This window comes from Zosterops lateralis (assembly GCF_965231275.1).
Source record: "Zosterops lateralis genome assembly, contig: HAP1_HAP1_SCAFFOLD_52, whole genome shotgun sequence".
NCBI classification, from domain to species: domain Eukaryota; kingdom Metazoa; phylum Chordata; class Aves; order Passeriformes; family Zosteropidae; genus Zosterops; species Zosterops lateralis.
This window is the reverse complement of record NW_028154612.1, coordinates 54316-125972: the sequence shown is the minus strand read 5'-3', so window position 1 is coordinate 125972 and position 71657 is coordinate 54316. Positions and strand designations below refer to the sequence as shown.

Sequence of the window (71657 nt, the reverse complement as noted above, 5' to 3'; positions counted from 1 at the left end):
ACTTCTTGTAAGCTCCAGTACAAAGCCTTACTGTACAAGCTTCTTCCCTTGTCTGGAGTATTACTGGCTAATCCAGGTGTTCTGTTGCCCTGAATTTGAAGTATTTGTTGAAGTGGGGAGGAAGGACCTCTTTAAGCAATGACTTTTCTGTTTGTTTGTTTTTATAACTTGTTGGTTCTCACTTCCTAATCTGCTTTTTCAAAAACTTCCCTTTAGTTCATGGTCCAACTGGGTGATCCCAGCAATAGCAGCGATTATCGTGGCCCTGATGTATCGTTCCTACATGTCAGAGTAAGCGCCTTACTGAGAATTCATGCAAGAAGAGAATACATTCTCTGGGAGAAAATATAAACAATCCTAACCCAATGTGTTCATGGACAGAAGCCTGACATCTGAAGAAAAATTCAAGTGTTTCGGAAAACAAAACAATTCTTTTTCTGCTGTGCACTTTTCTTAACGTTGCCTTCTTATATGCTGCTGTGAAGTGATAAAAAGGCACCATTTCTCTTTTTGTATAACACTTTTATTCTCTAATTAATTATTTGATAACTGTATTGGTTTCTGTGGTAGAATATTATTTTGTATGTAACACTGATTCTGGTTATTTCTCTTCAATCTGTAATAGGGTCATTAGACTCTCTTTATGTATACATTTTACAGCTTTAAAAGACTACCAAAACTGTGTACATGTACACAACTTAACTTAAAAAAAAAAAAATCATGTTGTCTTTTTAAATGTAGTATGAATGAAATGCAAGTTAAACGTAATGAATAAAACTGAATGGAGTTATAGGTGCCTGGAAGTGGGTTGGCCCTACCAATCAGCTGTAATGAGCTGGAGGTTTTTTTCCATTTTTTTGGCAACTGCTCTTATAGTTGTTGTAGGTACTCCTACTAGCAAACTGTTCTGTTTGTCTCCCATTGAAAAATGCAGGTGAAATATACATCTCAATGTTTGGCCCAATTGTGTCTGTCTCATTTTCGTGAAAAATAGCTCTTTTTTACAAAAAAGGCAGAAAAAAGTAACTGCTACTGAATAGTACTGTTCCTGCCAAACACTCAGGTGACTATAGAATTTGTTCTGGAACTTTTAGCCTTCGATAAAATCTTCAACTTTGTCAAGTACATTGTGTGGAGAAAAATTGACAAATGAAATCTATTTCTGACTCTTCTGTGATGTGCTATGGTGCTTTACTATGAAGAGGTGACTGTTTTCACTGCTGAATACAAGTACAAGTTTGCATTTTGTGGTGAACATTTTTAGTCATATGTAAAGGATCATGAATAAAAGTTTAATTGCTTACACCTGCTGGCTCAAGCACCTTCATTTCTGAACTTTTTGAAGGCCTTGAAAGGGATGTCCTATTGGGGCACTTCTCAGAAGAGCACTTACAGTAGCTCCCGTCAGCTTCGTATCAAGCACTAACTTTTGTCCTGTTTTTGCCATGGCTTTCCCTCTGAATGTGGTGAAACAGAGTTTAAAACTTCAAGTTTTATTGATATTTTTATAGATAACCTTTAAAAAGGATATAATAACTCAGAGTTGGTATTTAGAATCACGAATCAAGCTTCATTTTAAAAACAATACTTGAGTCCATAAATCTAGTCAAGGCAAAAAAAAAAAAAAAAAAAAGGGGCCACTTTAGAAAGCTTAGCTTCCCCCCTCCAATAATTTCAGGCAGATAAGTATGTCCACAGCAGCAGATGGAGCAGTGCAATTAAGGTGGATCTGTAATGTGAAACACTTACTGTGAAATGTATTTTTTCCCATGCTGTGTAAGTTGGAGTTTTAATATGATGTAGCATTCTTTTGGTCCTGTATACTGAATATTCATGAAATTCCCTGGAGTAACTATGGAAGCTCAGTCCCATCTAAAAATATTCAAGCTGCCATGTGCAGGGAACTTCCACAATGTGAACCAGAAGCATGTTGAGTACAGACAAGTAGGCAGTGCTTCAAAAACTGATACAAGTAAAAGTACTAATGTTGATGTGCACCCCTCTCCACTGGTGTGGATACAAGTTGTTCCTCAGAGATACACACTCCTTTTGAGTTTTTAAATGTAAACTGATTTTGTAAATGGAGATAGATCTTAACTAGAAAAATGATCACGCTTATTTTCCTTTTTAATACTCTTAAGGTTAGTGCTGCTTTCCTTAGAGGTGTCATATAGAACTTTTTATGTGACTTTAGCTTTTGAGTATGAATAGAAGATAAAGTATATATGGGTGTGGTGAGGAATGAATGACTATGCTATTGTAAAAGCAAGTGAATTAAGGGTAGTCAATGTTTTTACAGTCTGACAGCAAAAAGAAAAGAATATACAGTGCTTTCTTCTCAAAACAAAATCCTTTGTCCACAGATCCAATCTGAAAGTATTTGCTCTAATTGTCTGATAATAAATCTAATTTTTGTTTAAAGAGGCTGGCTTTAGTGGTTGATGCTTTAAATCAGTTGTCATCTTTTATTGTCTACTTGTACAACCTTGTAATGTTTACACTGCCTTAAATTATTTGGGCATTGCATTTTTGGCCTTTATTTGCCTGTCCTCTGTTGTTCACAAGAGTGCACAGTGATGGGGAGCTCCCCCTTAAACGGAGGTGGCCTTGGCTGCTTCTTGGTGTCTGTGGAGTAAAGCCAGCACAACTTGTTCACTTGTTCCCTCGGAGATGACAAGGAAAAATAGTGTGCTGTTCTTTTCTCTGGCTTCCTTGCTCTGTCATGTCGGTCCGACGCCTTTCCCTAGTCATCATGCTGCAGTCAGGATTTTGCAGAATGCTAAAGAGAAGCTGGCAAGGGGGTGAAAGCTAGGCAAATGGAAGCTGATCACAAATTTTCTTCAGAGACAAAAAAAATGCAAAGGTTTTTTTTAAATTTTCTGTATGTTTGACTACTGAGGGTAAAACAGTTTGTAAATCCATGGACATTTGAAGCAAAACTGTTCCTGTATTCTCTGCAAGGCTGGCAATGCCTTAACTGAAACTCAGCGGGAATGAATGAGCTATATCAGTGTGCATAAAACACAGAACAATAATAGTATTGCAGCATTTTCTCCTGAATGTAGAAAAGGATTTCAGAATTGCCATAGAAGGAATGAGAAGCAGGAGGAATCTCATGCTGCTCTATGCTTAGTTCTTAACACCTGTCCACATCTATGGTGAAGGTAGTAACTGATGGATGACGTATTTGAATTCCACTTTACTTTCATACTTCATTACATTTCTTCCTGTGATTTATTCATTATGTGTTGAAATATTTCGGGTTTTTAAGTAGGTGGGCAGACAAGCGCATGAATTAATGAGAAAATGTTGAAATGTTGGATCTTGGTAGATGATTAATGCTGGATTTTCTGTTCTTTCTGAAAACTAGTTAGGCTTGTTCTTAGTCTTCTTACAGATAGGAGTTGCAAAAAGCAATCTTTGATATTTTCTTTGCAAGGTTTTTTAAAGTAGGGACATAAAATGTGACTTTCTAGAAGTGGGAATATGCAGTAGTCCACATTGATGCTGCTAAAACAAAATTCTGAATAGATGTAATTGCACTGCAGTCTCGTGTGTAAGGAAACAGATTTTTACTTTTATTCTGTGTATAATTCCTGTGCCTGTACTTTTGTTCGGTGCACTTAGGCAGACACAGCATAAGTACTGCCCATGGTTGTCAGTTCTGCTTGCTGAAAGTGGCACTGTCAGGCAAGAAGAGTTATGCACAGGAAAGCCTCAGGGAAAGTTTTTTTGTGTTTCTGGACAGAACACCAGAGAGCTCCCACAGACCACCAGAGCCCAGGAACTGTACCCAGTAGCACAACTACCACAGAAATTTTCACTCGTTTCACAGACCCTGGTCTGTGGATAAACCTGATTGATCCTGTTACAGGGTGGGAGTGCCGCACTGTGTCTCTGGAGTCCCACCTATTTGGGTCTTGGGTAAATACAGCCGTGTATTGTTTGAAATTAATAGGGGGTTTACCTTTCAGCAGTGGGAAATGTGTTCTGGAAACTGCTTCAAGGTTTAGGAGGACATGAATAGAGAGAAAAAGGTCAGCCAAGCAACGGGTGTGCTTTCCGAAATGACTTTTTTTTTTAAAAAAAAAAAAGAAACATCATTCTCCTGATTTCTGAAGGCAATTGATGCTTTTAGTGTCACTCATCTTAATGTGGGTTGCAGAGATATCCATAAAAGGTGGGTTTTCTGCATAGGTGCTTGAGGGTAGATGTCAAAGAAGAGTCTAACCTGCTGCTTTAGAAGCCTTAGAAGCAGGGTGGTGGACTGGTCTCTGGAAACGAAAAAAAAAATCCTTTCATTTGTAAACTGAGCGGATTCACAACTTGTATTTATTTGGATCCATTTTCAGAGTAGTGTTACAGTTGGTAACATTCTGTGTATCAGTCTGAGGAGAGCAAGCAATTTAAAACCACTCAAGGGAAGTTTGTTCTTGAGCAGTCATGGCTTCTGGGGTCAGAATGAGAAAACCTTTGTTTTATTTTTAGGTGATTCTTTATTACTACTTTTTGACCCGATGGAAGTCACAAAGAAATTTGAAAATGCAGGTTATTATATATTTTGTTGTCATGGTGAGATCTTTAGGCATGAGAATATGGATGAACAAGTGACTAGAATACAAGCTGGGGTGTGCAGACTTAGAGCTAACTCGCTGCTCTCAGGCAGCTCTTAGTCTTGGTTGCATGCAAGATAATTTGTTGCCCCTTTGCTGAAGGCAAGACCATCACAGGCTTGGGAAGCTCAGCATCTATTGGATGTGCCAGCTGAACAGACAAGATTATCCTGCCTCAAGGTCCCAGGAGAGTCTTGATCTGAGATTGTCTCAGATCACATATAACACACATCTACAGGATCAGACTCTTCAAAATTGAAAATTATGTTTTTTCATATAGTAAAATGGTGTCTCCAAATAAATGTCAGCAGGTGAGGAAGAACAGGAATCATGGCTGAAGAAAAAAAACCCAGCCTGTGAAACAAGGACTGTTGTCCATGATTTTCTTTCCAAGCTCTCTGCCCTAACTGCTAAGTGCAGAGATTTTTACTCTCTTCTCCCTGCTATGAATTGTTGTTTCTACTGGAACGGATGAACTGATTGAATATTTATCCTGATTCTTGGACAAAGTTTTACAGCCTGTGCAGACTCTGGCCTAGTTTAGAATGAGTTTGTGTAAGGGATTTATTGAGCCGTGGTAGACATGCCTCATGCTTTCATGGTCAGCATATCTCGTTTTATTACAATTTGTCTTACATTTTTATACACTTCATAACTAGCTCATACATATTGCAAAAGTATAGCTCCTTACTGGCTCTCAGCCAATGACGCACACGTTGCTAAGTACTAATCCCACTGTTAGTGTTATCCTTATCTTTATGGCTTACTCTACATTCCTCAGGAAGCTTCTGCATTTTGTTAACTAAACCAGATCTGCCTCAATGACACTTTGACCTTTTAAACTTTTACTAGCCGCATAGTATATGTCCTTTGGAACGCAGCCATTCTTCAGTCAGGCTCTCTACATCTCCCCCGTTTTCTTTTACAGCAAGTAAGGCAACATTTTTTGATGTAAATGCTGACATTAACATGCGCTGCAAACATTGCAAAATACAAGGCAAAAGTAACAATAACATAAACAGAATAACTATTCCTACAAGTATAAATTGAACCAAACCCTTAAGCCATCCAGTAAGTCCCCAATCTCCAAGATTAAGTCCAAAAAATGTATCATCTCTGCATAACAGTGCGGTATGTTGCTGCAATTGTTTTATCTTGGCATGGATGGACTCAGAGTTATTTTTTAAGTTCATGCAACAGGGGAATGACGTGGAGCTGCACGTCCTCCTCAGATTTGATGTGGAAGGAGATCCCAAACTGCTTCTGTATTGTTAGCAGCAATGGTGCAAGCGTTATCTGAAGTTTGTGACGCTTTCTTTCTTCCGGACCGCTTTTGTGGATTTGCAGGACGCGTCCATCTAGCAGGAATCCATTGAGAGCCTGTAGGGGTGGAAACACATACATAACCTCTTCCCCAGTAAAGAACCTGAGCAGGGCTTTGCCACACACCAGTTTTAGGGTCTTTATATGTAACATATACGGGAGGGACAGGTGCGGGGTCTTTCTGAAAATGCATCATGACAGGGGGCACATCCCTGTCAGCAAACAGGCAAAGATGATTTAATACAAAGAAAGCCCTAAGCAATCTTTCTGCTGGAACGTGTAGATCGGTATATTTTTCTAAGTACCGCTTCAGGGTGCCATTGGCTCGTTCTACTACTGCCTGACCTGTAGGGACATTAGGGATTCCCCTAACATGTTTAATGTTCCAAAAACTAACTAATTTTGCAAATCTCTGACTGGCATAGGCAGGCCCATTGTCTGTTTTGATTTCCTTAGGAACACCCATAACTGCAATACAGCTATGCAGGTGTCTCTCAACGTGCTTTGCTTGTTCTCCTGCCTGTGCAGTTGCCCAAATGTAATGACTATAGGTGTCAATTGTAACGTGAATATACTTCAGTTTCCCAAATGCTGCAAAATGACTTACATCCATCTGCCATAATTGATTAGACTCCAAGCCTTTGGGATTGACTCCTAGGCCAATCCCTTGGCCTCCATTGTGGAAACTACAAGTGGGACATGCTTTTACTATTGCTCGAGCTTCGTTAAGTGAAATTTTAAACTCGCGAGCAAGTCCTTTGTCATTCTGATGAAAAATGCTGTGACTTTCTCGTGCTGCCGTTGTGCGCGGGAGAGGAGCTGGTTGTTGTATTGCTACTAGTTTATCTGCCCTGGCATTGCCTTCTCCTAAACCTTCTTCCAGTTTATGGCTTCGGATGTGTAGTATGGAGTATGGGTGCTGTCGATTCTGTAGTGTTCTCTGTAGCTGCATGAAGAGTTTTCCTAGCCGTGGGTTGTTGACTTCCTTGATGCTCGCATCTTCTATTCTTGACGCAACTCCAACAGTATACATTGAATCTGAGATAACATTTACGGGCTGTGCAAAAGTTTGAAAGGCCCAAATGACCGCCACTAATTCCAAGGTTTGCAGGTTGTCTTGTGGAGTGGCCTGAATAATGTGATGATGCCACTGTTCTTGGATCTTCCATGTGACAGCTGCTTTTCGTGATCGTCGTCCAGCATCAGTGAAAACAGTAAGCGCATTCGGGATAGGCTTATCCTCCCGAAGAGGTTTAACAATCCACTGCCATTGTCCTAACCATTGCAAATGCTTCGGGGCCAGCGGTGCTGAGGTGATGTGGCTAGGGGCATTAAGCAGGGCTTCCGCAAGTTCTGAAGAATTAAGAAGATACCAGTCCACTGTCGCCTTGTGTCGCGGTGCACTCCTGACGTATGTGTCTGGTACGTCCACATCGAAAATACTTCATCCGAGCTCCTGTGGGAGCTGGACGGCGCTGCACTGCCGGGGCCTGAAGGGGTGCAAGGGCAGCTAATACCTGTTGCTGAGCCTGTGCCTGATTATTCAGACCTTCACTTATCTTTTCCCCTATTTTTTCTAATGCCTGTATCATAAAAACTTGACTGCCAGCCGGGAGTGCTGCAGCCTTGTCTAACAGGTCAGGAACAGTCCAATCTCCTGGTGCAGTCGAGATAAGGGACCGGGTGGATGAATTTCCGTTCTGAATAACACATTGTTTCAGGATTGCATCACGCATGTGATCAGCAACGCCTGCTTTGGATAAAGCAGTCATAATCTTATCTACAAATGCACCAAGAGGTTCCTCGCGACCTTGTTTAATTCCCATATAGATGGGGAGACCTCCCGGATCCCGAACTTTATCCATGGCTCTTTTTGCAACCGTCATAGCCTCTCTAAGCTTTTCCGGTCCTAACGCAGCCTGCTGTTCTAAAGGAATGTGGTTACCATCGCCCATGAGCTCATCTAATGTAATTCCCTGAAGAGGATCTCCCGCAGGGCGCGGCAAAGCAACAGAAGCGGCTGCTTCTTCTTTCCAGCGCGCCTCAAAAAGTATTTTCTGGTGGGGGGTATATATTAAACGAGCTATGCCTTTAATATCTCCGGGCAACAAGACCGTAGAATTAAAAAGATAATCTAACATCTGTTTTGCGGGCTCGCTGGTGACCCCAAACTGAGCTACGGTGGCACGGAGCTGTGCTAGCAGTTTCCAATCTAACTGTGTCACGTCCGCTCTTGGGGGCGCCCCTTGCCGCTGGTGAAAAATGACAGGGAACGCCAGCGACATTGCCGGAACTTGTTCCTGGGCCGCTGCTGCCAGATCTAAGTCGCCGTCATTAATGCCTTGCTTAGCCAACGCTGCCCATGCCTCCCTTCTCTTTTTTGCCTTAGCCTCCGCGATATCCGACAGGGCACCGGGGAACGGCTCCGTGGCATTACTGGGAGGGGGGGGTGGTCCGAGCGGAACCGGAACGGCAGATGGGAGTACCGGCGGCAAGCCGGACAAGGCTGACGGTGGGACCGGCGCGGGAACGGCAGGATTATAAGAAAAGGGGGGGGCTGACGGAGAAGCGGCAGGATTATCAGGAAAAGGGGGAGCTGGCGGGGGAGCGGCAGGAAAAGGGGGAGCTGGCGGGGGGGCCTCTGGGATTTCTACCGACGCGAACATAGGGGGATTAGGTGCGGAAGGATCGTAGTCCCGGTTTCGCGCCTGCGCTAACCGAGCGCTTTCCGCCGCTCTTTTTTCCGCCTGAACCATAAGTAACGCATTCTGCACTACTTTCCAAAATTTACTCATCTTTTTTGCTGGCTTATCATCATCTAACACTAAATCCCACAAACGATCTCCGTATCTGCGCCACTCAGCTAAATCATGAACACTATGAGGGTCTGAAAAGAACCCGTACGAGAGCGCATGCGCCAAAAGCGCTGGCAGATCTTTATCTAAATCTACACCCTTAATATCCCGCTTCCTAAGAAAAGTAGTAAAAAGTTCATACGCCGCTTGCCTGTCCATGCTTACTCGGTACCGTTGCAACCCTCAGGCTTCGGCAGCGCGTATCGGCAGAGAATACCGGTGTATTCCTCTGGGCGAAGTGGCCTGACGACTCCTTCCGATGAAGCAAGGCGCAGCGCCGAGATCCGCCGTCTTAGCGACCCGAACCCGACACAGCTCTTTTAAGAGGGAAAGGGGAATTGGCTATTCGGGCGCCAATTGTAAGGGATTTATTGAGCCGTGGTAGACATGCCTCATGCTTTCATTCTAAAATTATAAATAAGCCTTCTATAATTCTAAAAAACACACTGAACACAAACTCTGTTTGACAATTGTCATGCACATTATTCAGAGATTTGAGGTATTTCTGAAGAGAAAAGGCACCAGCAAAGTTGTTGAATCCAGAGGCACTGCACCGTAGGAACATGTTAGCGGCCTATGGAAGAAAAAGATACATTTCAGTGCAACTATATTTTCTAAAGCTCTAAATTGGGTTGGCTTCAAGATAGGCACATATTCGTACTGCCTGAAATCCCTCACTTCACTGTCACCACTTAGCCATCTCCTTGGAATTTGAAAGGCAGGAAGCCAGCAGCTGTGCAGCAGCAAACTGTCTCTTGTGTAGGGAAGGAAGCAAGTTTTACTACTACAGCACTGGCCACAGTGAAGACAACCACCGGAGAGAAACCATGACAGTGGTCCAAGTAGAGTGAAAAAACAAATCAATCTCCAGGTCAGAAATCTTAGCCTTTTTCTACATATAAAAAAGGGCTACCCAATTTAAAACTAAGACTTGGGCAAGTATTTTGGAATCAAGGACGTTCAACATGTTATTTTGTTCCTTTGTTCAATCATTCAAGGGCTTAATGTGAATATCATGAGTCCCTAGGAACCAAGTTACCAACTTACGCAAAGGTTTGAACCGCACTGTTGAAAGACTGCGGCTTCGAGTCATCTGCAAGATGAAGAGAAAAGGAAAATCAGGTGTGCTAAAGAACTGTACCCAAGAAAGCCATCTGGGGACCCATCAACATTCAGAAAATCTGCATGTATCTATCAGTGCAGCTCTACTGTTACAAAGTTCAACAACTTTCTAGGGTTTTTTTCACAGCCTGCACACACACAAAAAATTGAGCCCTACCCAAAGCCTCTCACATTTCCAATATTCCCATTTTAAGTTGAGGGCACCTATCTCCATTTAGTAAGATGGGAAAAGAACTAGAAAAATATACACATTTTTTACAGAAATAATTAAAAATGTTGTGTAACCATACCATATGCAGAACTTGCTAAAGTTTCATATAGCTTAGTTGTACCACCTTCCCTTCCTGCTCACCCTACACTTATTTTCCACTCCTTTGATGCATTTAGAAAATTAGGAGTAAATTTAGGTTACTAATTCTAGGAGGTAGGACCTATGTGTTGTATATGTACTCCAAAATGACTGAACTACTTCTAGATGATCCAATTATTTATTCAGAAGGGCACTAAAACAAGGGGAGTAGGCAGAAACCATTCCAAGATACACAGTTGATACTTTTGAGAATTTAACTATGATCTGCTTCTCATACAGTATCTCTACTGATCATTATACCAGGCAATAACTACCTGTAAGTTCAGCTTCACCTCATTCAAGACCATCGAGCAAAGGCATTTATTCCCAGTGTTGAAATGAATATGTGGCATACCAGCATTTTGAACAGGTTGCCTATATTCCTCGTAAAAATACTTGATGCTGTTAACACTACAAACATTCAGCTGAGGCTTACTTGACCAGGCACAAGACGACGGCCACAGCTGCAGCTTCTGCTTCTAAGTTTGCTTCTGCGATAACACTACAAGAGAAGAGTTTGAAAAACCTCTTCTGAGAGAGAAGGCTTAATAAAGACAGACTCTGCAAGCAGACTTGCCATGCTGGAGACAAAGTTTGAGGAAAGAGAGGAAACACAGTAAGCTTTCTCCTTAGAACAGGCTCTGACAACAACCATACATCTGCATAATTAATACACTAGGGAAAATGGAACTGTTCATCCTATGTACAGGATAAGGCACTAAAACCTAATTGATATTTGATATACTACTCCACCCATATAGGGAACAGTTAAAAACTTATATTTTTAAATTTTAAAAACAGTGTTGAAATCCACTGACTTCCCTTAACGTATTCCTTTAACAAAATACATACCTGAACCATTTTTCTAGTGACTACTTCTCCCTTCACAAGTACAGTACCATTTTCCATCAGAGCAGGCCAGACCACAAAGGGAGCTGTGAAATCTGAGTCACAACTACGATAGTACCTGTTGAAACAAACAGTACAACATATGTCTGCATACAAGTGCCAAAAGACAAGTACGTTTCAAATCATCAGTGCTGATAAAAAGCAGCTACAGTGCTAGTGTCTTTTCACATCACAAAAATACGTATTCTTTATGGGATCCTGTAAAAGAAATGGACTTGGAAGACAGACTTAGCAGAACATACTATTTACTTATACTGACAGACATTCTAATAAAGCCATCTCACACTTCAGAAGGCCACTAGACCTTACTTTTTGCATAAGCCTCACACAAACCAGGGCCTCTCTGTCCACTGACAGATTACACCTTCTGAGCAGCAATTTGGCAGACAGAGTCATCCCCTCTTCCTGTAATACCTTGCTAAAACAAGCTCCCTATAAAGGACATTGCAGAAATACTCAACTATAAAGTTACTTCCTAGTATCTTATGAGACATGAGGCAACTTGATTAGCAAGATCCTCATATATTGATAATGAAACGGTGACATTTTAGCTATGAAAAATTAATTCAGAGGTATGTATACTACCTTTCCAAGTCTGGAATATTGGCTAAATAACACATCTGGCTTTATGGATTCAAACTCAGAACAAATACCAAATAGCAATTTTAAAAAAAAGTTAAAAGCCGTGCATCTATACTTTAGTAATGTATTACAATAGCAAGTTATATAAAACAATGTTGTACCCTGAGGCATGAAGCAAGGCATAGGGTACAATGATGTTTACCTGGCCCTTTATAGAATGCTATCACACAATAAACAGAGATATTTTAATTTCTACAAGTTTTGCTCCATCTCTGTGTGCCATATATACATGCTATACATGTAAACATACACATATGCCACATTTATCTAGATAGATAGACAGAAAGATGGGAGTATGTGTCTCCCACAGCAGCACACAAAAACATATTAGATGTGTTTTTTTAAGGCCATACACACCAAATAGGTGGAGAAGGCATCCCAAGACTATACCACAGTGTTGGTGCTTTTTAATCAGGCCAATAGCTTTGAGTGTCAAAAGCTAACTTTCCCATATTTGAATAGGATCTTTGAGTAGTCCTGTATGACTTTGCACTCTCCTATCAAGAGTCTACTTTCATCTTCTCTCGTTCTCTCCTTGACTTCTCAAGCTCTTCACCACCTGGGTCCCATTCTATTCTAAATTGTATTACTGGAAACCTCCTTAGTGATGGAAGGTTTTTTGCTTTTGAGAGCCATTTTTTATGACTTATCAATCCCATGAATTTTCTAGACAATATGGAAGCACCCTGTTCTCTGCCTGCTAAAAAAGCAGCTTGATCCAACAGAAAAAAAAACAAACAAACAAACCAAACCTATGCCATGGTGTGAATTTTTTTAAAACAAAATTCACATTTTTAAAAGGCAGATTTGGTTTTGCTCAGCTCTTAACCAGAAGAGGTGGGACCATATTAATACTTGTATGTTATACAGCAGCTGCAGCCTGGAGGTTGCGGCAAACATGTTGATCCCAGTAACATCAACTGCCAGATCTCAGTAAATATGACTTTTACAGAACAGGCCAGTAAGGAGGAACAAAGATGCAAACATCTTTAAAAAGGCAGATAGAGACTAAACAGGGAAATCTGATGATCATTATCTTCTTAAATGATAAATTAAATATGCTCTTGAGACTGAAGTTTATCCAGAAAATTGCTCTGCTGTTCACTAAAAAAATTGTTAACACTTGTGTACATGCTGGCATTTATACACTATCCTAAACCTTAAAGATATACCAAATTCACTACAGGCCAGGGGTTTTTGCCCAAATTAATGTTTAGAAATCTTAAATTTTTATATTAATTAGGAAACAAGTAGGCTACACAACATTTAATGGTAAGAGTCTGACTGAATATAAAGATTTCTTACATTCTCCTGTTGAAAAGTTCTCTATCAACACCGGAGGCAACATCCAGAGGAGGACAGAGTGTCTGCATTTGAAATGCCAAACAGTCATCGTCCTCGGGGAGGAAATCTTCTGGGTCGGGGCTGTCTCGGTCTTCCCAGGGTGGCAACTCTTGCATCTCAATCTCTTCCAGTGGGGGAACTGTTGCCCACACGTTGTTGATGCTGAGGGATGACGTTGCTGCAGTGATGGCTTTTCGGGTGTAGCGGCGAATTATTCCAAATGCGATTCCAATTAAAAATAATAGTAATAACACCAGGAGTGCAGTCTTTATGGCTGAATTGACCCAGCCAGAGAGTCCCCAGTCTCCAAATAGTTGATCAAACCAGTCCTTGGTCTCCTGCTTTATATCATGAACCATGTCCTGGATCTTCCTGATGGATTGTCGGACATTCTCAGCCCTGGAGGACAAATTGAAACAGCAAAGACCCTCAAACTCCTCGCACGTGTGATGGTGGAGGAGTAAGAGGTAGTCTATTGCTGCCCGATTCTGCAGCGTCGCCTTCCTGGTTATTTCCTCGTCGGCTAGGAGATCAGACAAAGCGGAAGACGTAACGTTCGCCTGCTTAGCAACCCAACACTCCAATCGACCTAATTCTCCCAGTGATTTGGCAACTGATACCCAGGGCAGAAAAATAGTGATGGCAGTCGCCTTTGCCTGGGACCAGTGGATTACGTCAGATTCACAATCCGGGTCGAGGTCGGTCAGGTCTCTTTTTTGGATTGTGTGAATTGAGGTATTCTTAACAATCCAATCCATAATCATTGTTTTGTTTGGGGCGAGCAGGCTCAATCTTCCAAGGGTACAAGGACCTCCGAGAAGGCGAGAGGGGATGCCAGTGAAAGCCCTGTCGCCGCATATGAGGAAAAGACCTTTAGGAAGGGTGAGGGGCTTATGGGACAGGGTGGAAGCCATTTTCACATGTGCAGTTTGTTTACACCATGGGTTAGTATAATACACCTTTTTTTCGGGCAAAAAATGATAAAATCTTTCTTCTGAGGGAATGGGAACATAAACAAACTGAACGCAAAATGTGGCCGGGGAGGACCCCAGGAGTTCCAGCTCCTGGGGCTCATCAGGAGAAACGGGGAGGACATTTGACTGAATCCAATTTTTCCAGAGGGTAAAGGGGTTGGTTATTGGGTAGGGAAGGGAGCGATCAACACTATAATGGCGGCTATACTCTGGGAAGGGCTTCTCATTAAAGTTGGTCTTCCACCACAAGAGTTCAGGGGGGAGCTCTGACTCTTGGGACGGGATCCCCACCAGGCACGACGCTATCGGGTCCTTCGCCGAGCCCTGGGACAGGCAGATGTGATCCTGTCCCATGGCTCGGGCGAGTGTCCTCCAGACATTAGCCTTGGGCTGAGGGACGACCCAGGATAGGGCCGGACCAAGGACTGCGAGGACTGTGGCCAGATGAAACAGGCGTTGTCCTCCTGGGGCTCTCAGGTGGAGGTTGGCTGGGTCCTTCTGCAACTTAAACAGACAAAAAGAAACAAATTAACCAAAAAGCCATTGAGGAATGGGGAAGTTAGGAGCGGACCCTTCTCTCCTCACCGGACGCACGGGCTTTCTCTTCCTCCTTAGGGCTACATGTTTCACTTGCTGGTCCACTTTTTCGGAGGCCTTGGGGATATAAGGACGTACCCACTTGGCCGGAACCCATTTGGGTCCTCCAGGCGACGCAACACAGGCGTATCCGCGCCCCCAAGTGATTAAATCCATCGGTCCTTCTACCCTCATGGTCTCCGGGTCTTTGACGAGGACGGGCGGTTTTGATTCCAATTTCAAATTTGGACTCCCTCCGAAATGTCGAATGATCGGGGGATTCATACATTCAAATGAGCAATTTAGAAAATTTATTGTGTAGAGTGCCCTGGCAAGTCGAATTTGGGGCGTTTCCAATTTAGCAATTTGGCCCTGTTGGTTGAGGACTCTTTTGATATTTTGGTGTATCCTCTCCACAATTGCTTGGCCTGTCGGGGAGTAGGGGATGCCGGTCTTGTGTTCTACTCCCCATTGCTGGAGGAAGTTGCGGAAATCCCGTGAAACATAACTCGGTCCGTTGTCTGTTTTGATGACTCGCGGAATGCCCAGAAAGGAGAAGGCTTGAAGGAGGTGTTTGATGACATCCCCTGCTTTCTCCCCTGCGTGGGCAGAGGCAAAGACTGCTCCGGAAAACGTGTCCACCGAGACATGGACGCACTTCAGCCTCCCAAACTGGGAGACGTGAGTAACGTCCATCTGCCACACCTCGTTGCTGCTCAGCCCTCGGGGGTTGACCCCGGCATGCAAGGTGGGTACTGCATGCTGCTGGCAGCTGGGACAGGTCGCCACTATTGCCCTGGCCTGATCACGGGTCAGGTGGAATCCCCGGACCAGACCTGGTACATTTTGGTGAAACAGCTGATGGCTGAGCTTGGCCTGTTGAAACACGTCAGGCAATGGGGCCTTAGCGACAGGGGCAGCGAGAGCATCCGCCCTCCTGTTACCCTCCGCTATGAACCCCGGTAAGTCCGTGTGCGACCTTGTGTGAGCCACGTAGAATGGTTGCTCTCGGTGGGAGACTAGCTTTATCAGCTTCGAGAGCAAACTAAACAATGCAGGGTTGGACACCTCTTGCAGTACTGAATTTTCCGCTCTAGATACTACCCCGGCAACATAACTTGAATCTGTAACCAAATTGAAAGGTTCAGAGAACCTCTCGAAGGCCCTGACGACTGCGGCCAACTCAGCAATCTGAGGGGATCCCTCCACCTCAGCGACATCACACTCCCACTGCTGAGTTTGAGGATCCTTCCAAGTCACTACCGACTTATGGGATCCTCCGGACGCGTCTGTAAAAACAGTCAGGGCATCGAGCGGCCTTTTGCTCTGAACACTTCTTAAACTCAATTTGAATTGTGAGTCCAAATTGAAAATTTTGTGGGCTGGCCGAGTTATTGAAATTTGGCCAGTGTAGCTGTCTAGAGCGAACTGCAATGCTTTGTTGTCCTGAAGCAGGTGCTCCAACATTGCTTTTGAAATTTGGCCCGTACTTATCCGAATCGGCACGTGGATCACTTCAAAGTCGCATCCGGCCAGGTCTCTAATCCGGACTCTGGCCTTCCGGATCAGCTCCGCCATGAGCTCCTGTGGGCGACTCATCCTTTTGGACCGGTGGTGGCTAAGGAAGACCCACTCAATGATGATGAGTGGATCCCTCCCGCCGCGGTCCTTCCGGGGCATGTTGGTCACCCCGCTGTCCCACTGGAAGATGACTCCGTGGAGGTGTGGCAGGTTACCTAAAATGATAAAACGAAATGGCAAATCAGGACGGTACCGATTTGCTTGTCTGGTGGACAGTAGTTCCTGAACCTTTTCCAGGGCTTTCCGTGCCTCCGGGGTGAGGGACCTGGGGGAACTCAGCCCCTCTCCCCTCTTCAATAAATTGAAAAGGGGCGCCAGGTCCTCGGTGGTCAGACCCAGCCAAGGCCTCACCCAGTTCAAAGCCCCACACAGCTGGTGCACATCCGCTAGAGTCTTGATGTTTGTGTTTATAGCCAATTTTTGCGGAACAATGGTCCGCTTATTAATTTCGAGACCGAGGTATTTCCACGGTGGCACCCTTTGAATTTTGGCTTCCTGCAACTCAAACCCTGCAGCAACCAGTGCAGTCACTGTCAGGTCAAGCGCTTGTGCCAACAGGTCGTCGCTGGGGGCGCACACGAGTACATCATCCATATAATGGTAGATGATGGCCTGGTGTGCGGCTGCACGTACGGGGGTTAGCAAGGAAGATACGTACCACTGACAGATGGCGGGAGAATTTTTCATTCCCTGCGGTAGCACCTTCCAGTGGTACCTCTTCCTTGGGGCCTCTCGGTTGATGTTAGGTACCGAGAATGCAAACCGTGGGGCGTCGTCAGGATGCAGAGGAATTTGAAAAAAGCAATCTTTGATGTCTATCACTGCCAATTGATAATTTTGGGGCAACATGGCGGGGGAAGGCATCCCTGGTTGTAGAGAGCCCATGTCCTCAATTACTTCATTAATTTGGTGAAGGTCCTGGAGAAGCCTCCACCGGGTCTTATCCGCTTTCTGGATAACGAACACCGGAGTGTTCCATGGAGAGTTGGTTTCCTCCAAGTGACCTTTGCGGAGCTGCTCCTCCACGAGTTCGTTCAGCACCTTCAATTTTTCTTTGGACAGCGGCCATTGCTCCACCCAAACTGGCGAATCAGTTTTCCAATTCAGTTTCTGAGTGGGGCGCTGCTCAATGGCCGCAGCATAAATACATTTTGGGGAGTCCGGTAATCCAATTATGGCCCCCCATTGGGACAGGACATCTCTACCCCACAGGGGTGTCTTGTATTTGAAAACAAACGGCTTAACATTCGCCAATCGCCCTTTGGACCCCTTAATTTGTACCATGTGCTTCGATTTTTTAGCCAATTGAAGGCCTCCTACACCCTCAACTTGCTCTGCCACAGTTTGTAATGGCCACTGTGACGGCCACAGGTGTTCGGGTATGACCGTCACGTCCGCCTCCGTGTCGAGGAGACCTTTGATGGTGGTGGTCTCCTCACCCACCCTTAACTTGCATACCTCCTCAGGTCGGTCCTGTGTGATATGCATGACCGGTCTTACTTGGGGGTAGCAAGTCCTGCAATCGCCCTCCGGACACACTCTTTCTGGCAGCGATGGTATGGCTTGGGCGATTATTTGTCCCTTTGACAGATATGTGGGTGGGTTCGTGCAGCGAAGCCAGAGTTCAAACCACTCGGGATCCGAGGGAGTGGTTTGGGGTACAATCTCTATCTCTGGCGGGGTGAACTTGCAGTCCCCAACGACTACATATGTTGTGCCAATTTTGTGCCAGGTACCTCTATTCTTTCCGACTGCCACGCGGCGCCACTCGTCATCCCGGATCCACTGTCCTTCCGTAACTTGAAGATGGAACGGGACGCCATCGCTTGTCGTCGTCAGAGAATTGCCTGCAACAGAGATAGGCACATCGGTGTTATTACCAGCAGGTGAAGAACTCCTCAAGGGGGAGTCTTTTGTCACGTCCGGTGAAATCTCCTTCGGACTTTGCAGAGCACTGCCCTGCTGCCCTTTAGAAGAGAAAAGAAAGTCTGTTAAAATGACATGTCCGGTACAGCTCAAATCCGAATTCCCCATTCCCCCTCCCCCGGCTTGGACCGCCCGATTGGGGTCTTCGCACTGGGCGGCCCCGCGCTCCCTTCTTAGTTTTTTTGATGGGAGCCTCCTCCCCTTCCGCCTTCCCCTTCTCCCCCTTTTATCTGTTTAAATTGTTGGAATTCTTGTCTCAGCGGACAAGCCTGCCACCAGTGGCCACGCTTGCCGCAGCGTGCGCACGTTCTGTCCGCCGCACTCCTGGACGGCTGCCTCCATGGTTTCGGTGTTTTGGGTGTTCTCTGCGCATCAGCTGCATTGTCAGGGTTGGTAACGACATCTGTAGCGTTGATGTTCTTCTTTCTGTTCTCCTGGCGGTCAGGCTTTGATGTTGCCATCAACGGGACGATTTCGGTGACCACTTCAATATAATTTTGAAGAGACGGCCTGGGCTTTCTGGGCAGGGTCAGCATGGCCTGCTTGCAAATCTGATTAGCATGCTTAAATGCTAAAGAAGTTATTAACTGCTTTCTGGCCGCCTCCTCCTCTTCCTGCTGCTCGACGGCTATTGTAAGCCGTTCCACGAACAGCAGAAAGTTCTCTTGTGGCCCTTGAAAAATGTCTAGATATGACTCCATGGGCCCTGACGGCCTCATAGTGGAGAACGCTTTGACCGCTAGCTGTGCAACTTTTTTCAACAAAGGCCTTGGGAGACCTTCTGCCTGTTTCTGAGGCATTTCCCAGTCCTTCTCTCCTAATAGATGCGCCAGTGTGATTAAATTCCCCTCGTTATCCAGAGCCGTGTCGGAATCTTCCAACAAACCTGGGAGGGCGTCCTGCAAACACCTTTTCCATGTCGCAAACCAGAGCTGAAACTCAGTCCTGGAGTGCAGGCATCGAAAAAGGTATTTGATGTCGTGAGGGACGACATCACTCCCGGTGATCTGGCCTTCCAACATGCCAAGGAAGTATGGACTGTCACGTCCATACTCCTTGAGGGCCTTCATTAGATCCCGAACCACGTTCTGAGATAGCTGTTGCCATTTGATCTCTTCATGCCCTCCCCTACCCTTCCTGTACGTCACTGGGGCCAGGGAAGGTGTATGCGGGTCGTCTCTTCCGGAATCCACTTCCTCCTCTTCCGGTTCCAAAGCGTGGGAACCGGAAGAAGGGGCGTGGGAACCGGAAGGCGAGGGGCGAGACCGACTGCGCGTTATAAGGGGGGGTGGCTTGCCGGAGGGAGGCGTGTCGGAGTGTGGGAATGACACGCCCTCGGGGGAATGGTCTGGGGCGGAGATTTGGGAGGAGCGGTAGCTGGGAGGGTCCTGGGAAAGGGGTGGAGACTTGAGTGGAAGGGGAGGAGTTTCAAGAGAGGGGTGTTCCTGAAGGGGAGTGGGAGGAGACCAGAAGGGATTGGTTGGGGAAAACTTGGGATGCTGGGAAGGGGAAGGGAAAATGGCGGGCAGGGAGGACACCGATGAGGACCGTGCCACGCGGTCGGCGCCATCTTGTCTTCTCCCCAACCGGACGCCATCTTGAGGGAGCTCACCACCCGCAACTGAAAATCTAACTCGGGGCTTATTAGGATAACGGGAAAAGGAAAAAGCCTCGGGAGCCTGGCCAGGGCTCCTTCGGTCGTCTCGGACAGACGGCTTTGTCTGATCCGGGCGGGGGACCGGCATCTTGAGGGGGCCAGGGCTGGCGGGCTGGGGTTTGCCCGCTGCACCCCTGAGGATGCCGCGGCGGGGAGAGGGGGAGCGGGACACACAGCGGGATGAACAAGGGGAAACTGAACGAGAACGTGGAGGCTGCCCTTTTTGCACTCCCTTCATTACCATCATTGCGGTCCTAAGCTGACGGGACCAAAATAAATATTTTGCCGCTTTTTCTTCTCCTGAGGCGGCCAAATCTGTGAATTTAAAAATGACAGGCTCCCAATACCGGGGCTCTGTCACTACCTCGGGGGTTGTTTTTGGGAAGTGCAAGAAGAGCTTGCGGACAAACCGCTTGAGCTCTCCATTTGAAAACTTAACTTTATTAACAGTCAAAACGCCAACAAAACACCTATAGACACCTTTCTGTTCCGCACTAAGCCTTGCACCCATCCTTTTCCACCGGACTTCACCACAACGTAAAAAACGAAAGCAACACACAAAAACACAGCACTAAAAACCCCGGTCAGGCAGCGTCCCCGTCGCCGCCTCCGCCCCGGAGGTGCCGGACCCTTAACACAAAACTCCCGTTCTTAACAAAGCCACGGCAGATACCCAATCTGCCAACAACCCCGTCCGCGCCCGTGCACGGACCAACGGGACACCAACCGAAATACAGATAAATAAAACAACACAAGCTCAGGAACCAACAACACCAAAGACCCGCAAGAAGGAGAAAAGCCCCCCTCCGCGAGCACCGCGCGGTTAGCTCCTCCAAGCCAGCCACCTCATACGAGGGCGCTTGGACTGAGCTCCTTGAGGGTAGGGGAGGGTTCAGGGGACTCCTACCTACCCTTTCCCTGGTTCCTGCGTCGAAGGCGGATTGGTCCGGGAACCCACACCTGAAGAGGACCTCCCTGGGTGCTGGAGGCTGCCCTCTTCGTCCTCCCGGGAGCGCACCCGTAAGGGCTGCTACCACCGGGGAGGCGCGACACCAATGGTATATCCAGCAAGGGTCCCGATGGACCGGACTGCCGCAGAGCTCTCAATTCGAGGGCCCTGCGCCAGAGATGTCGCCGCTGAGCTGTACGGTCTCAGCGCGTCCTTGGCTGCCCCACGTTGGGCACCAATCTGCGGCGGTCGGCTTCTTGCCCAAGGAAAGCGGCTCCGGCCAGCCCTGCCGCCACCACAATCCGGGGGCCACTTAGCCAGAGGGACGGGCGAGCGCAGCAAGCGGTGTGGGTGAAGCGGAAAACAGAAAGGCGGGACTCTCAGGTAAGCGAACCAAGGGGATGCGTGTTCCCGAGGCTGCGTCCTGGAGAGACAACAGCTTGGGGGGGTGCCACGGCTTTTTATTGAATCAGAATAGGGGGTGGGATCGAGGGTGGTCTCTCAGGGAACAAATCAACAACTTGGAACAAACTTGAACAGTGGGGTGGTCAAAACTTTAAACCAATGGGAAAGGGGTAGTTATGTAACAGGGGGTGGAGGGATTATATAACTCGGAGATTGACAGTTAACAGAAATGGGGTAAACAACTATTCTGGGATGGAGGTTGGCATGACAACTGGGGAAAGGCGGGAAACTATGAGGGAAAAGGAGGCCATCTTGAACAATGCAAACTGCATATAACTTTAAAAAACATAACTGTATAAACTTCAACAGGAACGATAACGGAATAATAAAGTCGAACTGGAATCACTGGAATCACACGCCACCACATGGAAGCTTTGGGTTCACGTTCATGCAGCAAATAACTTCCTGAAAATAAAAATACAGGGGTAATTTGCACTCGCTAACAATTTTATTCACAAGCAAGTATAGAAATCACCCCTAAGTATGCCTCTCAGCTTTCTACATTTAAAAATCGGTACAAAAAGCTCATGTTGCCCTAGATTATTCCAGAAAACAATAACTTCAGAAAGAATGTGCTGCTACAAACAAACGAGCTTTTACTAAGTCACACATACACTAGTCCTAGCAATGTTGTTCTGGAAAGTAAACTGCTACAAGACAAAGTCTATACAGTAACTTTTTTCTCCTTCAGTTTACATATTCTGAATTTACTAGCTCCTGAAAGAGATCACCACACCACTTTCCCACCACTGCCCTTGACTTACCTGGACACTGCAACAAACATCATACAGCTCCTTGTGGGAAGCTATATAATGCAGGGCAGAAATTTCAAGTGCTGCAGGTCCCCGGCACTGATCTACAGCCAAAGTCTCTTTTACACGTATTTTGATCTTCCAGAAGGCTTTCTTTGCTGCACGGAAAGATTCCTGCAAATATAAAGAACATCTAGTTAAACACAGGAGGCCTAGATTAATTTTTATCAGTTATCTGCAAAAATTAATTTAACCCACTGTCATCATAATAAGGAGGAATATAATAAACTGCTGTAAAGGAGAAAGTTAACTCATTGGGAATGAATTCTTTGATTGACTGCAATTTATTTGCAGAAGGTACGATTGAAAATCTTCCCACCTAACTTTCTATATTTGCACAGGATTCCATCACACACCCATGATCAATGCAATCACATTCAAAGATATCATGAGTAACAGCATTTTATGTCCCACAGCCCTACATGTAAGACAGGAACACCTCATTTTTTGGGAAAAGAGGATGAATTGGAGCGTATAAACTGAATGACTGTTGAAAGAAAAAATCTTCAATAAGTTAAATGTGCTTGGGATCACACACATTAAGATATGCTGCCTCTCTAACACATGTGTTACATCATTTTTATAGAAAAGAAGATTAGATACAGAAAAAATGAAAACAATTTTCTTCAAACTGAGTTCATGGTAAACGTGGGGTATCTAGGTGTTTTCAAGGGACCCAATTAAATTAAAACAGCACATAGCTACAAGCATAAGGAAAGCATGATATGGGAAGATTTTTAGCTTTGTAGTGTTGTAGTATTTAATGCAGCATTCCCAAAAGAATTTTTCTAAGGCAATGTTGATCACTGCAGGCAGCATCTACTTTTCAGACCAAATTGGTCTTCTTTTAGCACCTGTATAATAAATCACTGACCCTGTTCCAATCTCGGAACACGTCAGGTAGGACACTATGTAAGGGATTTATAGAGCCGTGGTAGACATGCCTCATGCTTTCACGGTCAGCAAGTCTCGTTTTATTTCAGTTGAGTTACATTTTTATACACTTCATAACTAGTTCATACATATTGCAAAAATATAGCTCCTTACTGGCTCTCAGCCAATGACGCACACGTTGCTAAGTACTAATCCCACTGTTAGTGTTATCCTTATCTTTATGGCTCACTCTACATTCCTCAGGAAGCTTCTGCATTTTGTTAACTAAACCAGATCTGCCTCAATGACACTTTGACCTTTTAAACTTTTACTAGCCGCATAGTATATGTCCTTTGGAACGCAGCCATTCTTCAGTCAGGCTCTCTACATCTCCCCCGTTTTCTTTTACAGCAAGTAAGGCAACATTTTTTGATGTAAATGCTGACATTAACATGCGCTGCAAGCATTGCAAAATACAAGGCAAAAGTAACAATAACATAAACAGAATAACTATTCCTACAAGTATAAATTGAACCAAACCCTTAAGCCATCCAGTAAGTCCCCAATCCCCAAGATTAAGTCCAAAAAATGTATCATCCCTGCGTAACAGTGCAGTATGCTGCTGCAATTGTTTTATCTTGGCATGGATGGACTCAGAACTATTATTTAAGTTCATGCAACAGGGGAATGACGTGGAGCTGCACGTCCTCCTCAGATTCGATGTGGAAGGAGATCCCAAACTGCTTCTGTATTGTTAGCAGCAATGGTGCAAGTGTTGTCTGAAGCCTGTGTCGCCTTCTTTCCTCCGGACTGCTCTTGTGGATTTGCAGGACGTGTCCATTTAGCAGGAATCCATTGAGAGCCTGTAGGGGTGGAAACACATACATAACCTCTTCCCCAGTAAAGAACCTGAGCAGGGCTTTGCCACACACCAGTTTTAGGGTCTCTATAGGTAACATATACAGGAGGGACGGGCGCGGGGTCCTTCTGAAAATGCATCATGACAGGGGGCACATCCCTGTCAGCAAACAGGCAAAGATGATTTAATACAAACAAAGCCCTAAGCAATCTTTCTGCTGGAATGTGTAGATCGGTATATTTTTCTAAGTACCGCTTCAGGGTGCCATTGGCTCGTTCTACTACTGCCTGACCTGTAGGGACATTAGGGATTCCCCTAACATGTTTAATGTTCCAAAAACTAACTAATTTTGCAAATCTCTGACTGGCATAGGCAGGCCCATTGTCTGTTTTGATTTCCTTAGGAACACCCATAACTGCAATACAGCTATGCAGGTGTCTCTCAACGTGCTTTGCTTGTTCTCCTGCCTGTGCGGTTGCCCAAATGTAATGACTATAGGTGTCAATTGTAACGTGAATATACTTCAGTTTCCCAAATGCTGCAAAATGAGTTACATCCATCTGCCATAATTGATTAGACTCCAAACCTCTGGGGTTGACTCCTAGGCCAATTCCTTGGCCTCCATTGTGGAAACTACAAGTGGGACATGCTTTTACTATTGCTCGAGCTTCGTTAAGTGAAATTTTAAACTCGCGAGCAAGTCCTTTGGCATTCTGATGAAAAATGCTGTGACTTTCTCGTGCTGCCGTCGTGCGTGGGAGAGGAGCTGGTTGTTGTATTGCTACTAGTTTATCTGCCCTGGCATTGCCTTCTCCTAAACCTTCTTCCAGTTTATGGCTTCGGATGTGTAGTATGGAGTATGGGTGCTGTCGATTCTGTAGTGTTCTCTGTAGCTGCATGAAGAGTTTTCCTAGCCGTGGGTTGTTGACTTCCTTGATGCTCGCATCTTCTATTCTTGACGCAACTCCAACAGTATACATTGAATCTGAGATAACATTTACGGGCTGTGCAAAAGTTTGAAAGGCCCAAATGACCGCCACTAATTCCAAGGTTTGCAGGTTGTCTTGTGGAGTGGCCTGAATAATGTGATGATGCCACTGTTCTTGGATTTTCCATGTGACAACTGCTTTTCGTGATCGTCGTCCAGCATCAGTGAAAACAGTAAGCGCATTCGGGATAGGCTTATCCTCCCGAAGAGGTTTAACAATCCACTGCCATTGTCCTAACCATTGCAAATGCTTCGGGGCCGGCGGTGCTGAGGTGATGTGGCTAGGGGCATTAAGCAGGGCTTCCGCAAGTTCTGAAGAATTAAGAAGATACCAGTCCATTGTTGCCTTGTCCATTGGCAACTGAATGATTGCTGGCTCTGATCCACTCATAGCAACAACATGTAGTCGACCTTTCATGATCAAGTTAGCAAGGCGTTCGATTTTTTGGGTTATTGTTTTTCTTTGTTGTAATTGAGGTCTTAACCACTCCAACACCTTTGTCTCTACAGGACCGTCCTCCCCCGTTTTCTTTAACTGTGTTACTGCTCCTAATAAGTGTTGCTCACTACTCCATATAGTCAAACAGATGGGAAGGTGTCAGAGTCTGTCCGAGGATGTGTTATGCCTCACAACTGTCTCCGATGGTTGAAGACCAAGACCCCCGGAGAGACTGGGGAGAGCCCCTGGCCTGGATGAGGTGGGGTGCCTGCCGAGGACTGATGTGCATCTCCACGAGAATGGAATGCAAGAACAATAATAGCTCGTTACAGTGGACTGAGCTGACTATACTGACCGTGCTAGAAAGGTACAGCTTGCTGCTTGTTCCTGAGCACCCAACTTTGACGCAGGTGCCTGCACTGGCCCGGTGCCCTCTTTGGCTCCGTTCCACTCGCCTTGGTCCTCTTCCTGACCAGCCTATAAAGACTCTGCAGATCCCGTGCACCCTTTGTGATCACCCCACTGGAGAAGATCGCGTCTATGGGCATCTCTACGTCTTGAGGACCTCCGACTCTCCACGTGGTAGCTATAATCCCCCTTCCCCTCTTTCTCTATCTTTCTCACTATTCTCTATTTTCTCTCCCTACTATCGCATTGTGGGCACTAAATAAAAGTGCATTTTTTGTTTAAGCAAACTGGTTTGTCCCCTGTTGTGTCTTTTGCGCTTTGAGATCTCCAAAACGAACCATCAGGTTCCCCACATATATTTGCGGACCCTGACATTTAAATTGGCGTCACGGACAGGATCTTGATAGACTGTGGAGTTGCGGGTTTTATATAGTTTGTAGAAGGGGAAGGACCCTCGTCTCAGCCGCACCCAGCACGCCACTTCGGTGAGCGCTGTTAGAAAGCAAGGGGGGCGAGGGAAAATTCCCGCAAACTGTATACACCCAGGCGAATAAGCACTCCCTGTCATCAGGATATTTCAGAAACGATCTCACTGTGCAAAAGATGGGACTCTGTGTTTTAAGCTGCTTGGTGTAGTTGAGGAGACAACAGGCGTTTTTTGTGAAGAAGTGCGTCCCAAGCAGCTGGGTCTCCTCTCCCATTCCAGGGAAGCGAAGGGAAACACAGTATTAGCTGTGCCATTGTTTGTAACTTTAAGAATACCTCCCTGAGAGTGGTTTTTGTCCCTTCACAAAAAAATGAGTGAAAATTCTAGTACAAAAGATAAGGATATTCTTTTTGCTTTGTTAACAAAGCATGGTGCTAGACCTTCTCCAGCCGGAGAAGAGTGGGCACAAGATAATTGGTTTAAGTGTGAAAACACTGTAGATAGAATATATTCTATGCAACATGATGCTAAGTATAAACTGGGCAGAAATAAAACCATTCTTTGCTCAGTTTTGGGGGCCTGCCTTTCGGCAGCCATAGAAACCCATTTTAAACGGGTAAGTGAAGAGAAAGCAGAAATAGAATCCCTGCAAAAACAATTGGAACATGAAAGAAATCGAGAGGGAGAAGTAATAGAATCCCTGCAAGATTTGGTAGAAGCTTTGCAAAAACAATTAGAACAGGAAAGAAATCAGAAATATTTGCTGGAGATTTCCCTTGCAGAAGAGCGGAGCAAAAATTCAAAACCTGTAGATTCACCAAAGGAAACAGGAGGAAAGGAGACATACAGCATTAAACAGATATACCCTCAGAAAGAATTAGTACACATGCAAAATTGTGGGGAACTCTGTTGCTCCAATTTGAGACCTCTTGTCAAAACAGAATTTAATTGTATAAATGAAGAGGTTCATGACCCCCACATAACCACCAAACAAACACCCAACACAGCCACTGAATTAGCTAAATTAAAGAAAGAATACTCCCGACTTTCTAGTGAATCAGAGACGGAGTATGTCTTTAGAATTTCACTTACTGGTGGTGACCAAATTAAATTAAGTGAACAAGAAGTAAGTGGCTACTGGGGACATGGAGTTTTCTTAACAACAGGGAATACACGTGCCCCATGGTCCCTGACACAGCGTGCAGCTCACTGGGCAGGGGGACTAAGCCCCCTTGAAAGGGACAACCCCCTGGCAATAGTCGGCACCCCGGACCAACTCCTAGAAAACATACACAAAGCTGCATGCTTGCAAAGGATACATGAAAGAAAATTGATTTCTGACTATGAGTCACCCATGCAACAGCCTGTCAGACCCGAGATTATGACCCCTCTAATTCGAGGTTTGCCAGAGTCTCTTAAACCAACAGTAATTCTTTTCCAAAAAACAATAGCATCTACCACTCCGGTAGACAGGCTTGAAAGATTTCTTGGACACACAAGTGATCAAACCGGTTCCACTGACTCCACTGACTTCTCGCCTTTTGCTACTCCTAGCACACAATCTAACAACAGTCATAACAGTGGAAAATACGGACCAGTGAAGCACTCAGAGGACAGACCCGAAAAACCCAGAAAAGTCAGGCACATTGCTTCTCCTAACAAAAAACTAGAAAAGGAAAAACAGATCTCTAACCGGCAGCAGTTGTGGTTGCTAGGACTGAAAAGGGGACTACCTCGAGAAGTAATGGATAAATTGCCTTATGATAAATTGGTTAAAATAAAATTGCTGCTTTTTGAAGCAACTGCTCACCAAGCCCTTGGCCCTATTCATCCTACAGATCCTTTTCAGGCAGAATGGGGATTTGCCACCTCAGGATTGTCATTGTATATATGGCAAAGGGGTCCTGAAGGCCCGATCAGATCTGTTAGCTCTCACTCTTGTGGCTTTAAAGATGCTGAAAAGAGGTACACTACCTGGGAAAAAGGCTTGTTTGTGGTTAGCTTAGCTCTCATAGAAGTGGAGAAAATTGCACAACAACAACCAATTGTTTTGAGAGGCCCCTTCAAGGCTAAGTCAGTCACTACTGGGACCCCCCGACCTGCCGGGGTGGCCGAGAGGACCACAGTAAGACAGTGGTCTGCTCAGATTGAACATTATTGTAACATCTTCTCAATAACTAAAGGAGCTGTGAAAAATCTAGCACTACAAGAAGCAGAAAACTTGGATAGCATCCAAGACAAACCTGCCTCAGTCATTACCCCTCCCTTTTCCCCCGAACAGCCAGCAAATCCTTGGCTTACTGATCCTTCTGCCTTTTGCCTGACAGCTCCGAGCATAATTCCCTCACTATGGGGACCAAGTGATTCCAGCAATCCAGCACATTGCCCTGGACAGTCTGTTTTGGTGGACCTCCCTACTGTAGGGGAAGTACCACTAGTGCTGAAAACCCCTCTGAATAAATATACATGGGCAGCCTTTGATGCTCTAGGGAAAGAGCATCGAATAAATACAGGATGGGCAATTTTCATCATTCTAACCTCCTGCCTCCTCGTGGCAGATTCTGTTGTGCTTACTTTCCACAGGAGAACTCCGAGGGACATGAAGGCCATATAAACCATGATAAATACTTTAAACAGAAATTTTAAATAGCATTGATTCAGAAATATTAATGAATAAATTGGTTGCCACAATTAGAGATTTGACCAAATTACAACAACTATTATAGTTGTCCTTATTGGCTTTGGGGACACTTCAGTGATTGCTATTAAACATATTACCAAATTGGGAAAAGATAAATGTGAATGATAGCAAATTGGTAATTGATACACCTGGCGCTACACAAAACAATAGTTCTTTGGCCCTTAGCTGCATCCAGGCACAGCTTTGGATGCAGATGGTTATTGCCTCAATTATAAGGCAAGAAGAAAAAGGAATTCTTCCTACTGAAATTTGGAAAATAATTTGGAACAATTCAAATTATTTTCAAAGAGAATTCCAATCCTGGTGGAAATTAGTGAACTTTACCTATAACCCCAATACTAACACAGTTACAGCTTTTGTGTTAACAATAGGTAATGCTTCAGTGCATTTGATATTCCCTATCATTGCATTAGGTATAAATCATGATGGAGCTATTCTCTATCCTTCCGAGCATAGAGAATGGGCCCGTCAAACTGGTGAGAAATGGCAAACTGTCAATTTAGAATCTTGTGTTGTTAGGGAGCAGCAAGGTTTCATTTGTGAAAGTAATGCAATCATAGCTCAGGACATTTGTTTGGACACCGAGCAAAATATTTGTCATTTTGAAGTACATCCTAACGAAGCTCCTAGAACAGTGCTCGTGTATATGAGCAATGGGTGTGCATGCTTTAGGACCGTCTGTGACGTTGTAGTTGTAGAAAATGCAATAGTAGATACTAAAAATCACTCAAATTTTTGTGTTTGTGATTTTACCACAATTACAGGATATGACTTTTCTTATAAAGTCCCAGCTACGTCCTCCTTTTGATTTTGGTTTTGATTGGCCTTGTTTTAGTTAACATCCCTTTTGCAAAGGACACTCCTAAAGTCATTGACGTAAAATGCACTACCCAGACAGCGAAAGTTAAGCCTGCAACAGCAGTTTGATTTGAAATGGTTTGTTGTTTTGATTAATGTTGCTTTGTCTTAGTCATGTTAATTAAAAATTAAGGGGTTTGTTTTGTTTTGTTTTGTTTTTTGTTTTTGTTTGTTTAGAAATTATTATCATTTTAAAAATTTAAAGAATTTTGTGAAAGAAATTGTTTTCAATTAAGTATTTGATTGAAAATTGTAATTGTTGATTTTAATTGATGGTATTATATTAATTATTTAGTAATTTGAGTTAATATTTTGAAAAATTGTTATATTAATTATTTGGTGATTTATGTTTATTATTTTGAAAAAAATTGTTAAAAATTGTTAAATCAATTTTTTTAAATTTTTGTTTCATTTTTTGCTTCTATTCCCTTTCCATATTTTACCTTCTTTCTCTCTCTCTCTGTCTCTCTCTCTCTCTCTCTCCTACACCCTCTCTCTTGTCTCTGTTTTTCTGGGATATGCTGCCAATGTGGATGAGTCCTGACGACTTCACGAGACTACGGAACCTGCTGATGGAAGAACACCTTCGTCGTCAGTCGTGAGTCACGGGGTGGTGTCAGAGTCTGTCCGAGGATGTGTTATGCCTCACAACTGTCTCCGATGGTTGAAGACCAAGACCCCCGGAGAGACTGGGGAGAGCCCCTGGCCTGGATGAGGTGGGGCGCCTGCCGAGGACTGATACGCATCTCCACGAGAATGGAATGCAAGAACAATAGTAGCTCGTTACAGTGGACTGAGCTGACTATACTGACCGCGCTAGAAGGGTACAGCTTGCTGCTTGTTCCTGAGCACCCAACTTTGACGCAGGTGCCTGCACTGGCCCAGTGCCCTCTTTGGCTCCATTCCACTCGCCTTGGTCCTCTTCCCGACCAGCCTATAAAGACTCTGCGGATCCCGTGCACCCTTTGTGATCACCCCACTGGAGAAGATCGCGTCTATGGGCATCTCTACGTCTTGAGGACCTCCGACTCTCCACGTGGTAGCTATAATCCCCCTTCCCCTCTTTCTCTATCTTTCTCACTATTCTCTATTTTCTTTCCCTACTATCGCATTGTGGGCACTAAATAAAAGTGCATTTTTTGTTTAAGCAAACTGGTTTGTCCCCTGTTGTGTCTTTTGCGCTTTGAGATCTCCAAAACGAACCATCAGGTTCCCCGCATATGTTTGCGGACCCTGACACTGAGGCAGTGCTGCCGTGTCTGTGCCTGCAAGGATGTGGCCCCTGTGTGAGCTGGGGAAGAGGCCAGGGCTGCCCAGGGGGGATGTTGTTGGCAGGTGCATGAGGACGCTCTGGGACGCTGCCCTGGGGTGTCCAGCGCAGTGGGGATGGATCAGGCCCTGCTCTGCTGCTCCTTCCCGTCTCCCCCAGGGCCCTTGCAGAGCCCCAGCCCTGCTGTTTGCCCCCAGCCTGCCCAGGGCCAGCCTGGGGCTGCTCCCGGGGCTTTTCTGTGCTGAGCATTGGCCTGGGCGTCTTCTGGAGAGAGCCTGGGCAAGGAGCCTGGAGCCCCCAGGCCCTGCCCTGAGGCGTCAGCGCTGCCCCAGCAGTGCCCATGGCCTGTCCCTGCTGCAGCCCCGGCACTGCCACCCCCAGCCCTGTGCCCGGCCCCGAGAGCCCTCAGGCCCTACAGCAACACCAGGGCCAGGAGGGCAGCGGGGCAGGGCCACGGCAGCAGCACTGGCAGCACCAAGGGCTGCTGCTCCTGGGCACAGCTGCTGTGCCAGCCCTGATCTGCCCCCAGCTCTGCACACAGACATTGCTGCTGCAGCTGCACAGAAGGGAACAAAAGGGGCATCTCTGCAGAAAACTTGGCTGGGAGATCCTTCAGTTCCTTTAAAACCACCAAGAGTGCAGCCCCTCACTGACACAGTCTGTGGCCACAGAGAAAATGCAGAGAAACAAAATGAGAAATGGCACAAATAAACACATTTCTTTGTGGATACGAATTATGAAGTAAAACAAAGAAAGATGAACTCCAAAATGCAGCAAACAAGAAGTATCAAAGATGAATTTTATTACACATGGTTTGCAGAAATTGGCCAGCAGTTTAATGTTTCTGAAAACACCCAGTTATCAGTCTCCTCACTGCAGCCTTGAGCTCCTGGTTCCTCAGGCTGTAGATGAGGGGGTTCAAGGCTGGAGTCACCACCGAGTAGAGAATTGACAGGGCCAGATCCAGGGGTGGAGAGGAGATGGAGGGGGGCTTCAGGTGAGCAAACATGATAGTGCTGAGGAACAGGGAGAGCACAGCCAGGTGAGGGAGGCAGGTGGAAAAGGCTTTGTGCCATCCCTGCTCAGAGGGGATCCGCAGCACAGCCCTGAAGATCTGTACATAGGAGAAAACAATGAACACAAAACAACCAAGTACTAAACAGACACTAACTGCAAGAAGCCCAAGTTCCCTGAGGTAGGATTTGGAGCAGGAGAGCTTGAGGGTCGGGGGGATTTCACAGAAGAACTGGGCCAGGGCATTGCCATGGCACAGGGGCAGGGAAAATGTATTGGCAGTCTGCAGGAGAGCATTGAGAAAGGCACTGGCCCAGGCAGCTGCTGCCATGTGGGCACAAACTCTGCTGCCCAGGAGGGTCCCATAGTGCAGGGGTTTGCAGATGGACACGTAGCAGTCGTAGCACATGATGGTCAGGAGGGAAAACTCTGCTATGATAAAGAAAAGAGGGAAAAAGAGCTGAACAGCACATCCTGTGTAGGAGATGTTCCTGGTGTCCCAGAGGGAATTGTGCATGGCTTTGGGGACAGTGGTGCAGATGGAGCCCAGGTCACTGAGGGCCAGGTGGAGCAAGAAGAAGAACATGGGGCTGTGCAGGTGGTGGCCGCAGGCTGCGGTGCTGATGACGAGGCCGTTGGCCAGGAGGGCAGCCAGGGAGATGCCCAGGAAGAGGCAGAAGTGCAGGAGCTGCAGCTGCCTCGTGTCTGCCAATGCCAGCAGGAGGAAGTGGCTGATGGAGCTGCTGTTGGACATTTGTGGTGTCTTGGCATGGGGATCTGTAAAAAAATTAATCATAGGACAGTTTGGTTTGGAGAGGACTTTCAATATCCCAGCACAGCTTGGTGGCACTTTCCCCCCACTGCCTGCCCAGGGCTCTGCTGCCTGGAGCTGTCCCTGCCTGCAGCTGCTTCCCTGTGCCCAGGGCTGGGCCCTGCCAGTGCTGCCAGAGCCCAGCCCAGCCCTGGGGGCTCAGCTCTGCCCTGCAGAGCCCTCCCAGCTCAGGCACTGCCCAGGGGCAGGTCTGGCTCTGCAGGCTCTGATGGCAACCTCAGAGCAACTCTAAGAAGGCTGGAAAAGTGATTCTGATGCTGCCTGCAAGGGGCCCTGTGCTGATTTCTGTCAGTGCCTAGTTTAGTAAGATTTGAGACAAAATTACTTGGTTCTTTTTTCTCAACCTGAACTGAGAGGTGAATATCTATGTGCAATTTCCCATCTAAGTAATACAGAGCAGTAGATTAAAAAGCAGGATTTTTCCATTTATGCAGCCCCTGCCTCATTTTGCTCCCTGGATAATCTACTTGGAAATGTTCTACAGTTAAATGTCATGTTGAGAGCACTCCTGAACAATTCAGTATCCTCACCACACAAGGAGAACACTTCCAAGCCTTACCAGCTGTCTCCTTCCACCCACATCTTGTCCCCCAGTGCTGGGAGCAGCTCCCAGGGCTGGCTGAGAGCTGTCCCTGGCAGGCAGCAGAGTCCCTGCCCCAGCACAGCGCCCTGGGCTGCAGGACCCTGCTCTGCAGGACAGCCCTGGGCACCCCTGGCTGCTCTACACAGGAGAGAAGCAGAGAATGTACTCACAGAGGCTGTAGGCATTGGCATGTTCCAGCTTTAGGAGAGGACTGCAGGAGCTGCAGCTGCATTGTCCTGCAGCCAGAGGTTCCTGTGCCAAGGGCTGGGAGTGATTCTCCCCCAGGCACTTGTCAGCCCCTTCCCAGCCCTGAGTGATTGAAGCTCTCTGTGCCTGTGTGCTGTGCCCGGGGTGGCTGCAGGCAGTGCCCCAGCCCTGCTGGGCTGGGAGAAGAGCTGCTCATCAAGAGAAATCTGTATTTGAAGCTTTTCTTGGTTGCCAGGAGCTGCCTCTGTGCCAGGAGCCCTGCCCAGCTCAGCAGCACAGACACAGCACAAGGACTTTAATGACCCTCTTGGGGCTTGTGCTGAGGCCCTGAACATCAGAGGGAGATGATGAAACCTCTCAAGAACTCCAAGTCAGAATCCAACTCCAAAGTTTCTGGAAGTTTTAATGGGTCCCACTGAGGGACAGGAGAGAGAAAGTGTCCCCAGGCCCCAGGCAGAGCAGAGAACTGCAGGCAGTGGTGACAGGTTTTTCAAAGGACTTTGGGTTTTGCTTTTGCCTTGGAATCTCTGTGAGGTTTGTGCAATCCCATTATCTGCTGTAATTAGTCCCTTGAGAGGCTTTGTCAGTAATGACAGTCAGTGGGGCTCATTAATGCTTCAAGATACTTTAGTTATTTTAAGGTACTTGGAGTTTCCCTTTTAAAACTGACTGTATGAGAGGTTTGTGCAATCATGGCCCCAATTATCTACTTTAACAAGTCCCTTGGGATTCTGAGTCAGTAACAACACTCAGTGGGGCTCATTAGTACTTCAGGGTACTCAAAGTTTATTAAGGAACTACTTTTTGACACTGAGTCTGAGTGCTGTGTGTGATAATTGGCCTCCAATTATCTGCTTTAATGAGTCCCTTGGGAGTTTTGTATTGACATTCAGTGGGGCTCATTCATGCTTTGAGATACTCAAGGTGTTTAAGGTACTTTGGATTTTCCTTCCCACACTGAGTCTCTGAGAAGTTTTTGTGCAATCCTGGCTTCTAATTCTCTACTGCAAGGACTCCACGAGGAGCCTGTATTGGGGATGGACCTCAGTGGGACCCAATAATTCCTCAAGAACTTTTGAGTTTTTCTTCTGACTTTGACTCCTGGAAAGGTTTGTGCAATCTCCTCTCAGGCCCTGAGGTTCCAGGGCTCAGCACCAAATGCACCACGGGGCTCATTAGGATCAAGCAAGTCCTGACAAACCATGGCTGTGCCTTGATTTCCCTCTGGTCTGGTGCAGTTCATTAGGAAGTTTTCCTACTGCAGTTATGGAGAAAAGTTTCCAAGAGCTTCTAAGAAATACACATTTCTATTTGAAAGGATGTATTTTATTACTATTCTCTTTAGAGAAGAGGTGATTGCAGCCTTCAGTATTGATATTGATCCAGGGACTCCCCTAAGCAGGTCTGGCCAGCTGAGAGACGCTGTGCCTTGAACTCTGGCCCAGTGTGGACAACCTTGCTCCACATTCCCCAACCCCATCCTGGCTGTCCTCACTCACCTGGGACCTGCTTTGCTTGCAGAACTGCCTGCATTCACGCAGAGAGGGATTTCCTTCCTTTTTTAGAAATCTAAAACTCTTAAGTTTCAGACACAATCCTCAAGTGTGTGCCAAGGCCAAGGTGCCGCCAAGGAGGTTCCCCTTCCCCAAGGCAGAACCATGCAAGGAATGATTTAGACACACAGGAAGTTCTGCAAGAAACACAAATCCAGAGTTGGCTGAAGGCAGAATTAGACCAACTCCTGAAGGCCAGACAAGCTTTGAACTCCTTGCAGCTCCAAGCTGCAGGTGGGTTGTTGGGAGGTGTGTGAGTGAGCCCAGAGTGAGGGCAAGGGAAATGCAGAGAGGCCTGGAAGTGCTTGTGTGCAGACAGGCAGTGGGGAAGGGCAGTGCTGGTCAATGCCCCATCCCTGGAAACATTCCAGTCCAGCTGGGAAAGGGCTCTGAACAACCTGATCTGCTGAAAGATGTCCCTGCTCATGGCAGGGGTTTGGATGAGATGAGCACTGCAGAGCTCTTCCCATCCAAACCATTCCAGGACTGCACGGGGACAAGGGGCTGCTCACTGCCCTCCCTCCACTCCCCTGACTCCTCCTTGTCTCTGCTGGAGCCCACATCCAGCAGCCAAAGGCAGCCCCTGCTCTGGCCTTTCCCCCCTGGCCCAGGGGCTGCCAGAGCCAGGGGGGCACAGGTGACCTTTAGGCTCTGCAGGGCTCAGGCCCAGCGGCTGTGCCAGAGTCAGGGCTGAGGTGACACTCTGTGGGCTGGGGCAGAGGCCAGGCAGAAATGAGCCCTGAAGCAGCAGCTCTGCAGTGGTGGCCACCAGGCCCGGGTTGCCAAGGGAGGCTTCTGGCCATGGCCTGGAAGCAGCTGCTGCTGCCAAGGTGCCTTTGGTGCCTCAGGCTCTCCCTGGCACAGCTCCCAGCACGGCACTCTGCACTTGTGCCCGAGCCCTTCCCTGTCCCGGGGCTGGCCTGGGGCTTTTCCTGCAGCGGGATCTGCCCTGGGCCTGGCACAGGAAAGGCAGTTCCTGCTGGAGCAGGAGGCTCTGCCTGCAATGGCCTCAAACAACTCCAGCAAGGCCCTGTTTTCTTAAAAATTGCTTACTGGAGTAAAATTTCCTTATAATTGTTAGACCTCCTATACTGTGTAGTAAATTACTCTTTTTTTATTGACTCTGTGGTGTAAATGAATCTTTCTATCAAATCCAGATCTGAATCAGTCATAGCTGTATTTATAGAAATATATATAGTATTCCATCGTTTATCCTGTAGGACAAATTGCATTTTGGTTCAATTCCACCTGTCCAATCTTTCACACATAAACTTTTGACAAAGTCTGGGACTAGGATTGGATCCAGCAGCTCCCAGTCTCCTCTCTTAGGTGGAATTTTAAAAGTCTAGACATCCTGGAGGGGTTTGAGGATCCATGGTGGCTGTTGGGTGTCATTTCTCCACCTCAGGACTCAGCAGGAGTTTCTCCAATGCAGAAATGAAGTTTTTGCCTGAAGCTCCCACTGTGCCCATGACAGGAAGCCCTGGGAGTGTCTGGGACATCCCGGCTCTTTGGCAGCCTGGGCACTCCTGGGGTGTCACCGTGGAGCCCCCGTGAGTGCCTGTGACAGATGGGTGCCTTTGCAGCCCAAGGTGCCCTGGGATGTGCCCATGGCATGGCTGGGACTGCCTCTGCCCACAGGGCTCTTGAGCATCCCAGCTCAGGCCTGGGGCCAGAGTCCCTTGCCATGGCAACCATTTGCAGTCCCATTGCCAGGGCCAGGGGATGCCAGAAGGGATCCCAGAATGGGCTGAGTTGGGAGGGAGCCATCAGGATCCTGGAGTGCAACTGCTGGCCCTGCACAGGACAGCCCAACAATCCCAGCCTGGGCCTGGCAGCGCTGTCCAAAGGCTGCTGGAGCTCAGAGAGCCCTGGAGCTGTGAGCCTTCCCTGGGAGCCTGTTCAGTGGCCCAGCAGCCTCTGGGGGAAAAACCTTTTCCTGAGATCCAAGCCAAAGCTGCCCCGAGTCAGCTCCAGCCCTTCCCTGCAGTCCTGTCCCTGGGCCCCAGAGGGAAGAGGTTCCCACAGCCCCCAGCCAGGGACCCGCTCCCAAGGCTGTTGCCAGGGCAGCCAGGGCTGGCACCAGCTGTGATGCTCGGTTTCCCTGGGCCGGGCTTTAGGAATGGGATTGCCCAATTTCCTGCTCCCGCTAAAACCGTGCTGCCCCTTGCTGCCCTCCAGCCTCCCACAGAAAGTACAAAAGGCAAAGAGCCCAGGCTGGGATAAGAAGAATTTACTGGTGTCCTGGGTTGTCCCTGCGGGACACCAGGTTGACTAAAGGAGGGGTGAACCGGCCCAGGTCGGAGCAGGTCAAAGCTCCCGTGGCGGTCAGTAGCGGGATCGTGCCTGTGAATAGCCACGCCAGCGTAGCCTGGGCAACACAGAGACACGCGGGCTCCTAGAAGCAGAAAAGCCAAAGCCAAAGCCAAAGCCAAAGCAGCAGCGGAGCCCGCCAGCAGGCCAGTGCCCGCCCCCCCTAAAGGGGACGGAACACCTTCTTAGACATAACAAGGGAGTCCACGATATGGGATTATGGGATAGAGAGCACTGTCAACCCAGGACAACTGGTAACAGCAACAGGATAAGCAAAAAACTGGAACAGAAACAACAGTTATAACAGAAGGGATAAGACAAACTATATACAGGGAAAACTACAATAAGATCAGCTGGCTCTTCCTGGCCACAAATTTCCTCCTTACCAGAAAGGACACCCTTGTCCTTGGGAGAGAGAGAGAGAGAGTTCTTTTCCTGCCCCTGGAAATGACATGAGATGGGATCAATTACAATGACAGGACCATGGCCAGACCCTCATGTTCTTCAATCCCACTTCACATCATTGCAAGGGACAGGAAAAGGGACAGGTGTCCTCCCAGCATGGATCACAGGGAATGTGGGTCGCCAGAGCTCTGATGGGTCCTCTGATGGGAGATGAAGTTGGAGACTCACATGAAGCTCTTCCCACAGTCGGGGCACTCTCAAAGCTTACCTTTCTGGTGCTTCTGTTGGTGTTGGGTCAAGTGAGAGCTCCTGGTGAAGCTCTTCCCACACTGGGGACACTCGTGGGGCCTCTCCCCTGTGTGGATGCGCTGGTGGGTGATGAGGGTGGAGTTGTGCTTGAAGCCCTTCCTGCAGTCGGGGCAGCGGAAGGGCCTCTCCTCTCTGTGAATCCGCTGGTGCTTGAGGAGATTGGAGCTGGTCTTAAACCCCTTCCCACACTCGGAACACTCATAGGGCCTCTCCCTAGTGTGGCTCATTTGGTGGATGATCAGTTTGGACCTCCGGTTGAAGCCCTTCCCACATTCCCCACACTTGTATGGCCTTTCCTCAGCGTGGGTGTTCTGGTGGTGGATCAAGGTGGATCTGTCGCTGAAGCTCTTCCCACATTGCTCACACTGGTAGGGCCGTTCCCTGGAGTGGATCCTCTGGTGGCTGATCAGGTTGGATCTCTAGGTGAAGCTCATCCCACATTCCCCACACTCGTGGGGCCTCTCCCCAGTGTGGATGCGCCGGTGCCTGATGAGGTGGGAGTTTTGCTTGAAGCCCTTCCTGCAGTCGGGGCAGCGGAAGGGCCTCTCATCAGTGTGAATGCACTGGTGTGAGAGGAGAGTGGAGCTGGTCTGAAACCTCTTCCCACACTGGGGACACTCATAGGGCCTCTCCCCAGTGTGGATCCTCTGGTGGGTGATCAGGTGGTGTCTCCGGTTGAAGCTCTTCCCACACTCCAAGCACTTGTGGGGCTTCTCCCCATCATGAAGCTGCTCATGGACCAGCTCAGAGCCCTGGATGAAGCTCTGTCCACCTTCTCGGCTCAGGGTGGATCTTTCCTCCTCAGAGCCCCCTGGGATGGGTTTGGAGCCCCTTCTCCTGTGGGATCTCTGGGGCTTTTCGTCCCCGTTGGATTCCTGTGCTGTGCAGGCACTAAAAACTTCATCTTCCACGAGGTTCTGCCGTGGAGATTTTTCCTCCCTGGTCTCCACCCTCAGCTTCTTGTCTGGGGGAGGAAGGACAAGGAGAGGACGGGATTTGCCTCTGTGCCAGAGGGAAGGGGAAGGAGATCCCCCCAGTCCATCCCCAGCAGGTCATTGTTGGCAGTGGTGCTGTCCTGCAGCCGGGGGCCGTGCTGGGCTGGGAGATGGAGCAGGAGAGAGGGGGAAAGGGGCACTGACTTCCTCCTCACCTGCCTGGCTGTCCCGGGGCATCTTCCTCTTCATTGCAGCCTAAACTAAAAAACTAAAAGTTAAACTAAAAATTCAGTAGTGAAGGAAACCCAAAACAACAGACAAAGTCAGAATACAACCTGACACCCAGTTAGTCAGGATGTTTGTGGCTGCAGTCCTCCTGCAGTGACAGATGTCGTTTTCTTAAAATAATGATCTTTCAGAAGGGTGTAGTTTTCCTCTGATGGTCCAGTGGTGGTGCAGATGGGTCTGGTGCTCCTCTGGGAATCCAGTGGAAATAGGCTGCTTCTGGTGTGGTTTATATCCAGGTAGGAATGCTTGGCTCCTCCCTGTGGGTGGAGCATCTCACAACGGCATGATTTACTTTTATCAGTCATGCAGTGAACATCAATGGCCCATTAACAGAAGATAAGCCCCTGGAGAGAGGATGGGTTGTGGAAGAGATAAAGAACACTGCCCCACCTGGATTTAACAGATGGGAATGGAATACAAACTTTTGGTTCCATCTTGCACTGCAACCCAAGACTCTTGGTCGAATGCATATTCATGAAGACTATACACATTTAAATATTCCTTTGTGTCCCCATTTTCTGGGAATTCTTTAGCTTAGTTCGACCCCAACCTCATCTTCCTAAAGGATGTGCCATAATTCAGATGTGATTTTAAGTCTTTTGTGTTTTATTTCCTTTTGAGGCCACCTGGTCTGTGGTTTGGCAGTTATTGATGGCCACAGGCTCAGTGGTGGATTCCTCCTGGCTCTTTCTGTGTTATTTGCCTGGGATTTTTTTCAATGTTATCTTATCATCCAGACATTTTAGCCAACGTTTTTCTTTCAATCAACATTAGCCATTTCACTATGGTCAGTCAGATACAGAAATACAGGCATTAGTCAATATTTCCCAACCATAGTCACTTCTGCAAAGATAATTAGCACATTTTAATTTTTTCATATTAATATAGTCTATTAAATAGTATATCTATGTTGTTGTTTATATTTGTAATTCTATATATATTGATGTTTATGATTATTGTCTTCATATTATTTATATATAGTTTTATAATATAGTCTATTTAAATATTTTCCAATACCATAAACTATAATACATTTATCACACTGAAATATGCAATCTCCACAGGGATTAGAGTATTAACTGCTAAAGGGCGACAAATTATACCATATCAAAAGCTGTTTAAAAGAGATTTCAAACTGCACTGTGTCAAAATCATTTGCAAAAGCCAAGATGTAAGTGTGAAAACCAAGAACTACACAGTTATTTCTAACAGGTCTCCTGGCCTAACAGAACACCAGGACTGTGCTAAATGAGCAGATTGAAGGAATTACAAGTCTGCATGCTAGGAGTACTGAGGACACATGAAAGGCTGTCTTCGTTTGAAAGACAGGGATCTGCTGGGGAGGGGCAGGGCCTCCCTAGAAATGGAGAATTCAAACCCCCTCCCTCCAAATTATTATCATTTAGAAAAGGAAAGGGGCTTTCAGGCAGAGGGATGAGGTTAAGAAGAACAGTTCTTTACTAGTATATATAACAAGGCAAACAAACAACAACAACTACAGCATTAATAGCAAACACAACCAGGAACCTTGGGAGGCATTGTTTCACAAAGTCCGGGGCAATCCAATCTCTTGGGACCCTGAGAGCACCAAGCTGGAAGAGTGGAAAAAATCCCGGGCTGGTGGATGGGATCAGAAGCTGTGCAGTGGCAGCTGGAATGGCAGGGATGTCCCAGCAGGGCAGGGCAGTGTGGGGTCACAGAGCAGCAAAAAGCCTCAAGGCAGCGCCGAAGAAACGGCGGCAGCGGGATGGGGCTGGGCCAGCAGGGCAGGGGGAGACGAGCTCAGAATTCCTGGGCACATAAGCAGGTCTTGGCAGATTTCACAGGACTGGACTCTTGTTTCTTTAACCTGAAAGTTACTAAATGACTTCACTTGCCTTTGCATCACTTTGAATGTGACTCATCTCTTGGCATTTCCATCCAGCTGTTTCTTGAGTAAAGAGGTGGCCTGAGCAGCAACTAGACTGGAAGTCTGGCAGCAGTGCAGTCTGTCAGCTCAGCCACAAGACCCAGGAGCAGTATGAAGAGGAAATTATTCTGTACTGAGGGCATTTTCTGCTCCAGTGTACAGGTTTGTACTCTGTGTCGAGTACTGTATTTTAAAATGCAAATGTAAACTTTGTGGTTTACATACAAGAGATGAATTCTTTAGAACCATACATTTAAGATGGAGGCTTGGGGGCCGTAACTGAAGTGGCATAAATAGAAATCAAAGCAGTCCAGGCTGATTCTGAAGCTGAGCACAAGGAAAGCTCAGCACTGCAGCAGCTCCCCACAGAGGTGGTGCCCTCTCCATGGCTGGGGTTGCTCAGGGCCCTGCTGGATAAAGCCCTGAGCAGCCTGGTCTGATCCCTCAGCTGCCCCTGCCGTGCTCTGCAGGTTGGGCTGCGGCACCTCCTGAGGCCCCTCCTGCCCCAAGTTGTTCTGTGATTGTGTCCCAGAGCCCTGCAGCAGCCAGCCTGGCTCAGGGCACCAGCCTGCACTTCCTCACTTTGGAGTTCTGCAGTGGCTTTGACTTGTCTGATTGTCCTTGGGAGATATTCTTCTCTTTAATGCTTCATTGCCATGGCTTTCTGTGCATGCACTGAAGAGAAATGAACTCAGTTTCTGGGGAAATGAGCAGCTGCAAGTTGAGGGTGTGAATTTTAGATGGTTGATAACTGGGTCTTGCAGGGCCTTGGGGCTGGCCATGGATTTCCCAGCAAAGGCTGCAAAGACACTGGAACAGACTTGTCTCTGGATTTCTCAGTCCCTGTGCATTGGTTTTCAAAACCTGTGGATGGATTGCTGAAAGTCTCTAGGTGCTTGTTGAACTCCAGGAGTTTTACCAGAGCAGACTTTCTTGGTCAATTTTCCAACCTATACTCTGAATTTTGAATTTGAACCATTCAAGAGTGTAAAATTGAATTAAGTTTTTTTTTTTCTTCCCATGTCAGTAAGGTTTTTTACTTTTGAGAACGTTGCCAGTCTTCTGCAGGGGCATATGCTTGTCTCTGATGATTTTGCAGTTTTCTTCTTCGATACTGTTTTCATTACATGACTTTTATCAGTATTTTAAAAATGCTTAATGTCTGAAAAGTGTAATTCAAACAAATTTATCACAGCCCATAATCAGCCTCAAAGATTTTCCAGATTATCTGAAAGGGAATATAGGTAATTTAAAGGTGTCAAATACCACAGTCACTTAGAGCTTGATCTCTCCAAGTACTCATCAGCATTTTTAAACAGTATCCTTTTCCATCTCCTTTCATGTAAGAAAGGTCTTATTCCTGCCATCACGGTGTCCCACAATTAAAACCCCACAGCTCTGTTTAGTACCTGTAGGTAGTTGAATTGCACTGTTTCCTTTGAAACCAGGTACGTGTTTGGGCTGCAGCCCTTGAAAGAATTCCTGATTGCAACATAATTTTGTGTGTCCCAGGAGGTTACTGCTGCTGGGAGGCTCTGTGCTGATCCTTTGGAAAAAAAAACCTTAAAGGATAAATCCAATGGAAAGCTCAGACAACAGAATCATTGAAAGTTATACAGATCTTAATTTTATCAGTTTTCCCTTCCTTTAATTAAAAAAATGTATTTTAAAATGAAAGTCTTTTTTTTTCAGCAAAAATTTATTTGAAAGTTTAGTGGGCCACTCATTCACCCCAAATCTGGTGACTCCATGATGACTCAGAAAATTTGCAGTCATTCCTTTTGAACTTTTTCTTATCTCTTATCTTTTTCTTATCAGTGGTAGTGCTGACAAAATTTAAAGGGCTATGCTTGAAACAGAAAAACCCTTTTTATAGATCATCAGAATAGTTTCATTGTGGGAAAGAGGTATTAGTTGGAAATAGATTCTCTTATGGAAAGGAAGATTTTCTATTTTGAGGTGGTGATGTGTTAAAAGAGATTGATGGAAAGATTTGACCCATTTATCTCCATCTGGTTTTAGGGGGAAGATGTGCAGGCTCTGAAGAGCAGCATTTGATGGCCTCAAGTTGGGGAACTCCAAACCCAAGGTGTCTGTTTGGGAAAATGTTGATTTCTGTAGAGCAGGTACTAAAGTTGGGGCCAGAGCTGGGAAGTGTGGCTCCCAGCCCAGAGCCATCATCTCCATAAAACCACTCCTCCAAAGTCCTGGCATATTTTGGGATAGCCTGCAGCTCAACAGTGAAAACCAAAGCCTTGTATAAAGAACAGAGAGGGAAAAGGGTAAAAAATGTCAGAAGAAAGTAATTTGCATGTCTTGGGAGCAGAGAAATCATTTCAGTGAGCCATCTCTGACAGAGAGTTTTGGAAAACAAACACAGAATATTAAATTCACTGCAGGGAAAAAGCCAACTCCATGCTCAGGCCATGATATTTATCAAAAGCAACTCTGTGATTGCAGGAACTCTCCTGCCCAGAGGAATCCTGCAGGGCCAGCTGCTCTCCAGAAGGAGCCTGTGAGCTCCATCAGCCTTTTTGTCAAGCAGGGGCCAAGTCCCAAGTGTAGCAAGTGATTGAAAGATCCTGCCCAAGCCCTGCCCAGGTGACCCAAGGTGAAGGGGGGGGAGACCCCAGAGCCTTTTGGGGAGACCTGGGACACACTTGGGACCCCCTGAAATCCCTTTGGGAGACCCCAGACTCTTTTGGAGACACTTGGGAACCTCAGGACTCATTTGGGGAGCCCCAAGACCCCCCTGGGATCCCCCCAAAACCCTCTTGGGACCCCCCCAAACTCCTCTAGGCCTCCCTTGGGACACCCCCAGACCCATGTGGGGAACCTCCTGAGGACCCCAGACCCTTTTGGGGACACTTGAGGATGCCCAAGACTTCCCTGGGATCCCCCCAGACCCATCTGGGACACCCCTGACACAACAAACCTATTGGGGGCACCTTGGACTCCCCCACACCCATTAGGGGAGCCCTTTGGGACCCCCCTCAAACTCCTCAGAGACCCCTTGGGACACCCCCAGACCCATTTGGGACACCCCTGACACACCAGACCCATTTGGCAACTCCCAAAAACTCTCCGGAACCCCTTGGGACCCCATCCCAGACCCATGTGGGGACACTTGGGACACACTTGGGAGCCCCCAGACCCATTTGGGGACCCCCAGAGACCCCAGATCCATTTGGAGATGCTCCAGGATCCCCCTGTGACACACCAGACCCATTTGGGAACCTTCAGAACCCCCAAAATCCCCCTGGCCCCCCCCCCAGGCCCATTTCTGCCCCTCCCCCTCCCTTTCTCCACCCTCCCAGACCCCCCTGGGTAACTTAGGGGATATTTGGGGGTTATTTTGGAGATATTTTAGAGTAAATTTGAGGCATATTTTGGAGTAATTTTGGCAATATTTTGGGTCAATTTTGAATTAATTTGTTCTAATTCTGAGATATATTTGCTGAGATTTTGGGGATAATTTGGGGTAATTTTGTGGATATTTTGGGGTAATTTGGAGACAGGTGAGAGAAAATTCCCCGAGAAGGTTCCCAAAAATTTCCCAAATATCTGCGGGGTTGGTGCCTAAAATTTCCCTGAAATATTCCAGAAAAAAAATCCAAAAAATGTGTGGGGAATGTTCCTATAATCCCCCAAGATGTTCCCAGAATATTGCGAAAAATGTGCAAGCATGTTTCTAAAATCTCCTGAAACACCCCCAAAAAATATTCCCAAATATATGCATAGTGTGTTTCTAAAATCCCTTGAAATATTATCCAAAAAATTCCCAGAAGTGTTCATGGAGTATATCTGAAATGTCCTCAAAATGTTCCCCAAGAATTCCCAATAATGTGAGTGGACTGCTTCTGAAATGTCTCTGAAATATTACCAAAATATTCCCAGAATCTTCTCAAATCATCTCCAAAATATCCCCAAAATATCCCTGAAATATCCCAAAAATGTTCCTGAAATATTTCTGGGATATTCCCAAAACATTCCTGAAATGTCCCAGAAATATGCCCACAACTTCATCAAAATATCCCCCAAACATTCCCAATTCCCCCCAAAAAATTCACAGAACGTTTCTAAAATGTCTCTGAAATGTTCCTAAAATAATTCAGGAATCTTCTCAAAATGTCCCCAAAATACCCCCAAGAACAAACATTCCCAAACTATTTCCAAATATCCCTACACTGTTACCAAAATATCGGAAAAATATCCCCCAAATATTTTTTAACTGTCATTGCTGAGCTGTAATGGCCCATTAACAGAAGAGATCCCCATGGAGGTAATGGGAGGGTGAACAGAGATAAGAATCAATGCCCCACCCGGTTTTAACAGCTGGCTTGTTATCAGAAAGGCACTTGCACCCTCCCTCCTGGAGATACAACAGATAAAGAAAAAAACACCTCCCCAGACAGGTTCCAAAAGATGGAATAGAATAAACTTTTTTTTTCTTAATAGCTACTTTTTTTGTTTGTTTGTTTGTTTCTTTTGGGTTTTTTGTGGGGTTTCCTGGTTTTTTTGTTGTTGTTGTTGTTTGTTTGTGGGGTTTTTTTGTTGTTTTTGTTTTTGTTTTTGTTTTTGGTTTTGTTTGTGTGTTTTTTTTTTTTTTTTTTTTTTTTTTTTTTAAATTTTTTTTTTATTTTTTTGGTTTTTTGGTTGTTTGTTAGAAATCCCAAGACACCCTTCATGGCTGACAGAAATTAGACTTTGACCCCAGGCCCTGCCCACCATGTCCCTCATCCAAGCCCTGGCACTCCTATGGATCAGGAACAGTGTGGCCAGCAGGAGCAGGGCACAGATTCTTCCCCTGTGCTGGGCACTGCTTGAGGCAGCACCTCGAGTGCTGTGTCCAGTTCTGGGCCCCTCAATTTAGGAACAACATGGAGGGGCTGGAGCGTGTCCAGAGAAGGGAACAAGGCTGGGGAGGGCTCTGGAACACAAGTCCTGTGAGGAGCAGCTGAGGGAGCTGGGCTTGTTTCTCCTGGACAAGAGGAGGTTCAGGGGAGACAAGGCAGTGTCAGGGCACAGCTTGGACTTGATGATGTCCAAGGTCATTTCCAGCCTTGCTGATTGTGTGATTCTCTGAAAGCAGCCTTGCAGCAGTGTCAGGATGAGGCCTGGGCCTCGTCTTCACAAGGTGCAGCAGCCCAGGTCCCTCAGCTTCTCCTGACAGCCACAAAGCCCATCCTGTCAGTCCTGCAGAGCCTCTGCAGCTCCTCCTCATGGCCCACAACAGGAGCCCCACAGCCAGACACAGCAGCCCAGATGTGCCCCCCTGGCCTGGGGTGCCTCTGGCAAGGGAGCAGCCCCAGGCACTGCAGGAGCCTGCAGACAATTCCTGAAGCCCTTGGAGGATGATCCTGCTCCCCAAGGGACGTTCCCATGGTGCCAACTCAGGAACTGCAATGGGGAGTGGGGCCAGAGAGGAAAGGGCAACCAGGGATGGGCTGTTTGCAGGGGAGGGAACAGGGGAAGGCCACAGGAAGAAATTTGTAGCAGAAAGAGTAAAGAAAGCCAAGGTGAAGCAAAGGAAATGCTCAGGGCAGTTTTAGGGTGGCTCCCAGGCAGCCCTGGCTCTGAGCAACAATGTCTGCAGTGGCACAGGAAACTCAGAGCTGATGGGAACAAACTCTCTGTGTGACTTGAGAGGCCACGCCAAAGCTGAGTGGTTTCCCTGCTGTGGCCCAGCCCTTCCTGGCCCCAGGGGCTGATGGCATTTGTGCTCCCTCAGGTTCATCTCCCCACACCAACAGCATGGGGGTGCTGAGGCCCGCTCTGAGCAGTGCAAACAGGGGCTCCTGAGGCAGTGCTGCCGTGTCTGTGTCTGCAAGGATGCGGCCCCTGTGTGAGCTGGGGGAGAGGCCAGGGCTGCCCAGGGGGGATGTTGTTGGCAGGTGCATGAGGACGCTCTGGGACGCTGCCCTGGGGTGTCCAGCGCAGTGGGGATGGATCAGGCCCTGCTCTGCTGCTCCTTCCCGTCTCCCCCAGGGCCCTTGCAGAGCCCCAGCCCTGCTGTTTGCCCCCAGCCTGCCCAGGGCCAGCCTGGGGCTGCTCCCGGGGCTTTTCTGTGCTGAGCATTGGCCTGGGCGTCTTCTGGAGAGAGCCTGGGCAAGGAGCCTGGAGCCCCCAGGCCCTGCCCTGAGGCGTCAGCGCTGCCCCAGCAGTGCCCATGGCCTGTCCCTGCTGCAGCCCCGGCACTGCCACCCCCAGCCCTGTGCCCGGCCCCGAGAGCCCTCAGGCCCTACAGCAACACCAGGGCCAGGAGGGCAGCTGGGCAGGGCCACGGCAGCAGCACTGGCAGCACCAAGGGCTGCTGCTCCTGGGCACAGCTGCTGTGCCAGCCCTGATCTGCCCCCAGCTCTGCACACAGACATTGCTGCTGCAGAGAGGGGAACAAAAGGGGCATCTCTGCAGAAAACTGGAAAAAAACGCACAACCAAACCAACAAAAAGTATCAAAATTGAGTTTTATTACAAGTGATTTGCAGAAACTGGCTATCCGTTTAATGTTTCTGAAACCATCCAGTCATCAGTCTCCACACTGCAGCCTTGAGCTCCTGGTTCCTCAGGCTGTAGATGAGGGGGTTCAGGGCTGGAGACCCCACTGAGTACAGAACTGACAGTGCCAGATCCAGGGTTGGGGAGGAGATTGAGGGGATTGAGCTCTGCTGCCCAGGAGGGTCCCGTAGTGCAGGGGTTTGCAGATGGACACGTAGCGGTTGTAGCACATGATGGTCAGCAGGAAATACTCTGCTCCAATGAAGAACATAAAGAAAAAGAGCTGAGCAGCACATCCTGCATAGGAGATGGTCCTGGTGTCCTAGAGGGAATTGTGCATGGCTTTGGGGACAGTGGTGCAGATGGAGCCCAGGTCACTGAGGGCCAGGTGGAGCAAGAAGAAGAACATGGGGCTGTGCAGGTGGTGGCCGCAGGCTGCAGCGCTGATGACGAGGCCGTTGGCCAGGAGGGCAGCCAGGGAGATGCCCAGGAAGAGGCAGAAGTGCAGGAGCTGCAGCTGCCTCGTGTCTGCCAATGCCAGCAGGAGGAAGTGGCTGATGGAGCTGCTGTTGGACATTTGTGGTGTCTTGGCATGGGGATCTGTAAAAAAATTAATCATAGGACAGTTTGGTTTGGAGAGGACTTTGAATATCCCAGCACAGCTTGGTGGCATTTTCGCCCCACTGCCTGCCCAGGGCTCTGCTGCCTGGAGTTGTCCCTGCCTGCAGCTGCTTCCCTGTGCCCAGGGCTGGGCCCTGCCAGTGCTGCCAGAGCCCAGCCCAGCCCTGGGGGCTCAGCTCTGCCCTGCAGAGCCCTCCCAGCTCAGGCACTGCCCAGGGGCAGCTCTGGCTCTGCAGGCTCTGATGGCAACCTCAGAGCAACCCTGAGGAGGCTGGAAAAGTGACACTGATGCCTGCAAGGGGCCCTGTGCTGATTTCTGTCACTGCCTGGTTTAGTAAGGTCTGAGTTTGTTGGTTGTTTTTTTTTCCTTTTTTCTTTTTTTTTTTTTTTTTCTTTTTTCTTTTTTTTGGTCCCTGATCTGAAAGATGAATATCTGTGTGCAATTTCCCATCCAGGCAACACAGAGTAATAGATTAATAAAGAAGGATTTTTCTTTTATGTAGCCATGGCCTCGCTGTGCTTCCTGGATAATCTACTTGGAAATGTTCTGGAGTTAAATGTCATGCTGGGCGCACACCTGAACAATGCAGTATCCTCACCACACAAGGAGAACACTTCCAAGCCTTACCAGCTGTCTCCTTCCACCCACATCTTGTCCCCCAGTGCTGGGAGCAGCTCCCAGGGCTGGCTGAGAGCTGTCCCTGGCAGGCAGCAGAGTCCCTGCCCCAGCACAGCGCCCTGGGCTGCAGGACCCTGCTCTGCAGGACAGCCCTGGGCACCCCTGGCTGCTCTACACAGGAGAGAAGCAGAGAATGTACTCACAGAGGCTGTAGGCATTGGCATGTTCCAGCTTTAGGAGAGGACTGCAGGAGCTGCAGCTGCATTGTCCTGCAGCCAGAGGTTCCTGTGCCAAGGGCTGGGAGTGATTCTCCCCCAGGCACTTGTCAGCCCCTTCCCAGCCCTGAGTGATTGAAGCTCTCTGTGCCTGTGTGCTGTGCCCGGGGTGGCTGCAGGCAGTGGCCCAGCCCTGCTGGGCTGAGAGAAGAGCTGCTCATCAAGAGAAATGTGGTTTTGAGCTTTTCTTGGCTGCCAGGAGCTGCCTCTGTGCCAGGAGCCCAGCCCAGCTCAGCAGCACAGACACAGCACAAGGACTTTAAATGACCCTCTTGGGGCTTGGTGATGAGGCCCTAACATCAGGGGGAGATGATGAAACCTCTCCAGAACTCCAAGTCAGAATCCAACTCCAAAGTTTCTGGAAGTTTTAATGGGTCCCACTGAGGCACATGACAAAGAAAGTGTCCCCAGGCCCCAGGCAGAGCAGAGAACTGCAGGCAGTGATAACAGGTTTTTCAAAGGACTTTGGGTTTTGCTTTTGCCTTGGAATCTCTGAGAGCTTTTGCCATCCAATTATCTGCTGTAATTAGTCCCTTGAGAGGCTTTGTCAGTAATGACACTCAGTGGGGCTCGTTAATGCTTCAAGATACTTCAGTTATTTTAGGGTACTTGGAGTTTCCCTTTTAAAACTGACTCTAGGAGAGGTTTGTGCAATCAGGGCCCCAGTTATCTACTTTAACAAGTCCCTTGGGATTCTGAGTCAGTAACAACACTCAGTGGGGCTCATTAGCACTTCAGGGTACTCAAAGTTTATTAAGGAACTACTTTTTGACACTGAGTCTGAGTGCTGTGTGTGATAATTGGCCTCCAATTATCTGCTTTAATGAGTCCCTTGGGAGCTTTGCATTGACACTCAGTGGGGCTCATTAATACTTTGAGATACTCTAAGTGTTTAAGTTACTTCGGATTTTCCTTCCAAAACTGAGTCTCTGAGAAGTTTTTGTGCAATCCTGGCTTCCAAATCTCTCCTCCAAGGACTCCAGGAGGAGCCTGTATTGGGGATGGACCTCAGTGAGACCCATTAATGCTTCCAGACAATTTGGGCATTTCTTCTTACTTTGACTCCTGGAAAGGTTTGTGCAATCTCCTCCCAGGCCCTGAGGTTCCAGGGCTCAACTCCAAATGCACCACGGGGCTCATTAGGATCAAACAAGTGCTGACAAACCATGGCTGTGCCTTGATTTCCCTCTGGTCTGGTGCAGTTCATTAGGAAGGTTTCCTACTGCAGTTATGGAGAAAAGTTTCCAAGAGCTTCTAAGAAATACACATTTCTATTTGAAAGGAGGTATTTTATTACTGTTCTCTTTAGAGAAGAGGTGACTGAAACATTCAATAACTCATATTGACCCAGGGACTCTCCCGAGGAAGTCTGGCCTGCTCAGAGAAGCTGTGCCTTGAGCTGTGACCAAGTGTGGACAACCTTGCTCCACATTCCCCAACCCCATCCTGGCTGTCCTCACTCACCTGGGACCTGCTTTGCTTGCAGAACTGCCTGCATTCACGCAGAGAGGGATTTCCTTCCTTTTTTAGAAATCTAAAACTCCTAAGTTTCAGACACACTTCTCAAGTGTGTGCCAAGGCCAAGGTGCCACCAAGGAGGTTCCCCTTCCCCAAGGCAGAACCATGCAAGGAATGTTTTAGACACACAGGAAGTTCTGCAATAAACACAAATCCAGAATTGGCTGAAGGTAGAATTAGACCAACTGCTGAAGGACAGACAAGCTTTGAACTCCTTGCAGCTCCAAGCTGCAGGTGGGTTGTTGGGAGGTGTGTGAGTGAGCCCAGAGTGAGGGCAAGGGCAATGCAGAGAGGCCTGGAAGTGCTTGTGTGCAGACAGGCAGTGGGGAAGGGCAGTGCAAGGCTGGCCTGGGCCAGGAGTGAGTGTGGATCATCATGCCAAGCTGGCCTGGGCCATGGCAAGGGGCTGTGGCCACGGGCACTGCCCTGAGCCCACTGCCTGGGCCCCTTGCTCAGGGCTGGTGTCAGTGCCCAGAGGCAGAGGGGATCCCTTGCTGGGGGCTGTGCCATGGCCACCTGCCCTGTGCCGCGCTGGCTGCTCAGGCGCCGCGGGACCAGCAGCAAACGCCACTGCCAGGGCCAAAGGCAGCTCAGGCAGACAGAAAGGGTCAGGGCTGGCCACTGTTTCCATGGCAGCCCTCCCTGGGACACCACACCTGGGTCACCTGGCCTGGCCATTGCCATGGAAACCCCTTGTGGGGACCGATGCCACAGAGGCTGGCACTGGGACACTGCTGGGGCCGGGTGCTGAGCACAGGCTGAGCACACAGAGATGGGTTTTGGGGGATTAGAGAAACATTCCCCACACATTTTTTGGAATTTTTTTGGTATATTTTGGGGACATTATAGGCACCCCCCTGCAGATTTTTGGGAATTTTTTCGGAACATTCCCAGGGAATTTTCTCTCAGCTGTCTCCAAATTACCCCAAAATATCCACAAAATTACACAAAAATTACCACAAAGTATCTTTAAAATGTGTACTCTCAAAAAGCCAAAATTACCCAAAATTTATCACAAAACATCTCCCAAAATTACACCAGAATAAGTGCAAAATATCTCCAAAATATCCCACAATTACCCCAAAACATCCCCCAAATTACCCCAGATTATCCCCAAAATATCAGCAAAATTGCCTCAGAATTAGACCAAAATTAGCTCAAAATAGTCCCAAAATATGGCCAAAATTACCCCCAAATATTCCTCAAATTTGCCCCAAACTATCTCCAAAATAACGCCCAAATATCCCCTAAGTTACCCAGGGGTGTCTGGGAGGGGGGTGAAAGGGAGGAGGAAGGGCAGAAATGGGCCTGGGGTGGCCCAGGAGGATTTTGGGGGGATCTGAAGGTTCCCAAATGGGTCTGGGGGTGTCCCAGGGGGGTCCTGGAGCATCCCCAAATGGGTCTGGAGGCGCTGGGGATCCCCAAATGGGTCTGGGGGTGTCCCAAGGGGGTCTCTGAGCAGTTTGGGGGGGTCAAAAAAGGGCTCCCGAAATGGGTGTGGGAGAGTCTTAGGTGCCTCCAATGGGTCTGAGGTGTCAGGGATGTCCCAAATGGGTCTGGGGGGATCCCAGGAGAACCCTGGGGGTCCCAAAGTGTCCCTATAAAGGTCTTGGGCCCCCAGGAGGTTCCTTAATTAGTCTAGGGGTGTCCCAAGGGGGGCCTAGAAAAGTTTGGGGGGGTCCCAAGAGGGTTTTGGGGGGATCCCAGGGGGGTCTTGGGGCTCCCCAAATGAGTCCTGAGGTTCCCAAGTGTCTCCAAAAGAGTCTGGGGTCTCCCAAAGCGATTTCAGGGGGTCCCAGGTGTGTCCCAGGTGTCCCCAAAAGGCTCTGGGGTCTCCCCCCCCCCCTTCACCTTGGGTCACCTGGGCAGGGCTTGGGCAGGATCTTTCAATCACTTGCTACACTTGGGACTTGGCCCCTGCTTGACAAAAAGGCTGATGGAGCTCACAGGCTCCTTCTGGAGAGCAGCTGGCCCTGCAGGATTCCTCTGTGCAGGAGAGTTCCTGCAGTCACAAACTTGCTTTTGATAAATATCATGGCCTGAGCATGGAGTTGGCTTTTTCCCTGCAATGAATTTAACATTCTGTGTTTGTTTTCCAAAACTCTCTGTCAGAGATGGCTCACTGAAATGATTTCTCTGCTCCCAAGACATGCAAATTACTTTCTTTTGACATTTTTTTTCCATTTCCCTCTTTGTTCTTTATACAAGACTTTGGTTTTCACTGTTGAGCTGCAGGCTATCCCAAAATATGCCAGGACTTTGGAGGAGTGGTTTTATGGAGATGATGGCTCTGGGCTGGGAGCCACACTTCCCAGCTCTGGCCCCAACTTTAGTACCTGCTCTACAGAAATCAACATTTTCCCAAACAGACACCTTGGGTTTGGAGTTCCCCAACTTGAGGCCATCAAATGCTGCTCTTCAGAGCCTGCACATCTTCCCCCTCAAATCAGATGGAGATAAATGGGTGAAATCTTTCCATGAATCTCTTTCAACACATCACCTCAAAATAGAAAATCTTCCTTTCCCTAAGAGAATCTATTACCAATTAAGACCTCTTTCCCAAATTGAAAATAATCTGATGATCTATAAAAAGGGTTTTTTTGTCCAAAGCAGAGCCCTTTAAATTTTGTCAGCACTACCACTGATAAGAAAAAGATAAGAGATAAGAGATAAGAGATAAGAGATAAGAAAAAGTTCAAGAGGAATGACTGTAAATTTTCTGAATCATCATGGATTCAAATGAACTGGAACAAGATTTGGCGTGAATGAATGGCCCACTAAACTTCCAAATAATTTTTTGCTGAAAAACAGACTTTCACTTTAAAATACAATTATTTTTTAAAAAAATTAAAGGAAGGGAAAACTGACAAAATTAAGATCTGTATGACTATCAATTACTCTTTTTTCTGAGCTTTCCATTGCATTTATCCTTTAACATTTTCTCCAAAGGATCAGGACAGAGCCTCCCAGCAGCAGTAACCTCCTGTGACACACAAAATTATGTTGCAATCAGGAATTCTTTCAAGGGCTGCAGCCCAAACACGTACCTGGTTTCAAAGGAAACAGTGCAATTCAACTACCTACAGGTACTAAACAGAGGTGTGCGATTTTAATTGTGGGACACTGTGATGGCAGGAATAAGACCTTTCTTACATGAAAGGAGATGGAAAAGAATACTGTTTAAAAAATGCTGATGAGGACTTTGAGAGATCAAGCTCTAAGTGACTGTGGTGTTTGAGACCTTGATCAGAGCTATACCCCCTTCATATAATCTGGGAAATCTTTGAGGCTGATTATGGGTTGTGATATATTCATCTGAAATACACTGTTCAGATGTTTAATACTGATAAAATACTGATAAAAGTCATGTAATGAAAACAGTATTGAAGAAGAAAACTGCAAAATCATCAGAGACAAGCATATACCCCTGCAGAAGACTGACAAAGTTCTCAAAGGTAAAAAACTTTACTAACCTGGGTAGAAATAAAACCCAACTTATTTCAGTTTTATGCTCTTGAATGGTTCAAATTCAAAATTCAGAGTATAGGTTGGAAAATCAACCAAAAAAATCTGCTCTGGTAAAATTCCTGGAGTTCAACAAGCACCTAGAGACTTTCAGCAATCCATCCACAGGTTTTGAAAACCAATCCACAGGGACTGAGAAATCCAGAGACAAGTCTGTTCCAGTGTCTTTGCAGCCTTTGCTGGGAAATCCATGGCCAGCCCCAAGGCCCTGCAAGACCCAGTTATCAACCACCTAAAATTCACACCCTCAACTTGCAGCTGCTCATTTCCCCAGAAACTGAGTTCATTTCTCTTCAGTGCATGCACAGATAGTCATGGCAATGAAGCATTAAAGAGAAGAATATCTCCCAAGGACAATCAGGCAAGTCAAAGCCACTGCAGAACTCCAAAGTGAGGAAGTGCAGGCTGGTGCCCTGAGCCAGGCTGGCTGCTTGTTGGGGGTTAGGTTTCCTCCTTTTTACTTTAAAGAATTTTTTCCCCATAAATTACCAAGGAGACTAAGAGTTGGATACTTAAAGAGTACTTGACCAAAAACAAAGAGATGGCCAAAAGCTCAGTTGGGGAGGTTTCATCTTATCTGTTGTAACTCCAGAAGGGAGGGGGTAACTGCATTCCCTGATAACAAGCCAGCTGTTGAAAACCGGGTGGGGTATTATCTCTTATCTCTGCTCAGTCTTTCACTACCCCCATACGAATATCTTCTGTTAATGCACCATTAAAGCTCAGCAATGGCATGACACATTTCATCACCCTATTGTGAGATGCTCTACCACAGAGCAGAAGGCAAACCATTTCTGCCGAGATAAAAAAGATCCACAGGTGTCATCAGGCACTCCGGTGTTCCCATGGGACTCCCAAAGGAAGTCTGGACCCACCTAAGGACCCCTGGCTCCCCAGGACCATCTCTGCTTCCAACAGGACACCTCTGCCACCCCAGGAGGGCTGACTTTGGACTGTTTCCTACGCCCTGACTAACAGGGTGTCAGGTTGTATTTCTGATTCTATCACAATTTAGGTTGTTTTGGTTTTTTTTGTTTTTGTTTTTGTTTTTGTTCATGTCTTTGTTTTCTGAGATTCCTTGTTTGTTTGTTTGTTTGCATGTTTGGTTTTTTTTATACTACAACATTTGTATTTTTAATATCCCTAGTAAAGAACTGCTATACCTATCCCCCAAATCTTTGCCTAACACCCCTTTAATTGCAAATTTACAATTATTTGAAAAAGGGGAGAGGGGGCTTACATTCCAAGGGAGACTCCAATCTTCCTTGGCAGATCCCTGTCTATTCCAACCAAAACAGAGCCCAAGTTCCCTGAAGTAGGAGTTGGAGCAGGAGAGTATTGGAGGTTCCGTTTGATCCCTTTTTATTTACAGATTTTTTTCTCCATAAATTGCTAGGAGACTAAGTACTGAGTGATTCTGGGTGCTTGACCAAAATATAGAGGTGGCCAAAAGTCAGGAGGGGGAGATAACGTGAGTTTTGGGGCAGGAAAAAGGACAGGGCTGGGGGCAGCTTCTCTCTCTTGCTCTCGGTGTCGGGGAGAGGACAGCCAGGCTGCTGCTTGCTGTGGGAGGAGTTTGCTGCCACCACCAAAGTGCAGTCCTGTGAAATCTGCCAACCCCTGCTCATGTGCCCAGGAATTCTGAGCTCGTCTCCCCCTGCCCTGCTGGCCCAGCCCCATCCCGCTGCCGCCGTTTCTTCGGCGCTGCCTTCAGGCTTTTTGCTGCTCTGTGACCCCACACTGCCCTGCCCTGCTGGGACATCCCTGCCATTCCAGCTGCCACTGCACAGCTTCTGATCCCATCCACCAGCCCGGGATTTTTTCCACTCTTCCAGCTTGGTGCTCTCAGGGTCCCAAGAGATTGGACTGCCCCGGGCTTGGTGAAACAATGCCTCCCAAGGTTCCTGGTTGTGTTTGCTATTAATGCTGTAGTTGTTGTTGTTTGTTTGCCTTGTTATATATACTAGTAAAGAACTGTTCTTCATTACCTCATCCCTCTGCCTGAAAGCCCCTTTCCTTTTCTAAAGTATAATCATTTGGAGGGAGGGGGTTAGAATCCTGCATTTCTAGGGAGGCCCTGCCCCTCCCCAGCAGATCCCTGTCTTTCAAACGAAGACAGCCTTTCATGTGTCCTCAGTACTCCTAGCATGCAGACTTGTAATTCCTTCAATCTGCTCATTTAGCACAGTCCTGGTGTTCTGTTAGGCCAGGAGACCTGTTAGAAATAACTGTGTAGTTCTTGGCTTTCACACTTATATCTTGGCTTTTGCAAATTATTTTGACACAGTGCAGTTTTTAATCTCTTTTAAACTGCTTTTGATATAGTCTAATTTGTCACCCTTTAGCAGTTAATACCCTAATCCCTGTGGAGATTGCATATTTCAGTGTGATAAAAGTATTATAGTTTATGGTATTGCAAAATATTGAAATAAAGTATATTATAAAACTATAAATATATAGTATAAAGACAATATTCATAAACATAAATATAAATACAAATATAAACAACAACATAGATATACTATTTAATAGACTATATTAATATGAAAAAATTAAAATGTGCTAATTATCTTTGCAGAAGTGACTATGGTTGGGAAATAATGACTGATGCCTGTGTTTTGTAACTGACTGACCATAGTGAAATGGCTAATGTTGATTGAAAGAAAAACGTTGGCTAAAATGTCTGGATGATAAGATAACATTGAAAAAAATCCCAGGCAAATAACACAGAAAGAGCCAGGAGGAATCCACCACCAACCCCTCCTTGGCCATCAATAACTGCCAAATCACAGACCAGGTGGCCTCGAGAGGAAATAAAACACAAAAGTCTCAAAATCACATCTGAATTATGGCACATCCTTTAGGCAGATGAGGTCAGGGGTCGAACTAAGCTAAAGAATTGCCAGAAAATGTGCACACAAAGGAATGTTTAAATGTGTATGGTCTTCATGAATATGCATTTGACCAAAAGTCTTGGGTTGCAGTGCAAGATGGAACCAAAAGTTTGTATTCCATTGCCACCTGTTAAAACCAGGTGGGGCAGTGTTCTTTATCTCTTCCATGGCCCATCCCTCATAACTCCAGGGATTATTTTCTGTTAACGGCCCAGCTGTTAAAACCAGGTGGGGCAGTGTTCTTTATCTCTTCCACAACCCATCCTCTCTCCAGGGGCTTATCTTCTGTTAATGGGCCATTGATGTTCACTGCATGACTGATAAAAGTAAATCATCCCATTGTGAGACGTTCCTCCCACAGGGAGGAGCCAAGCATTCCTACCTGGATATAATCTGAGCTTCACCACACCAAAAGCAGTCTGTTTCCACTGGATTTCCAGAGGAGAACCAGACCCATCTACACCACCACTGGACCATCAGAGGAAAACTACACCCTTCTGAAAGATCATTATTTTAAGAAAACGACATCTGTCACTGCAGGAGGACTGCAGCCACAAACACCCTGACTAACTGGGTGTCAGGTTGTATTCTGACTCTGTCAGTAGATTTTTTTTTTTTTACTACTGTGTTTTTAGTTTAATTTTTCGTTGTTTTTTTTTTTTTTTTAATTTAGGCTGCAAGGAAGTTGAAGATGCCCCAGGACAGCCAGGCAGGTGAGGAGGAAGTCAGTGTCCCTTTCCCCCTCTCTCCTGCTCCATCTCCCAGCCCAGCACTGCCCCCGGCTGCAGGACAGCCCTGCTGCCAACACTGTCCTGCTGGGGATGGACTGAGGGGATCTCCTTCCCCTTCTCTCTGGCACAGAGGAAAATCCCATGCTCTCCTTGTCCTTTCCCCCCCAGACAAGGAGCTGAGGATGGAGACCAGGGAGGACAAATCCCCACAGCAGAACCTCATGGGAGAGGCCATTTTGAGCAGCCCCACAATGCAAGAATCCAATGGGGAAGAAAAGCCCCAGAGATTCCGCAGGAGGAGAGGCTCCAAACCCATCTCAGGGGGCTCTGAGGAGGAAAGATCCAACCTGAGCCAGGAAGGTGGCTGGAGATCCAGCCGGGGCTCTGAGCTGGTCCATGAGCAGCTTCATGATGGGGAGAAGCCCCACAAGTGCTTGGAGTGTGGGAAGAGCTTCAGCCGGAGACCCGACCTGACCAGCCACCAGAGGATCCACACTGGGGAGAGGCGCTACGAGTGTCCCCAGTGTGGGAAGAGGTTTAAGACCAGCTCCCGTCTCCTCAGGCACGAGCAGATTCACACAGAAGAGAGGCCCTTCCGCTGCCCCGACTGCAGGAAGGGCTTCAAGCACAACTCCACCCTCGTCACCCACCGGCGCATCCACACTGGGGAGAGGCCCCACGAGTGTGGGGAATGTGGGATGAGCTTCAGTGACAGATCCAGCCTGATCTCCCACCGGAGGATCCACACCAGGGAACGGCCCTACCAGTGTGAGAAATGTGGGAAGAGCTTCAGCCACCGCTCCACCTTGATCTGCCACCAAAACATCCACACTGAGGAAAGGCCATACAAGTGTGGGGAATGTGAGAAGGGCTTTATCCAAAGGTCCAAACTGATCATTCACCAAATGAGCCACACTGGGGAGAGGCCCTATGAGTGTTCCGAGTGTGGGAAGGGGTTTCAGACCAGCTCAGATCTCCTCCTGCACCAGCAGATTCACAGAGAGGAGAGGCCCTTCCACTGCCCCGACTGCAGGAAGGGCTTCAAGCAGAACTCCACCCTCATCACCCACCAGCGCATCCACACTGGGGAGAGGCCCCACGAGTGTCCCCAGTGTGGGAAGAGCTTCACCAGGAGCTCTCACTTGACCAGACACCAACGGAGGCACCGGTGAGGGAAGCCCGGAGAGTGTCCTGACTCTTGGAAGAGCATAATTTGAGTCTCCAACCTCATCCCCTATCAGAGGACTCAACATTTTGCAGAACCCTGGTGACCCACATTTACCATGATCCATGCTGGGAGGAAACCTGTCCCTTTCCCTGCCCCTGGCAATGATATTAGGTAGGATTGAAGAACGTCAGGATCTGGCCATGGCCCTGTCATTCTCTTTGATCCCATATCAGGTCATTGTTGGGGTCAGAAAAGGGACTCTCTCCCTCTCTCTCCCAAGGAGAAGGGTGTCCTTCCCATGCAGGATAAAATATGTTGCTGGGTGTGACAGTTGATAATTGGTTGTAATTTCCCTGTATATAGTTTGTCTTATCCCTTCTGTTATCACTGTTGTTTCTGTTCCTGTTTGTTGCTTATCTTGTTTCAGTTCCCAGTAAATTGTTCTTATCCCAGCCTGGGCTCTTTGCCTTTTGTACTTTCAGTGGGAGGCTGGAGGGCAGCCAGAGGCGGCACAGTTTTAGCGGGAGCAGGAAATTGGGCAATCCCATTCCTAAAGCCCGGCCCGGGGAAACCGAGCATCACAGCTGGTACCAGCCCTGGCTGCCCTGGCAACAGCCTTGGGAGCGGGTCCCTGGCTGGGGGCTGTGGGAACCTCTTCCCTCTGGGGCCCAGGGACAGGACTGCAGGGAAGGGCTGGAGCTGACTCGGGGCAGCTTTGGCTTGGATCTCAGGAAAAGGTTTTTCCCCCAGAGGCTGCTGGGCCACTGAACAGGCTCCCAGGGAAGGCTCACAGCTCCAGGGCTCTCTGAGCTCCAGCAGCCTTTGGACAGCGCTGCCAGGCCCAGGCTGGGATTGTTGGGCTGTCCTGTGCAGGGCCAGCAGTTGCACTCCAGGATCCTGATGGCTCCCTCCCAACTCAGCCCATTCTGGGATCCCTTCTGGCATCCCCTGGCCCTGGCAATGGGACTGCAAATGGTTGCCATGGCAAGGGACTCTGGCCCCAGGCCTGAGCTGGGATGCTCAAGAGCCCTGTGGGCAGAGGCAGTCCCAGCCATGCCATGGGCACATCCCAGGGCACCTTGGGCTGCAAAGGCACCCATCTGCCACAGGCACTCACGGGGGCTCCACGGTGACACCCCAGGAGTGCCCAGGCTGCCAAAGAGCCGGGATGTCCCAGACACTCCCAGGGCTTCCTGTCATGGACACAGTGGGAGCTTCAGGCAAAAGCTTCATTTCTGCATTGGAGAAACTCCTGATGAGTCCTGAGGTGGAGAAATGACACCCAACAGCCACTGTGGATCCTCAGACCCCTCCAGGGTGTCTAGACTTTTAAAATTCCACCTAAGAAAAAAACTTAAAGTGGCTGGATCCAATCCTAGTCCCAGACTTTGTCAGAAGTTTATGTGTTAAAGATTGGACAGGTGGAATTGAACCAAAATGCATTTTATCCTACAGGATAAGCAATGGAATACTAGATACATTTTATAAATATAGGTATGACTGATTCAGATCTGGATTTGATAGAAAGATTCATTTACACCACCGAGTCAATAAAAAAAGAGAGTAATTCACTCCACAGTATAGGAGCTAGAACAATTATAAGGAAATACTGCTCTAGGAAGAAATTTTTAAGAAAACAGGGCCTTGCTGAAGTTGTTGGAGTGCATTGCAGGCAGAGCCTCCTACTCCAGCAGGAACTGCCTTTCCTGTGCCAGGCCCAGGGCAGATCCCGCTGCAGGAAAAGCCCCAGGCCAGCCCCGGGACAGGGAAGGGCTCAGGCACAAGTGCAGAGTGCCGTGCTGGGAGCTGTGCCAGGGAGAGCCTGAGGCACCAAAGGCACCTTGGCAGCAGCAGCTGCTTCCAGGCCATGGCCAGAAGCCTCCCTTGGCAACCGGGCCTGGTGGCCACCACTGCAGAGCTGCTGCTTCAGGGCTCATTTCTGCCTGGCCTCTGCCCCAGCCCACAGAGTGTCATCTCAGCCCTGACTCTGGCACAGCCGCTGGGCCTGAGCCCTGCAGAGCCTAAAGGTCACCTGTGCCCCCCTGGCTCTGGCAGCCCCTGGGGCAGGGGGGAAAGGCCAGAGCAGGGGCTGCCTTTGGCTGCTGGATGTGGGCTCCAGCAGAGACAAGGAGGAGTCAGGGGAGTGGAGGGAGGGCAGTGAGCAGCCCCTTGTCCCCGTGCAGTCCTGGAATGGTTTGGATGGGAAGAGCTCTGCAGTGCTCATCTCATCCATGGCAGCACAGGCGGGCCCTGAGCAATCAGGGCTGTTGGTGGGTGATTGTTGCTCTAGTGCCGACTTGAGGTGGACAAAGGCCTTGGAAGGCGAGGCAGGAGCAGGTGGGAAGGGGCCGGCGCTGCTGCTGCTCCTGCCCGGGAGCCCCGGCTGGGCCGGGCCGGCGCCCGCTGCGCTGCGGCTCCTGCTGCTGCCAGAGCCGGGCGGGACTCGGGGACAGGGAATGGACACGGGGGGACACCAAAGGCCTGCGGGGCTGCGGGGATGTTGGCGCTGGGGCCAGCGCCAGCACAGAGCTTCAGCCGCAATGAACCCAGAGGGAAAGGCTGGGGAAAGGCTCCATTGCAGCCTTTCTTTCCTCAGGGCTGGGAAGGGACCGAAATGAAAGGAGAACAAGCAGGGCCCGACCCCTCCTCCTTTGGGAGGAGCCCCATGCCTGGGGCTGTGAGGGGCCGTGAGGGGCTGTGAGGGGTCATGAAAGGATGTGAAGGGCTGTGAAAAACTGTGAGGGAGTGTAGGGGCTGTGAGGGAAAATGAGGAGCCATGAAGGGCTGTGAGATGCCATGAGGAGCTTTGAGGGGATGTGAGAGGTTGTGAAGGGCTGTGAGGGGCCGTGCGGGGCTGTGAGGGGCTGTGAGAGACCAAGAGGGGCTGTGAGGGCTGTGAGATGCCATGAAGAGCTTTGAGTGGAAATGAAGAACCATGAAGGGCTGTGAGGGGCCATGAGGGGCCAGGAGAGGTTCTGTAGGGCCATGAAGGGCTGTGAGGGGCCATGAGGAGCCTCAGCCCTGGCAGGAGAGGGGTCCCACCATGTCCCCAGGGCAGGGCAGCCCTGAGGGGCCGCCAGTGCAGACGTGGCAGCAGAGCGGGCTTGGGGCACCTCCGGGAGGGGATGAGACCCTTCCCCAGCTCCAAACCACACCAAACACACCATTAACAGGATTTTCCATCTTTAGAATCCACTGGCTACTCGGAGTTGACTGTACAGTTTAATCTTGGTTGGGAAAAGCAAGGAAATTTTCCCAGTGAGTGATATCCAGCCATTGTTAATAATGTCTAAGATTTAAAAGTCTTACCAATGAAAAGTAATACTAATGAATAATAAGAACAAGAAGTAAACCCCCAAATTCCAACACCCAGTACCACACCAAAATGACAAACCTCATTTTCTTTACCATCACAGGGTTTGTGAAATCAAATCCTATTAATATTCTCCACCTCTGTCTTCCCCACCAGATAAATGAGGCTATTTGCAGTGTTTAATACATGTTATAATTGAGGGGTGGAGGGAAGAATGGGGAGACACTGCCAATTTTCATGTCAAACCCAGCAGGCCAACGCCAAAGTGGAGAGAATAAAATGGAATGGGGACAGGCTGGTCAGATGTTCCTCTAAAGGATCTGCTGAGCCCCAGCAGAGCCCTGGCAGAGCCCAGAGCAGCCCCAGCAGCCCCAGAGCCCGGCTGGAAGGAGGCACTTGGAGCAGGGAGTGGCAGCAGCTCCAGCCGTTCCCTGCAGTCCTGTCCCTGGGCCCCAGAGGGAAGAGGTTCCCACAGCCCCCAGCCAGGGACCCGCTCCCAAGGCTGTTGCCAGGGCAGCCAGGGCTGGCACCAGCTGTGATGCTCGGTTTCCCCGGGCCAGGCTTTAGGTATGGGATTTCCCAATTTCCTGCTCCCACTAAAACTGTGCCGCCTCTGGCTGCCCTCCAGCCTCCCACTGAAAGTACAAAAGGCAAAGAGCCCAGGCTGGGATAAGAACAATTTACTGGCAACTGCAACAATATAAGCAACAAATAGGAACCAGAAAAATATAGATAGCAGAAGGGGTATGGCAAACTATATACAAGTAAAAATAAAACAACACCAGTTGTTTCTTCCCAGCCATGCATTTCCTTCTGCCTGGAAAGGACATCCTTCCCCATGAAGGCAAAAGAGAGTCCCTTTCTTGCCTTTAGCCATGACCTTAGGTGGGATCGAATACGATGACAGGGCCATGGACAGACCCTCACATTCTTCAATCCCACCAAATTTCATTGCCAAGGGCATGGAAAGGGGACAGATTTCCTCCCAGCATGGATCACAGTGAATGTGGGTCACCAGGGTTCTGCAAAATGTGAGTCCTCTGATGGGGGATGTGGTTGGAGACTCAAATCATGCTCTTCCCAGAGTCGGGGCGCTCTCAGGGCTTCCCTTATCGATGCCTTCATTGGTGTTGAGTCAAGTGAGAGCTCCTGGTGAAGCTTTTCCCACACTGGGGACACTTATAGGGCCTCTCCCCAGTGTGGATGCACCGGTGCCTGATGAGGGTGGAGTTTTGCTTGAAGCCCTTCCTGCAGTCGGGGCAGCGGAAGGGCCTCTCCTCTCTGTGAATCCGCTGGTGGCAGATCAGGTGGGACCTCCAGGTGAACCTCTTCCCACACTCCAAGCACTTGTGGGGCTTCTCCCCATCATGAAGCTGCTCATGGACCAGCTCAGAGCCCCGGCTGAAGCTCTGTCCACCTTCCTGGAACTGCAGGGATCTTTCCTCCTCAGAACATCCTGGGATGGTTTTGGAGCCCCTCCTCCTGAGGGATCTCTGGGGCTTTTCCTCACTGTTGGATTCCTGTTCTGTGGAGCTGCTCAAAACAGCCTCTTCCATAAGGTTCTGCTGTGGGGATTTGTTCTCCCTGGTCTCCATCCTCAGCTTCTTGTCTGGGGTAGGAAGCACAAGGAGAGGATGGGATTTGCCTCTGTGCCAGAGGGAAGGGGAAGGAGATCCCCCCAGTCCATCCCCAGCAGGACAGTGTTGGCAGCAGGGTTGTCCTGCAGCCGGGGGCCGTGCTGGGCTAGGAGATGGAGCAGGAGAGAAAAGGAAGAGGGCACTGACTTCCTCCTCACCTGCCTGGCTGTCCTGGGGCATCTTCCACTTCCTCGCAGCCTAAAGTAAAAAGTTAAACTTAAAATGCAGTTGCAAAAAAGAAAAACCACCGACAGAGTCAGAATACAACCTGACACCCAGTTAGTCAGGGTGTTGGTGGCTGCAGTTCTCCTGGAGTGACAGATGTGGTTTTCTTGAATCAATGACCTTGTAGAAGGGTGTAGTTTTCCTCTGAAGGTCCAGTGGTGGTGCAGATGGGTCTGGTGCTCCTCTGGGAATCCAGTGGAAAAAGGCTGCTTCTGCTGTCTTGAATCTGAGAATATATCCAGGTAGGAATGCTTGGCTCCTCCCTGTGGGTGTAGCTTCTCACAATGGGATGATTTACCTTTATCAGTCATGCAGTGAAAATCAATGGCCCATTAACAAAAGATAAGGCCCTGGAGGGAGAATGTGTTCTGGAAGAGATAACACTGCCCCACCTTGTTTTAACAGCTGGGCCATTAACAGAAGATAATCCCTGGAGTTATGAGAGATATGTCAGGGAAGAGATAAAGAACACTGCCCCACCTGGTTCTCACAGATGGCAATAGAATACATTGTTTTGGTTCCATCTTAGACTGCAACCTAAGAATGGGCTCCAGGCTCCTTGCCCAGGCTCTCTCCAGAACACGCCCAGGCCAATGCTCAGCACAGAAAAGCCCCGGGAGCAGCCCCAGGCTGGCCCTGGGCAGGCTGAGGGCAAACAGCAGGGCTGGGGCTCTGCAAGGGCCCTGGGGGAGACGGGAAGGAGCAGCAGAGCAGGGGCTGATCCATCCCCACTGCGCTGGACACCCCAGGGCAGCGTCCCAGAGCGTCCTCATGCACCTGCCAACAACATCCCCCCTGGGCAGCCCTGGCCTCTCCCCCAGCTCACACAGGGGCCGCATCCTTGCAGACACAGACACGGCAGCACTGCCTCAGGAGCCCCTGTTTGCACTGCCCAGAGCAGGCCTCAGCACCCCCATGCTGTTGGTGTGGGGAGATGAACCTGAGGGAGCACAAATGCCATCAGCCCCTGGGGCCAGGAAGGGCTGGGCCACAGCAGGGAAACCACTCAGCTTTCGCGTGGCCTCTCAAGTCACACAGAGAGTTTGTTCCCATCAGCTCTGAGTTTCCTGTGCCACTGCAGACGTTGTTGCTCAGAGCCAGGGCTGCCTGGCAGCCACCCTAAAACTGCCCTGAACATTTCCTTTGCTTTGCCTTGGCTTTATTTACACTCCTTGTTACAAATTTCTTCCTCTTGCCCACCCCTGTCCCTTCCCCTGCAAACAGCGCATCCCTGGTTGCCCTTTCCTCTCTGGCCCCACTCCCCATTGCCGTTCCTGAGTTGGCACCATGGGAACGTCCCTTGGGGAGCAGGATCATCCTCCAAGGGCTTCAGGAATTGTCTGCAGGCTCCTGCAGTGCCTGGCGCTGCTCCCTTGCCAGAGGCACCCCAGGCCAGGGGGGCACATCTGGGCTGCTGTGTCTGGCTGTGGGGCTCCTGTTGTGGGCCATGAGGAGGAGCTGCAGAGGCTCTGCAGGACTGACAGGATGGGCTTTGTGGCTGTCAGGAGAAGCTGAGGGACCTGGGCTGCTGCACCTTCTGAAGACGAGGCCCAGGCCTCCTCCTGACACTGCTGCAAGGCTGCTTTCAGAGAATCACACAATCAGCAAGGCTGGAAATGACCTTGGACATCATCAAGTCCAAACTGTGCCCTGACACTACCTTGTCTCCCCTGAGCCTCCTCTTGTCCAGGAGAAACAAGCCCAGCTCCCTCAGCTGCTCCTCACAGGACTTGTGTTCCAGAGCCCTCCCCAGCCTTGTTCCCTTCTCTGGACATGCTCCAGCCCCTCCATGTTGTTCCTGAATTGAGGGGCCCTGAACTGGAAACAGCACTCGAGGTGCTGCCTCAAGCAGTGCCCAGCACAGGGGAAGAATCTGTGCCCTGCTCCTGCTGGCCACACTGTTCCTGATCCATAGGAGTGCCAGGGCTTGGATGAGGGACATGGTGGGCAGGGCCTGGGGACAAAGTCTAATTTCTGTCAGCCATGAAGGGTGGCTTGGGTTTTCTAATAAAAATAAATAAAAAAAGTTTATTCTATTCTGTCTTTTGGAACCTGGTTGTGGAGGTGTTTTTTCTTTATCTGTTGTATCTCCAGGAGGGAGGGTGCAAGTGCCTTTCTGATAACAAGCCAGCTGTTAAAACCGGGTGGGGCATTGATTCTTATCTCTGTTCACCCTCCCATTACCTCCATGGGGATCTCTTCTGTTAATGGGCCATTACAGCTCAGCAATGCATTGACACATTACATCATCCCATTGTGAGATGCTCTACCCAGGGAGAAGGAGCCAAACCATTTCCACGTGGATAAAAAGGAGCCACAAGTGTCACCAGACATCCAGTGTTCTCATGGAACTCCCCGAGGAAGACCAGACCCATCTCTGGACCCTTTTTTTCTACAGGACCATCTCTATTTCCAACAGGACCACTCCAGGAGGGCTGACTTTTGGACTGTTCCCAACACCCTGACCAACACGGGGTCAGGTTGTGCGTCTGACTCTGTCAGGGTTTTCTAGGATTTCTTGTTTGTTTGTTTGCTAATTCTTTTGTACTACAACATTTGTATTTTTAATATCCCTAGTAAAGAACTGCTATACCTAGTCCCAAAATCTTTGCCTGACCACCTTTTAATTGCAAATTTATAATGATTTAGAAAAAGGGGGCAGGGGGAGTTACAGTCTCCATTGCAAGGGAGACTCCAATCCTCCCTGGCAGATACCTGTCTATCTAAACCAACACAAAGGGTCTTGATTTTCAGATCTATTCAGAGTATATTGGAAGGTGCTGGATGTCAATTGGACATTGCTGGTATCAATCTAGAAATAAGGAAAAAAACAAGGACAAAACAGTTCTCTCTGCATTGTTTTCAATATGGTGTATTCACTTTGAATACACTCTGTCTAATTGACCACAGAAGAAAACTTTAATGATTCCCAGAGGCTTTTCTTCTTTGAGTGTTTTGAACAAATGGTTATGGGCCTTTGTCACTGAACTCCTGAACTGAAGAGCTCAAAAAAGAAGAGGCCTCTGGAGCAGTAAAATTCATCAGCAACCACCAAGGGGCTAAGGATCCATCCTCATCAGAGCAGGAATGAAGAGAAATGGGCACAGCTTTGTGCCTGCCCCAGCTCTGGGATGGGCCCTGGGCCTGGAGCAGGAGCAGCTCTGGAGGGCCCCGAGGCCGGGGCTGTTGTGCTGGCCTGGGCAGATGGGATGGCAGCAGGGGCTGCAGAGCTCTCAGGAGCTCAGGGACAGGGCAGCAGGGCACACGGGGAGCCTCCTTTTCCCTTGGGCCAGCACCTTGCCCGTGCCTGGGGCTGAGTCCTGTCTGAGCTGCAGCTGCTGCTGTGCCCTCCCGAGGGGCTGAGGCCGTGGGGCCCCTGCCCAGAGCCCCCTGCCCTGAGCAGAGCTGTGGGGCCAGAGCCGGCTGGGCTGTGCTGGGGAGAGGCCCTTGGTGCTGCACAGAGCTCAGGGCAGCTGGCAGAGCTGGCAGGGAGCTGGGCTGGGCTCAGAGAGCCTGGCACAGAAACCACCCGTGTCCATCTCAGCCTGGGGGAGCGTGCAGGGGCAGGACTCAGCCCAGGCCTGGCGGGGCAGGGCCAGCGCCTGGGGAAGGCATTGAAAACAGGCAAGTGGCCCAGAGAGGAGGCTGCTCTGTGCCCTTGGTGGCACAGGCACAGCAGGGAGGGGGCCCAGGACATTTGTCCCCAATGGCAGCCTCTGTCCCCAGGCGCTGGCAGCCCTGGCTGCTGGGCCCAGGTTTGGGGGCACTTTGGCTGTGGCCCAGCTCCATCCTCCTGCGGGGCTCAGGGCTGTTCCCGGCCATGGCCAGCCCTGCCCGGCCTCTCTGCTGGCCCAGAGCCCGGCAGAGCCCGGGGCAGGGCTGTCTGTGCAGCCCCACAGGGGCCACGGGCTGTGCAGGAGCTGGCAGAGGCTGCCCAGCAGGGAGGCCGTGGGGCACAGAGCCCCAAGGCTGCCGTGGGCACCACGGCACAGGGGCCGTTCCCACCCGCAGGGCTCCTGTCCTGCCCTGGGCCTGCACAGGGGCTGTGGCACCATGGCTGGGCCAGTGCGGCACAAAGGGGCCACGCAGCCGCTGCTGGGGGCTGACAGCAAGGCCAGGCACACACAAGGAATTACTGGGCACTGCCTGCGCTGCCCAGGCTGACTGTGCCAAAGGCACGGCTCAGCTGCCCTTGGGGGCTGCAGGAAAACTCCAGAGCCCAAAGAGCCTCCATGGCTGTGCTGGAGACCAAGGCTGGAGGAGGGAAAGGCAGGGCTGCTGCGGGATGGGGAGGGGATTCAATTCCAGCACACACCTCACTTCTCTGATCATCCCGGCACGGTGCTGCTCCCTGTTTCAGCCTGGAGCAGAGCAGATGTTGATGGGACAGGAGCCCTCTGGGGCTGTCAGGGACCTGCAGCTTGCAAGGTGCTCTGCTCTCCCTCAGCTCCTCTCTGAGAGATGCCAACCCCAGCTGGGCACCTCAGGGCACAAGTGGCACTGCCTGTTCATGGGCACTCACCTGATCTCTGCCTGGAAAGGGGCACAGGTTTTAATCCCTGTTCATTTCATAATATACAAGCACATTTTAATTAGCTGGGTCATTTGAGTACTTTTAAGAAGCACCAAAGTTTTCCCACATGGAACAAGAATTCCCTGGAAATATACAGATGGCAGGAGAAGAAATACTCATCTTGCCTTCTATTTGTTTCACCAAGATTCTGTTTATTATTCCCCCCCCCCCCCCCCCCCCCCGCCCCTTCCTTTAGGTGTTTCCAGCTCTCCTGTTTAAATGGCCATGTCTAAGGACATCTCTTCACTAGACCAGCTGGATCTATGTCCTTGCAGCCGCTCCCAGATTTCCACTTCCAGATGCTCTGTGGTCCTTCAAGTGCCTCTCAATTGCCTGGTCTCATGCTTTGAGCTATAGAGAGTTCCCCAATTTTTCTTTAGTTCAAATAAATATCACATTAGTCAACATCTTAATTGTATCTATATCTATTACAGAATTACGTCTTCTCATATCTTTGTCTAAAACTGTTCCTGTATGGAAATCCCCTGGGGATGGTGGACATGTCAGATGCTGCTGGGACATCACAGAGAGCTGAGGGAAGAGCTCTGATGGTTATTAAACTGTATCATGTTCACTTCTGTTTGCTGGCAAGAAACCTTTCTGTGCCTCTGAGTCCCAGCAGTCCCTGGGCCCCAAAGGACACAAATCTGATGAGTTGTGGTTCCCATTCTGGTGACTCTTGGACCTTGGCCCTGCACAGGAGAGCTCTTCATCCACTTTCTCTCTTTTCCTCCCTCTGGACACAGAGGGAGTTTGTGACTTCAGCGTGTGACTGGTGTGTGCAAAGAGCAAATCTGGGCACAATTGGGCAGGGAGGGTTTGGGGGGACCTTGGGACCTGTGCTGGGCACAGAAAGTGTTTTCCATTAGTCTGAGACTGTCTGCTGTGGAAAGTGGGTTTAATATCCAGCAGAGGAATGACTTTTGCATTTGATGGAGCTGTGCCTTCCCTTGGGTTTGTTGGCTGACAATGAATGAACATCCCTCTGTTTCTTCTTCTCCAAGGAAAGCAGCTGGGATTTGGAGCCAAGGAGCTGAAAGCTGCAGGCCCAGCCTAGGCTGGAGGGAGCTCAGATTTGCACAAGGCTGCTCTGAGTCCCAGGGCTGGGATGGGGGAAATGGTGGGGTGGGGGTAGGGACAGAGTCTGATTGACTGTCAGACATAAAGGGTCTTGATTTTCATATCTATTCAAACTGAACATTAGAAGGTACTTGGATTCTGTGTCGATTGGAGATTGCATATACCAATGTATTAACAAGGAAAAAAACTTAAACAAGACTTTAAAAATATTTTCTGTCTTTCTAAAATACAATATATTTACTCTGAATACATCTATTGAAAAAACTAGAATAGATTTGAAAACTTAAATTATTTCCAGAGGCTTGGCCTGTTAAGGTGTTCTGAATGTTGATGAGCCCTGGGGCACTGAATTCCTGAACTGAAGAGCTGAAGGCTGAACAAGCCTCTGGAGAAGTCAAATCCTCCAGCAGCCCCCAAGTGTCTGAGGATGTCACAGCCCCCACTGAGGCCATCCCTGCCCACAGACCGTGGGGGAATGGGCACACAAGGAGAGCGTCCCTGGGGCTGGGCAGGCAGAACTCAGAGGCACCAGCAGGTCCAGGTGGGAAATGGAGTGTGCAATGTGGCTGTGACAGCCCTGCCTGGGCTGTGCCAAGCAGGACAGACAAGCCCTGACCCCCATCTCCCAGAAAACTCTCTGGATTAGACATTTAATAGGAATTACAACTGTTTGTGTACTCTGAGTTAGAAACACTGGAGAAATACCAACAAGAGATTCTCAGGAGCTTAATAAAACCAAATGACCTTTACTGGCAACTTTAGAAACTCAGAGAAACTTTGGCAAAAGGTTTAATATGACTTTCAATCAACAAAAACCACTTCTCAAAGCATTTACTTGGCCCATTCTACTTCACAAACTCTAAGCCTGTTCAATTTCAAGTTACTCAAAATTAGCAAGAGCAGGGAATTAGAAGATGAAGGCAGATGAAGATACAGAGAAGCACACACAGAGCTACCAACTCCTGGATTCCAGTGATGCTCAGATAGAAATTCCAAGAGGATGTGGGGTCAAGCTGTAGATGTGTGCTGGCCTTGTGGTCAGCCTTAAATACCCCTTGCTCTCCCTGGGCCCTTCCCCCAGGTGGGACTTGGGGCCATCTGGTCACTCAGGAGCTGGGCTGGGGGCTGCAGAGGTGGCAGTGGAGCATTGCTTGGGTGTGCCAGGGACTGGCAGACACTGCTGGGCTGGGATAGAGGCTCTGGGGGGATTGGGGTTCCAGGGCAGGCAAGGCTGGACCTGCCCCTTCCTGCCCCACACACCAAATGTTTCCAGCCAACAATCTCCTCTGATCTCTCACAAGAGGCAATGTTGGAGGTGGGATCCCAGTTGTGGCCATGGGCACCTGGACAAGGAGGACAGTTCTTTCCCATAGGAAGGAAAGCACAGAGTCTTCCCCAGGGTTTTGGGGACAGATGGGAGGTGACCCTTGTGAAACCATTGCCAGCCAGACTTGTCCTGGCAATACTCCTATGGGAACAATTCCTGAATACAAGGAAATTTGGTGGTAAAATCTGAATTCTGGGTGCATTTTACAGCACTACCATGGGCTGGCACAGGAGGGGGAGAATTCCCCCTCAAGAGAGGCTCATATTGCAGTTTTTGCATTCAGGCAGCTCCACATCCCTCAGCTCTGGCTGCAGAGCAGCTGGAAATGCAAGTGCAGGAGCTCTGCTCATGCCCAGCCACAGCAGGTGACAGCAGGGACAGGGTCC

The 71657-nt window shown here is 48.5% G+C and overlaps 1 protein-coding gene across 1 annotated transcript; it reads right to left on the bottom strand.

Annotated features, from left to right (window-relative positions):
* Positions 1-31755: 31755 nt before the first annotated feature.
* LOC310923407 (olfactory receptor 14J1-like) lies at positions 31756-32688 on the bottom strand (the record flags this gene model as incomplete). The annotated part of the gene is made up of 1 exon (XM_083885424.1): positions 31756-32688. One exon carries the CDS (start codon positions 32686-32688, stop codon positions 31756-31758), a length of 933 nt encoding a protein of 310 aa, XP_083741550.1.
* Between the last annotated feature and the right edge of the window lie 38969 nt (positions 32689-71657).